Here is a 60,948-nt window from a genome sequence, read left to right as displayed (position 1 = left end):
TTAAAAGTATACAGAGTGACGATGCCGGTCAAACCCTTCCTTCACTGAGATTTTGAGCAAAACCTTTTAAAAGTCCGATAATTTCATGGTTTTTTGGGTACACCGCCGCCCGCACAGCACTTTGGAAATTGCAAATCTGGTTTTTTAATATTGCTTTAGTTCCTAACAACATATAAAAAATTCAGAACGACCGGACCTTTTGCAAGCACGGATGTACATCTTGACTGGACTGCAAATTGTAAGTTACTGAGTTTTAGGTGAGATAGGCCTTAAAAATAATTATACCGGGCGTTGATTTATGTATTCAGCTTGTGATGAGTATATCGTTTCTCTTTAAACATGAGGTTAAGAACATATTTGGTGAATATTGATAGAGCCCGGCGAGGATATCATCATCATCATCTGTTTACCCTCCAGGTTCGGCTTTTCCCTCGGACTCAGCGAGGGATCCCACCTCTACCGCCTGAAGGGCAGTGTCCTGGAGCTTCAGACTCTTGGTCGGGGGATACAACTGGGGAGAATGACCAGTACCTTGCCCAGGCGGCCTCACCTGCTATGCTGAACAGGGGCCTTGTGGAGGGATGGGAAGATTGGAAGGGATAGACAAGGAAGAGGGAAGGAAGAGGCCGTGGCCTTAAGTTAGGTACCATCCTGGCATTCGCCTGGAGGAGAAGTGGGAAACCACGGAAAACCACTTCGAGGATGGTTGAGGTGGGAATCGAACCCACCTCTACTCAGTTGACCTCCCGAGGCTGAATGGACCCCGTTCCAGCCCTCGTACCACTTTTCAAATTTTCGTGGCAGAGCCGGGAATCGAACCCGGGCCTCCGGGGGTGGCAGCTGACCCTGCACGGATATACAAAATATTATCCGCATCCACAACTTCCTTCCTCCGCACCCGCTGATTGTTGTCCGCGGATATTGTAAATATTTAACTATATTACACCCAAGGTATTGTAACGGATAGGACTATTAACATAATACAGTACGACAGGACTGATACCTGGCACGAGACACACTACAGTAACAGGTTTATGAGGTTTTAGTCTTGCGACAATTACCGACGCATTGAGCGGTTCCTTTTCGGAATTTTTACTCCTTCCATCCAGTAATTGCGGGTACGAGCCAATTACCCTAGGTCAGATTTACTGCTTTATTACCTCAAGGCTTTATATATCACCATTCTCCAATATCAATGTCCGGGATGCCCTAACCACAAACAAAAATAAGAGTTGCCTATATCTAATTGAAAATAATTTGGAAGTTATTAGCAAAATGATCCGCACTATCATACAATTTGCATGCGCTAAGACACTAAATCCGAAGATATCCGCATCCGTGCAAGGCTCTACATATTGATAAATATACAACGTTCTGTATTTAGCGCATCCGCCTCTGTGGTGTAGCGGTCAGTGTGATTAGCTACCACCCCCGGAGGCCCGTATTCGATTCTCGGCTCAGCCACGAAATTTGAAAACTGTTACGAGGGCTGGAACGCGTTCACTCAACTTCGGGAGGTCAACTGAGTAGAAGGGGGTTCGATTCCATCCTCAGCCATCCTCGAAGTGGTTTTCCGTGGTTTCCCACTTCACCTCCAGGCGAATGCCGGGACGGTACCTAACATAAGGCCACGGCCGCTTCCTTCCCTCATCCTTGCCTATCCCTTCCAATCTTCCCATCCCCCTACAAGGCCCCTGTTCACCATAGCAGGTGAGGCCGCCTGGGCGAGGTACTGGTCATACTCCCCAGTTGTATCCCCAGAGACCAAGAGTCTGAAGCTCCAGGACACTGCCATTGAGGCGGGTAAAGCGGGTAAACCTGGAGGGTAAACAGATGATGATGATGATGATGATGATGATGATGATGGTGCGCGGGTTTTTTAAAATGTTTTTTATTTTAACGGAACCCAGTGAATCCTCTCTCTCATTGTTGGTGGCCATCCGTGATTCATTTATATTTCTCCAAATCTTCACCACTTGGATAGGTTGCCTCCACGTGCTGTTTGCCAGAGAGGAGAAGAAAAGGAATTGGCACTTGTGCCAACTCAGACTAAAAGGATGACTAAGCCACCGTCTTTCAGTTTAGGTTAAGGCACACTAAGCCTTCGTTGCCCGGCTAGCTCAGTCGGTAGAGCATGAGACTCTTAATCTCAGGGTCGTGGGTTCGAGCCCCACGTTGGGCGAAGTTTTTAATTTTATCGATGCAAAAACGTTAGTGATGTTGATGCTTGTTATTTAAAGGAGCCTAACATCTAAGGTCATCGGCCGAAAACGTAAGTAATGCTGGATCGCACACAATAAGTTCTTCGTAGTTAAGGAACATTTGGCGTGGCAACCACTGGACAGGGTGGCTCGGAAGTTTTCGACGAGAGGAGGATGCCTGATCAGTGACAATCTGGCTTAGGAGAAAAGGAGAGCGACGGCCATTAACTAAGCCTCCAGTGTCAGCGTGTGGATAAGATTAGAGTAACATCGTTGCTCATGCCAGCCTTGCTTAGTTCGTCGCCGCACTTGACATGCCCTTAACCTTTCGTTTTCGCATATCTGAAGGTTAAAGATAATACATGTTACAGGTTTAACGACATAATTGTACTTTTTCTTGGAGATATAGAGGTGCCCGGATATTGTCCCACAGGAATACTTACACGTACCGATAAATCTTAGAACAAGGTGACCACCTTCGATTACCACGGCACTGAGATGAGATCGATCCCGCCAATTTAAACTGACATAGAACACTACCCAAGTGTTCACTCCGATTTTGATAATTAAAAAACTAGTGTGTAGCATCTGTGGTGTAGTGTTAAGTGTGATTAGCTGCAACCCCCGGAGCCCTGGTTCGATTCCCGGCTCTGCCACGAAATTTGAAAAATGGTACGAGGGATGGAAAGGGGTCCACTCAGCCTCGGGAGGTCAACTGAGTAGAGGGGAGTTTGATTCCTCCTAGGCCAACCCCGAAGTGGTTTTCCGTTTTTTTCCATTTATCTTCTAGACAAATGCCGGGATGGTGCCTAACTTAAGGCCACGGCCGCATCCTTCCCTGTTCCTTGCCTATCCCTTCCAGTCTCCCATTCCCCGACAAGGCCCCTGTTCGCCATAGCAGGTGAGACCGCCTGGGCGAGGTACTGGTCATTCTCCCCAGTTGTATCCCCCGACCAATATTCTCACGCTCCAGGACAGTGCCCTTGAGGCGGTACCTCGCTGAGTCCGAGGAAAAAACTGACCCTGGAGGCTAAACAGATTAAGAAAGCTAAGCATTGATGATAACGAGGGTTTTCAAATTATTTCCTGTATCATTAGCTTTACGAAAACCTGCGCGTATAAGTTGCGCAGTGTCCCTTGTAAAAAGCCCTGCCCTTTTATCTCTGAGCCACTCAACCCTGCACTTATCTGAAGATTTACATTCCCAACCTGTTCAAAACCTGAGTCCATAGTTCTGATATTTCCTCCACGAAATTATAATAGAATTACCCTGTAGTCCATAGTAACAGACCTCCCTTCGTTAACTCGTGTGATCTTCTGACCCAGATGGTACTGAGCGTATTCTTATCGGTCTTAAGTTTTACACACATCTCATGGCATTTTCCTTTCTCCAGCCCATACCATAATTATTTCATGGTTTAAGACATTTTCTCTTCTTTCTTCGATTACTGCAGTCTGGTTTACCCCACTCCTATCTCCGTACTGACCAGGAAGGCCCTCGGAAGAGTGGAAGATAAAGATCATCATTACCTGTAGCCTCGATACTGAAATAAAATTATTGGTACTGTTACGGAGTTATCCGTGGTAGTTAGAGGTGAAAGAAGGTGCGGGCTGGAATAGGTCTCTACTACAAAATTAAAGTTAATTTAAAACTTTAACAAAGGTTATATTTTCTTTTCAAAATCAACAAATAACAACAACAGAGTACCAGGTACCAAGTAGCAGGAAAACAAGTTAAGAAATTACAATTCGTTACAAGATTTGGGCTTCGAGCCCCAAGATTAATTTTTGAGCTCTCAGCTCACCACCACAATTGCTAAAGGGCAGAAAACCCCTAAGTACGAGGAGTACTTGCTCCTAATTACAATGTTAAGAAAAAGAGCAGACCCGCTCTCAATTTTACAAGCCTATCAAAGGCTACAAAAAACTTCATTTCTATCTGCCCTTAAGGCGCACAAGGAAACAGGGGTAATTAATACCCAACCTACGGGGCCTTCGCATGAAGAAAACAAAACATCAGGTTAAGTTACTGGCCCAAAGTACAGAAGAGATTGGAGGCGTGAACTTGCACTCCTAAATACACTTTTCAAACCTAAGTGGCTCTAGTCCGAAACACAGGGGCTAATCCCAAGCAAGGAGGTGACCCGTATGAGAAACTTTAATATTTTAAGGAAGAGAAGAAACGGTTATGAAAACGTAGTCACCTCAATTTTCAAATGAAGGGGAGTTCGAGAGGGTAAAGCACTCTCTATCCCCGCTTTACAGTAATTTATAGATTTACAATTTATAGATTTTACATAGACAGAAAAGAATTTACATTTTAAAACGGTAGGTTACATACTAAAGGTTTCGAACCCTCCCCGAGAGTTAAACTGCTGAGCTTGCAAGAAATGAAGGTGTTAACAGGCCATTACCTTGTAGAAGAAATGCTGCTTGAAGAAAGAGGCGCTTCCCGCCCCCTGCTACATATTCACACACTAAGAAAGATGTTACTGAAGTGGCCCCGAGACAAGAAAATCAGCAGTTTATATACCCTCGTGGAACATTCGAGACCTTTCAGGAATGAGTAGACACATCCTTTCGCTTTCATTGGATAACAGCAAAAACTAATACACAAGACGAGGAAGAAACACCTTATTGGTGGAAAATTAATTACATAAATTCCTGATTGGTTACATTCAAAACGGGCGGAAAGAAAGGATTTATATTGCCAACCCACAAACCACAGAACAAAATTTAGTAAAAACAAAACTTAGGAATACAATATTTCTTCCGGAGAATACATTCCTTTACACCAGAATGCGTTATCATAGTTGTTGGTAGAGACATCTGTTAGAGAATGTCCCAACTTGTTGATACGGAGCAAACAAACACAAATCGAAATAAACACAGTTCAGAACACTTCAAAATTATCAAAGTGACATCTTCCGAGAAACCGTTGAGTTAATTCAGTTTGTTAAAGTTCAGGCTTTCTCCTGTAGAGGAGTTTCAACTGGCGCAATATTTGAATTAGCGGCGTGGAGGTGTACCGCCCCCTTTACACCCATAAATTATGTTTGTACTCATTTTTGGTGTAGGATGAGTGAACTTCAGGTCCATGTGTCTATTTAGAAGTTAAGGTGTGGATTTCCACTTCCTGAGGTGGTGAATCCAAGTCACGTCTATGTGCTGAGATCGAGAAATGTATAAAAATGACAGGATGTAATCATCCTTTTTGTAGTACATTCTCAAGAAGATGTAGGATGAAAAATGTAACGACCCTGCCAGGATTCGAACCTGGAATCTTCTGATCCGTAGTCAGACGCGTTATCCATTGCGCCACAGGGCCTCTCAGGGATTTGGCTTACGAGTTTCTTACTTATTACGCGTGGATGAATAGGATATATGTATTCACATGAGTAGGCTGAGAGACACGGTGTGTTTATGTGCGACACTTAATTTGAAAAGAAAGGTAGTATCGAGAATATCTTTCACATTAGGTCAACTATTATTTATGTATTTATTTATTCTTCTTCTTTCCCAATCCTTTTACCGTCCAGGGTTGGTTTCTCGCTCGTACTCAGCGAGGGATCCCACCTCTACCACCACAAGTTATGTGTCCTGGAGATAAGTTTAGTCGGGGATACAAGTGGGATGGAGGACCTGTACCTTGCCCAGGCGGCCTCGCCTAATGCTAAACAACACTCATTTGGGGGATGGAGAGATTGTGAAGGGACAGAGAAGGAAGAGGGTGGACTGGTCAACTATTTCTGGAAAAATTTTGACGGTCAATATAAGTAAAAATTTAATGAAAGGACATGGAACTCAAAACTTAGAATTTAGAAATCAGTCTAATCCTCCATGTTGAATATGCTTTACCACTTTCCTGGAAAAAAAAAAAAGGCAATCGGCCGCGTGGTTTGGCTCACGTGGCTGTCAGCTTGTGTTCGGGAGATAGTGGGAATGCTGGGGCTGTACCTTAATAAAGGCCACGGTCGCTTCTTTCCAACTCCTAGCCCTTTCCTATCCCATCGTCGCCATAAGACCTATACGTGTTGGTACAACGTAAAGCAAAATAGTAAAAAAAAAAAAAAGTCTTGTAAAAATAGAAAACACACTAAGGTAACACTTTAATACACTGATTCTTTTTAACAGCAGGTGTGATAGCGAGCGGCGTCGGCACCATTTTGTCAATAAGGTCGCCGTGGTTCGAATCGTGCCAATACAGGCTAAATGTTTGAAAGAACAAGTCACGTATGTATGTTCTTGTACCCGTGACTTCGATCGCAATATGAACTGACGCGTAAAACTACAACCTCGCTTCTCCTTAAATTGAGGAAACAACAAATGTTATTACGGATAATCTACTATTGGAATACAAACCTATTTTTCTTTCTTTTCCTCTACCGCATCAAGGGCAGTATCTTGGAGCGCGAGACATTTGGTCGGAGATGAAACTGCCTACCTCGCCCAGGATGCCTCACCTACTGTGCTGAGCAGGGGCCTTGTGGGGGATGGGAAGAAATTGACCGTAGCCTTAAGTTAGGTACCATCCCGGCATTTGCCTCGAGAATAAGTGCGGAACCACGGAAAACCACTTCGAGAATAGCTGAGCTGGGAATCGAACCCCTTCTCTTCAGACGACCATCCGAGGCTGAGTGGACCCTGTTCAAGTCCTCGTACCACTTTTCAAATTTTGTGGCAGATGCTGTTTGAAGCCACTATCTCCCGAATGCAAGCTAATAGTTACGCGACTAAGCCGCATAGCCACTTGCTAACTCCTTTTGGCGATGGCCCGTTTCTTTACTGAAACCAGTGAATTCCCCCTCTCCGTAGTTTGTGGTCATCCGTGATTGGGAGAGAAGAGTATTCTATTTATCCCTTCATTTATATTCCTGTTAATCTCCTCCACTTGGATGAGTAGCCCACACGTTCTGTTTACCAGAGGAGAACAAAGGAACTGTTATCGTGCCAACTCAAAGTAGCTCTAATTACGTCCCCTTTCCTCCGCAATCTAATTTCTGGCAACGTCGTTCAATTCCAATTTTGGCACCAGAGGTCTTCGTCGCCCGGCTAGCTCAGTCGGTAGAGCATGAGACTCTTAATCTCAGGGTCGTGGGTACGAGCCCCACGTTGGGCGCATACTTTTTTAGTCCGTCGGTACGAAAATGTTACGCGTAATTTCTTCGACGTTAAGAAACATTTGTTGTGATAACCACTTTGAAGAACAGCTCGCATGTTTTCGACTGGAGGAGGAGTGGAAGGAAACTCTCATCTCAGCACGTCTGGTCAGTGACACCTGCCTATGGAGAGCGGTGGATTTATTTCTTTTACAATTGACTTCACGTCGCACCGTCACAGATAGGTCTTATGGTTTTCTGACCGGATTCACAGCCTCTCAAATCAGTTAACTCCTCAGTTGAGGGCACGATATTGAGTGAATCCCGTTGAGATCACGTTTAAAGAGTCGAGAATCGAATCGAACCCGGGGCCGTTTGACAAAAGGCTAGCACACTCACTCTATACCATAGAGCTGGAGAAGAGAAATAATGACTTTATAGCACTGCTTCATGGCCTTCCCCTCTGGAAGAGGAGGGGAGAGTAAATCCATGGTTATACCTGTCAGTCGTAAGAGGCGACTAAGAGGGGAACTCCCTGGGGCCTCATATAGAGACGAAGGATGGTAACCAAGCGATACCTAACCGAGTACAGTACTGCTTCCACTTACTTGTTCAAGCTCCCTCAATTTCATCATCCCTATTGATCTCCCTTGGTTAAATATTATTCTCTTCCGTTTTAGGTTTACTCGTCCTCCGTGTGCCTTCCTTTTTTTGCCGGTATCCTCATTCTGTCCGCCTCTGTGGTGTAGTGGTTAGCGTGATTAGCTGCCACCCCCGGAGGGGTCCACTCAGCCTCGGGAGGTCAACTGAGTAGAGGTGGGTTCGATTCCCACCTCAGCCATCCTGGAAGTGGTTTTCCGTGGTTTCCCACTTCTCCTCCAGGCGAATGCCGGGATGGTACCTAACTTAAGGCCACGGCCGCTTCCTTCCCTCTTCCTTGCCTATCCCTTCCAATCTTCCCATCCCTCCACAAGGCTCCTGTTCAGCATAGCAGGTGAGGCCGCCTGGGCGAGGTACTGGTCATACTCCCCAGTTGTATCCCCGACCAAGAGTCTGAAGCTCCAGGACACTGCCCTTGAGAGGTGGGATCCCTCGCTAAGTCCGAGGGAAAACCGAACCTGGAGGGTAAACAGATGATGATGATGATCCTCATTCTTCGAAGCCTTGAAATTCTTCCAGTTACCCTCAGATGGCGATTGGTGTTGGGAAGTAATTGAGTGAAAGTAAATGAATATGTTGTAACGATTATTTCCTTACTCATTTTAGTCGTAATCGTTACTTTTCCGTCCGCATCTGTGGTGTAGTGGTTAATGTGATTAGCTGCGAGACCCGGGTTCCATTTCCGGCTTCAGTCACGAAAATTCGAAAAGTGGTACGACGGCTAGAACGGGCTCCACTCAGCCTCGAGAGGTCAGTTGTGTAGAGGGGATCCTTTTCCCATCTCAGCCCAACTCGAAGTGGTTTTCCGTGGTTTCCCACTTCTCCTCCAGGCAAATGAAGGGAAGGTACCTAACTTAACGCCACGGCGTTTCCTTCCCTCTTCCTTCGCTATCCCTTGCAATCTTCCCACTCCCCTACAAGGAATCTGTTCAGGATAGCACAGATGAGGCCTCCTGGGCGAGGTACTGGTCCTCCTTCTCAGTTTTATCCTTCGACCCAAAGTCTCACGCTCCAGGACACTGCCCTTGAGGCGGTAATGGTGGAAACCCTCTCTAAATCTGGGGGAAAATCAAACCTAGACGATAAAGAAAGAAAGAAAGAAAGAAAGAAAGAAAGAAAGAAAGAAAGAAAGAAAGAAAGAAAAAAGAAAGAAAGAATGAATGAATTTAATCCTTGAAATAAAATTGTCCTCCTCTGTGGTGCAGGGGTTAGCGTGATTAGCTGTCACCCCTGAGGCCCGGGTTCGATTCCAGGCTCTGCCACGAAATTTGGAAAGTGGTAGGAGGGCTGGAATGGGGTTTACTCCGCCTTGGGAGGTCAACTGAGTATAGGTGGGTTCGATTCCCACCTCCGTGGTTTTCCACTTCTCCTCCAGGCAAATCCCGGGATGGTACCTAACTTAAGGCCACGTTCTTCCTCTCTTCCTTGTCTATCCCTTCCAATCTTCCCATAACGCCCCCCCCCCCTTCCAGAAGATTCCTGTTCAGCATAGCAGGTGAGGCCGCCTGGGCGAGGTACTGGTCAACCTCCCCAGTTGTATTCCGCGACCCAAATTCTCACACTCCAGGACTAGGGGCGAAGCGTCAGGGGAGACAGGGTAGACAGCGTGTACCCTTAACATTTTGTGAAAGAAATATTGTCTAGTTAATTCAATTACTTGTTAGAGCATTAATTATTTCCAGATTCGTGACATTATTGTATTCCCCGCTTTACTTATTTTCGTCTCACTTCGGCAATGCTAAGGCTCGCGTTAGTTACACGAAGCACGTAGGCGAAAGTAGACGCTGTCCATTCTGTGTATTTTCCCTTTGATTTTCAAAGCTTCCAGATAGAGCAACACTACAGCTATCTGTAGGTGCTGACTGTGGAACTATGCCTTTCCTATAGCGAGATGTCTCCGCCCAGTAGACAGACTTACCAGCGTCTCTTCTTGCTCTCATTGGCTAGTATTTGGATCTCTCTCATAAAGGTGCTCTTATTGGCTACCATCTTAGACATGCTTTTAATGTTATTAGGACACATCTAAAAATAAATTAATAATATTTAAATACGAAGTACAGTAAACTTACACCTAATAAATGAATGACAGCATCAAAACCCTTCAAGTACGTGCATTTTCTTGCCCGCCAATATTAGTTGCGGTATTATAACCCCAACAACTATTGGCTTCCAGTCTTAATAAAGTACTCCAGAGTAAGCATACGGAAAAAATGGTTTAACTTCATGCTGTATATTCCATTAAAGTCAGTTTCTAGTGAACGCGCTATGAGTGCATTCAAACGAATTAAAACGTACCTATTTAAGGAATTGGATGACCAACCAGAGACTGTCTAACGTGGGAACTCCAGCTACAGAGAAGAAATTTCTGTGGAATCTTAGCAAGACGCCTGACTTCAAGAGACGAGAGTAAGAGATATATTTGCCGAAATGAAGGACAGGCGGATTAAACTAATTTACAAGAATGTTGTTTAAGGTGACTTGTACGAACAACTATTTATTTCTTATTTCTTTTATTAAATCTATATATCGGTAACAATGAAATATATTGCTATTTATGTTGTTATTTGACAACTCCCGTGGCCTACTTCGTTTATATTTAAAAAATGAAGCAAGTGCACGTAGGGCTATAGGTTGTTATAGGGTTTGTCTTATTTTCAGAGTCATTAATATAATACTGAATACAGATGTATGCGTCGAAAACAAAATTCCATATAATAATATGATGATGATTATTATTATTATCGTATGGCATTTACAAGCATAATCTGTAAAAATCATAATATGATTAAAACAGTTTAAATAAAAAGAAATCTCTGTCTACCCCCTTACTTAGTTCACGCTTCGCCACTGTCCAGGACACTACCCTTGATGCGGTAGAGGTGGGATCTCTCGCTGAGTCCCACGGAAAAACCGCCCGTGGAGGTTAAACAGTTTAAGAGTGAAAGAAAGAAAAAATAAAATTGCAATCGTTGCATTCCAGTAATTGATATACATCGCGTCGAAAGGTTAGCAACTTTAGAGCCCCTGCGTCAGGAATATAATTCCAGGATACTACGTCCACTCGTTCATTTACTGGCTGGTAGTCGTTGTTACCGGTTGAGATTTAGATAATCGTGTACTATGCAGTCGAGATAGTGGTGGTGATTATTGTTTAAAGAGGAAGTACAGCTGGGCAACCATCCTGTAATAATCAGAAGGAAAATGGAGGACATCCGACACTCCGAAAAGTGAAACTATCTAACAAAAAAAAAAGAGGAGTGGGGAGGGCCACGAAGGGCGTGGAAAAGGAAACACTTCTTAGGCCTTGGAGACCGAATAATATCGAGAAAGAACGATAGTTGACCGAGGACATTGACCCAAGTAAGTGTAAGCAATGCTAAGACTCACCTGGTGGAACCCACGCTCCCATGTTGAGAGTCCTTGGACTCCCTTTCAGTCGCCTCTTACGACAGGCAGGGAGATACCGTAGATGTTTTTCTACCGTCCCCACCCACAGGGTTTACGTGGTCGAGAATGGAGCCGGAATGACATGTGACGGTGCAGGGATTAAGGCGTTTCCCTATTTGAATAAATATTTTGAATTAGTTACTCCGAAAATAATGCAAACTCGAAAGTGGCTCGCAAATTTTACTTAGGAGCAATAATTTGGAAAGTCTGATTAGTCTCATCAAGTGATGATAGCAATATCATTGGCTTTAAAACATCAGATACCGGGCGAGCTGGCGTGTGGTTCGAACCCCACTGTCGGCAGCCCTGGAGATGGTTTTCCGTGGTTTCCTATTTTCACACCAGGCAAATGCTGTGGCTATACCTTACTTAAGGCCGAGGCCGCTGCCTGCCAACTGCTAGCCCTTTCCTCTATCATTGCCATAATACCTATCTCTGTCGGTGCGACGTCAAGCAACTTGTTCAAAACATCACAAATCATAAATATATATTCTCCCAGCGGACAGCTTATTTGATTGCATATGATTTGTAGCAGTACATATATCTTATCATTATAGACTTCTCAGATTGAAATCCTAGCAGCGCCACTATTCCCTTAAAATAAAAATCGCCGCCACCATACCTTCTTCTTCTTCTTCTTCTTCTTCTTCTTCTTCTTCTTCTTCTTCTTATTATTATTATTATTATTATTATTATTATTATTATTATTATTATTATTATTATTATTAATCTTCTTACCCTCCAGGGTTGTTTTTCCCTCTGACTCAGCGAGGGATCCCACCTCTACCGCCTCAAGGGCAGTTTCCTGGAGCTTCAGACTCTGTGTCGGGGGCGACAACTGGGAAGAATGACCAGTACCTCGCCCAGGTGGCCTCACCTGCTATGCTGAACAGGGGCCTTGGTGGGGGGTGGGGGAAAGATTGGAAGGGATAGACAAGGAAGAGGGAAGGAAGCGGCAGTGGCCCTAAGTTAGGTACCATCCCGGTATTTGCCTGGAAGAGAAGTGGGAAACCACGGAAAACCACTTCCAGGGTGGCTCAGATGGGAATCGAATCCACCTCTACTCAGTTGACCTCCCGAGGCTGAGTGGAACCAGTTCCAGCCCTCGTACCACTTTTCAAATTTCGTGGCAGAGCCGGGAATCGCACCCGGGCCTCCGGGGGTGGCAGCTAAACACACTAACCACTACACCACAGAGGCGGTTCATGACATCCTACAAAGGATAAAAGAAAATTATATATTCCTTCATGTTGAATGGAAAGGTCAGTTTTTTAACCCTTTTTTAACATTCTATGGTCCTCCTCTGTGATGTAGTGGTTAGCTGCCTTTCCCCGTGACCCTATTCGATTCCCGGCCCTGCACGAAATTTGAAAAGTGTTACGAGTACTGGAACGGGGTCAACTGAGTAGAGGGGTTTCTATTTCGGCCTGATGTATCCTCGAAATGGTTTTCCGTAGTTTCTCACTTCTTCTCCAGGCAAATGCCGGGATGGTACCTAACTTCCCTCTTCTTTGCCTATCCCTTCCAATCTTCCCATACCCTACAAGGTCGTTATTCAGCATAACAGGTGTCTCACGCTCCAGGACAGTGCCCTTGAGGCGGTAGAGTTTGGATGGGATCCCTCTTTTGAGTCCGAGGGAAAAACCAAACCTGGACGGCAATCGGATTAAATAAATAATATAACTTTTTCTTCTTCACAGCTTTTCCTATACCTGTAGGGTCACAGATGCAGACTATGTTGCAGCCATGGCCCTGTTTTATGGCCGGATGCCCTTCATGACGACAACCTTTTGCGGAGGGATGTAATTACTACTGCATGTTTCTGTGGCGGTTGGTAGTGTGGTGTGTTGTCTGAATTTGAAGAGAAGGGTGTTGAGTCAATCACATACACCCTGTCCTCGAGCCATAAGAATGAATCAGACGCTATTAAAATCCCCGATGCGGTTTGGAATCGATCTTGGGACCTTGTTTGTCAGGAGAAAATATTAAAATTGTGTTGTATTTTAAAATGAAACCTTCAATATTAGACTGAAATGAGGGATTATTTCTCAGAGAACAATCAAGTGACCAACACTCCTTACATAAAGATGCCTATTTCTTACAACACACTAGTTATATGATACACGATGGCAATCTCCAACTAAATTCAAGGCTATCAAGTTGTTCAATACTACTTGCAAAGAAACAGTTCAAGTTGCACCATACAGATGTCTATGGAACTTCAGTGAATGGTCGGTTAACACATCCTCATTCCATGAAAATTCCTTGTGCCGTTTCGTTGTACGCTCCAACGAAGAATGATGCTCAACGAGCCAAGATCAAATTCCAGCTATGCTGGTTTTCTGGCTGATGTATCAACCTTCCCACGTGCTGAGACTGCATGCTATGAATTCATGATTCAGCCCCACGCGAAGACTTGTAACGTGCCATGGAAACAATAACTACCGAGCCTCGGGCAGCAGGTTGCCGTGCGAAGTGCCGTCATTATGTTGTATCAGCCATGAGAAGAAGCCTGCACATTCTGCGAATAGATCTTTGTTTCCCTCTTCATCTACCCGAAGAACTGAACTTGCTGCTGTTGGCAGGATGCATTGTAGAATTACACACGTACACGTGGAAACTGCAGAACCTAGCAGGCCTTAACTTTTCTTCATTGAAGACACGGAAGTATACCTCGTTACCGAATTAAAGACCACCAAAAAAGTATGCTGCATCTTCTGGGATTGAAATGAATTTTATATTGTATTAACTTACCTTTGCTTCCGTGGCTCAGGGAGTAGTGAGCCGGCCGCTCACGTCTGGGTTTCGTGGTTCAAATCCCGGTCACTCCTTGTGAGATTTGTGCTAGACAAAGCGGAGGCGGGACAGTTTATTCTCCGGGTACTCCGGTTTTCCCTGTCATCTTTCACTCCAGCAACACTCTCCAACATCATTTCATTTCATTTGTCAGTCATTAATCATTGCCCCAGAGGAGTGCAACAGGTTTCCGCAGCCGGCACAATTCCTATTCTCGCCGCTAGATGGGGACTTCATTACATTCCTGACCCGGTCGAATGGCTGGAAACATGCTGTGGATTTTCATTTCACTTAACGTTATACCGAGAGAGGGGCTGCGCGATTTATCACGAAGCAGTCAACTTGTTTTCTGGAGATAATGGGTTCGAACCCCACTGTAGGAGGCCCTGAAGATACTTTTCTGTGATTTCCCATTTTCACACCAGGCAAATGTTGGGGCCACGGTCGCTTTCTTCACACTCCTAACCCTTTCCTGTCCCATCGTCACCACAATACCTTTCTATGTCGTTGAGACGTAAAGCAAATTGTACAAAAAATTACCTTTATTTCATATTGTGTCGAATTGCATATTTTTACCTTCTTCAGAATAATGTGGAAAGTATAACACGGTAAAATCTCTGTTAACCGAAACTCGATTATCCGAACTACCGTTCAACCGAAGTGACCGGCTACTTTTTAAAAGCATAATATATATATTTGCTAGTTGCTTTATGTCGCACCGACACAGATAGTTTTTATGGCGAAGATGGGATAGGGAAGGGTTAGAAGTGGGAGGGAAGCGGCCGTGGCCTTAATTAAGCTACAGCCACAGCATTTGCCTGGTGTGAAAATGCAAAACCACGGAAAACCATTTTCATGGCTGCCGGCAGTGGGGTTCGAACCTACTATCTCCCGAATACTGGACACTTAAGCGACTGCAGCTATCGAGCTCGGAAGCATAATATTTAATCAGTTTTCTGAGGAATATTTTCTCTTTTCTTTGCAAAGAGAATGACTGTGAGTTAATGAGGTTCGTGGCCTTGAGTTACTACCTAGCCAGTAACTAACGACGTGCGCTCAGCCAGTGTTCGCTACTTTTAATAAAGGTTCATTCTAACATTGTTGGAGCGAATCTGTTAGTTGAGTGTGTCCCCTATTTCTTCTCATTTTAAGACCATGCCAATGAAACGGAAACGGAAACATGGAGAAATGTTGTTAACAGTAGCGGTTGGCATCTACGTTGATATATCCACTGTATCAGTCTGGATTAAAATGAAGAATAAATTTGAAGACCATGCTTCAAAGATGCAAACAAACAAAACATTAAAAAAACGAAAATATGGCAAAACAGCAAAGTCAACGAATCAACTGAAACAATTATTTTTATTTATTTATTTATTTATTTATTTATTTATTTATTTATTTATTTATTTATTTATTTATTTCGTCTCTCTTCTTCTTCTTCTTCTTCTTCTTCTTCGTCTTTTTCTTCTTATTCTGTTTACCCTCCAGGGTCGGTTTTCCCCTCGGACTCAGCGAGGGATCCCACCTCTAACGCCTCAAGGGCAGTGTCTTGGATCTTCAGACTCTGGGTCGGGGATACAATTGGGGAGGATGACCAATACCTCACCCAGGTGGCCTCACCAGCTATGCTGAACAGGGGCCTTGCGGAGGGATGGTAAGATTGGAAGGGATATACAAGGAAGAGAGAAGGAAGCGGCCGTGGCCTTAAGGTAGGTAACATCCCGGCATTTGCCTGGAGGAGAAGTGGGAAACCACGGAAAACCACTTCCAGGATGGCTGAGGTGGGAATTGAACCCATCTCTACTCAGTTGACCTCCCGAGGCTGAGTGGACCCCTTTCCAGCCCTCGTACCACTTTTCAAATTTCGTGGCATAGCCGGGAATGGAACCCGGGCCTCCAGGGGTGATAGATAATCATACTAACCACTACACCACAGAGGCGGACAATTTCGTTTTTTCAAGTGGCTTTACATCGCATCGACACAGATAGTCTTATGGCGACGATGGTACAGGAAAGGGCTGGGAGTGGGAAGGAAGTGGACGTGGTCTTAATTAAGGTTTGCCTGGTATGAAAATGGAAGACCACGGAAAACCATCTTCGGGGCTGCTGACGGTAAGGTTCGAACCCACCATCTCCCGAATTCAAGCTCACAGCTGCGCGCTCCTAACCGCACGGCCAACTAATTCGGTGCCGCAAACACTAAGGGCAATAAATGTGTTACTGTTTCACATTACGCAACAGGCAGCTGACCTGAGTTTCCTCCACTGAATCTTAAATGGGCATTACCACTCGGAATGTCTTGTCTCACTCATCTCTCTCCGCGATCCTTCCCGCTCTTCCAGGGTCAAAGTTTGGCTCCATGGCTAAATGGTTAGCGTGCTGGCCTTTGGCCACAAGGATCCCGGTTTCGATTCTCGGCAGGGTCGGGAATTTTAACCATAATTGGTTAATTCCGTTGGCACTGGGGCTGGGTGTATGTGACGTCTTCATCATCATTTCACCCTCATCACGACGCGCGGGTCGCCTACGGGAGTCAAATCAAAAGATCTGCATCTGGCGAGCCGAACTTATCCTTAAGCACTCCCGGCACTGAAAGACATATGCCATTTCATTTCTGCAGAGTCAGAGGTCTTCTCCACATTCTCCGCGCTTAGCACGGAATACTTCTTCATTTTTTTTTTTTTTTTTTTTTTTTTGCTATTTGCTTTACGTCGCACCGACACAGATAGGTCTTATGGCGACGATGGGATAGGAAAGGCCTAGGAATGGGAAGGAAGCGGCCGTGGCATTAATTAAGGTACAGCCCCAGCATTTGCCCGGTGTGAAAATGGGAAACCACGGAAAACCATCTTCAGGGCTGCCGACAGTGGGGTTCGAACCCACTATCTCCCGATTACTGGATACTGGCCGCACATAAGCGACTGCAGCTATCGAGCTCGGTACGTAATACTTCAACGATCTTTTCTAATCCTCCTCCAACCGCTCTTTTATACTATTAATAAGAGACAAAAACTTGATATAGCATAGAGTAAAAGTATATTCTAGAGGTGTGTAAATATTATCTTAAGAATAAGTTGATATGCAGTTATACCACTACCTTGACCCACGACGACTTGGCTATGAACAAGGACATTCTCATGGTTTTCTATTTGAACACTTGTTGTTAGTAGGCTGTGCACATGATCTTGTTAATCATTTGTTATGTTTGTTATTGATACGGGAATTCCGTAGTTCAGAGGGGGGTAAGAAGGTACTGGGATGAATGTGGACAGGGAAATGATCAGAGCATAAGTTAAAGCGGAATCATAGAAGGCGACACAGAGTTACATTTTAAAAGAGGTATATGGAAATTAATCTTAAATTTGAATGTGCAGGTTTTACTTTGACGATCGAGCACAAGACCGGAATATGACATGAAATCTGCCCCTGATATCACAGGGCATGACAAGTTTTTAGCAACAAACAACTTAAACTTTCATGTAAATTTGGAAATACGAATTTTAGCCTGAATACATCCTAAAATTTCAAGAGGAGAAGAAATAGCCGAAACACATTTTACAGAAGAAGAAATATATTCAGGAAATTTACAACAAACTTTTAATTTGGAATGCCATTATTCAGAAATAACGGAGCTAACACTTCCTGAATCTAAAGGGGCCGTGACAAGTTCGTTATTTATTTCAATTTTAAGGAAGGGCACCAATCCTGGAGTATCGAAGGTAAATTTGAGACATAACTTAGGACTTTTAAAAGATGTTTTAGAGGGCCTTCTCTCTTCAGAGAATTCGATACCAGAATGAAACTGGGCTGAGTCTTGAGTGGTGACTCAGCCGGGCGCACTAGTAATTTCCAATCGCTTAGATTAGCAGAGGTAGAACTCGAAGTAGAGCAAGAAGGTGTACTTTATGATGAATTCCAGTTCTACGTTTAAGTTGGTTACCGGAGGGTTCAACTCCTTCAAAAATACTCAGAACAAAAACAAGTTCAGTAATGTTAGTGGTGATCGTGGATAAAGCGTCACCAATTTCTTTTTCTCCATACACCGGAATATTAATAGGCAACTCCAAAGAATCTTTGAGTCTAGATGCGTCTGTTGCAACCGTGCCACCAGAATGGACTTTTCTAATAGACAGTGCATCAATAAGTTCTTCCTTGCGCAAATGCCAAGGAGCAAGAACCTCTCTGAGACTAGACATTATGAAGGAAAATTTTTATAAAATTTGGAAAAATCACAAAACAGAAAAATTTCTAGTGTTCAACTTTTAAGTAAAGCCGTGAAAAGGGTCTTTGTCCAAGGCCATTCAACCACGCTCTGCTACCATTTGATACGGAACTTCCGTGGCTCACAGAGGTGTGAGAAGGTGCTGGGGTGAATGTGTGGACAGGGAAATGGTCAGAGCATAAGTTAAAATTTTGAAATGTTATTTTTTCCCTTTTTAGCTTTAAAATTTGATAATCTGAACAAACAACAACAACAATATAATTATGATGAGCTCGTCAGCTCGAGTAACAACAGCGGACTGTGAGTCCAGAAATTAGGTACAATAGAGAAAATTATCGACACAATAGTTTACAAGGGATGAACGTTGTAGCTTTGTAGGTACACTATTTCACAAGAGCATATTTGCTCCACTCACTTACAATCGAGGAGACAGAGCTCCAAAAGGTGCGGTAGTCTACCCTCTAAGAGGCACAAGCTTCTTACAAAATTATTTCTTACATCTTTCAAAAAACATAATGCGCAGTCACGTCTGCTCAACAGTATGTTACACACTCGTTTATCAATAGTTCACCTTAAACCGGGGCAATGAGTGCCCATACTAAATGGTCTTAATGTAAAATTAAAAGATTTAAGACGATCGGCCATGAACAAAAGGCTAGGAGGCGAAACACTTGCGCTCCTTGTAGAAAAAAAAACCGCTTAAAATCCTAAATGGACTTATAGCCATAGTTGCAGAGGCTCAGCCTATCCTACAGAGGGGTGACTAGATGGGAAATATTAAGTACCAAAGCAGTGTGAATAATTCAGAGGTTTAGAAAATGTTAGTCACCACATTCCAGGTTAAATGGGAATTACCAGAGGGCGAACACTTTATTGCCTTAATTTATATATTTCCCAGCAGGGATTAGAACAGAGTCCTCAGACTTGCCGAAAATTTACATTTAAACAATGTCTTAGAACTTTACATTAAGAAGAGAAGTTTTAAACCTTCCCCTCAGGTTATCTGCCTGGAGCTGTCACATGTTAAGAAATGTCTGCCATTACCTTGGGTTGTTGGGCCTTCCGACGATGGCAGGCAGCCCTTGCTTCCTTATTACGCCGCACACACACTATACTGAGAGTCAACTCAAGACCTTAGCGGTCCCTTTGATGTTAGTCAGACTTCTGGTCGGTGAAAAGGCTTCCGCAGTGCCAAATAGTTCCCTAGGTTTGTTACTTGTTCCTGAAGCCAGGAGCTTCCTTCAGTTTGGTTAGATATTCTGGTGAACTGACTTGATGAATTAAAATGTTTGCCCTGTATAAATATGGAAAATATATCAGAGGTTGTATGTTATTCGGGTTCGTTACCAACTCTTATATTTCATACGTAGATGGCTATGAATAGTTATTGTTCTCAGTGGTGTATGTAGCAAAATAATAATAATTTAATATGATACTGATATCTTATTGCACTGTGTACTTAGTAAGTTTGTTCGAGTTCATTCGACTGTTGATAAGTTCGCATAATATGTGGGCCGTTGAAGATGGATCCAAGAAAACTGTTGGCAATACTGGCTGCAACAGCGTGTTCACTGTTCAGTATTCATAATGGCTGCCAGCTGTGAGCAAGACGTGTGTGATGCTGTGCCGCTTGAGGCCCCTGTGAAATTCTTTAAAGCTAACAAAAGTGGAGAAAAATAAAGTAGAAAATTTAAACCAAATTGTTTTAAACGTTTACAGTAGCCTACGAGATTAGAATCCACTGTGGACTGTGGAAGACGTGAAAAAGTCCGCGCAGCTGATCGGCGTTTCTGTGTACAGTGTTTACGCTGCTCGCTTGGAATGGAAAATCCAAGTCTCCAGGGAAAGAACGATGTGTCAGCTCAGCACTCGCCGTAAATAAAACAGGAAGGGCCTTAACATGGTATGGGAATAGGATCCTTGGCGTATTCGATGATAATAATGTGTACTTTACTTTATATTCGTAACCGCCCTCTACCTGCAGAAATGTTGTCATGAGAGGATCATGAGTTCCTTTTTACCTTCCGAATGACGAGACTACAATATTTACAACATTCCTGGAAGCATTGTATTTTGCAATCCCATTCACGGGTGGGTTTTTCAGCTTTTTTAACTGTGAGAAACTGCCACTGACAGTCGTTGCACGAGATCGGAATCGTATACGTATGTTGTAAGTCTTCATGTGCCTCACACAAATCGCATTATGAAACAAAAATAAATCTTGCTTCTCCTGCCTCGGAATTCGTCAGGAATCTGTAGGTTTTACATGGTCAATAAAGGAATAAATATGTATGGTACGTAATCAAAGTACAGCTATGTGAAAGGCAGTGATTTCGTTTGATGCTTCACTATTTCAGAATGAAGTACTGTACTTGTCAGATGGACGCACGGCGTTAATGATAAGCTGGTTGTGGCGGAGATGGAGAACCATGACGAGACGGGAAGGGGGAACAGGGGACGTGCTCACATGCGGAAGGATACTTTTCCTAAGCTCTTAACTTGAATTTCAGTATAGACCGGGCGATGAAGACGACAATACGGCCCTAAAGCGCCCAGCTTTTACAGCATCTCAGAGTGTTGACAACATAGATACATTAAAGAAAACAATCTACCAAAACTAAGGTTAACAACTTTGATAATATAAATTTCTTCAGGAATGAATTATCCTTGTATCTTGAGTTACAGCACGGCCGACTGGATCCATCGCTGCGCTCCTTTAGTTCCGGGTTCACCACACAGATGGCCTTCTAGAAGGCGTGCAGTTCAACGGGACGGAGAAGGTGTACGCCACAGTATATGTTTACATTTGTTAATTAGTCTGTTGACAATAAAATTGAAATGCGCTCAGTGTAGCTGTATCCTGTGTTTTGTAAATAAATAAATAAATAAATAAATAAATAAATAAATAAATAAATAAATAAATAAATAAATAAATAAATAAATAAATAAATAAATAAATAAATAAATAAATAAATAAATAAATAAATAAATTCTTTTCATGTCTATGATTATTTACGAAAACAATAAAAAAGGTTTGTTCATTCCCGGAACTTGGAGTACCGGTAATGAATTTTGATACAACCTCTACACGAGCAACAAAAATCGCAAAAATAAACCAAGATAAAAACATAAGACATAGAAATCCGGCCCCGAATTATTATTCTTACATCACTTTGCTTTTAGGCAGACTTTGCTGTACGAGGGTGAAAGAGTGAACTCAGCATACCTTACCCATAAGCTGGATGAAAATTGCATGCATGACTGGTCGTAGGTAGAAACGACTGGGAACAAGGACAGGAGATAATAGTGAAATCTGTATTTTATTAATTAGATACTATTTTTGGAAAGTAGAATACGGAATATAGTGTAGCACCTTAATTATTGTGGTATTTTCATCTGGTCCTTAGTCGTACAAATACAAAATGTACTCGCAAAACCGGCTGAAGAAAGATGAAGGAGAGTTGTTGCCGATTCTTGTGAATTCATCATATATAACGAATGGATCCTTCTTCAAGATGAACTGACTGCCCTAGCTGTAAGAAAAAGAGATAATATTTAAAAGATGTAATAATAATAATAATAATAATAATAATAATAATAATAATAATAATAGTAGTAGTAAAAGTAATAATAATAGTTAGCCTCTATTGTGACGTGGTTAGTGTGATTAGCTGCCATCACCGGGGCTCGGGTTCAATTACCGGCTCTGCCATGAAATTCGAAAAGTGGTACGAGGGCTGGAACGGGGTCCACTCAGCCTCAAGAAGTCAACTGAGTAGAGGGAGATCGATTCCTTCTTCAGCCATCTTAGAAGTGGTCTTCCATGATATCCCACTTCACCTCCAGGCAAATGCCGGGATAGTACCTAACTTAAGGCCTCGGTCACTTCCTTCCCTCTTCCTTGTCTATCCCTTCCAATCTTCCCCTCCTCCTCGAAGGCCTCCCGCCGCCTGGGCGAAGTACTGGTCCTCCTATCAAGTTGTATCCCCGACCCAATATCTCACACTCCAGGACACTCCCCTTGAGACGGTAGAGTTGGGATCCCGCAAAGAATCCGAAGAAAAAAACAACCATGGAGGGTAAACGGATAAATAAATAAATAAATAAATAAATAAATAAATAAATAAATAAATAAATAAATAAATAAATAAATAAATAAATAAATCAAGGCTACACCTTCCCGGGCTACTTAAACTGTGCACCTTTTCTATGGCCATCTGTGTCAGTGAATACGAATTTTTCGCTGGTGAGATGGCTCTGCCATCTAGTTTCTAACGATATCTGGTGGACTAAAAACAAACTAATAGCTGAGGAAATTTTGTTTTTGTTATTGGTAAACCTTTTTCTGAGGATTGTTTTGTTTAATGTACCGAAGTTGTCAACACTTTAGCTGGTTCCTCCTCTATTGTAATGTACCTACCACATGCTATCACATGTTCTCTAGCCAATCAAACCCGGGGGGGGGGGGGTGTATGGAAATTCAGCCTATTTGCGTATTGCATTTTAATTTAGTCTGGAGCCTTCCCCTACGGAACTATTTAAGGAGAGCACTTTAGGGCTGTCTGGTCTGAATTGCTCCAGTTCTTGAGAGTGCGACTTGACGGATGCCAAAGAGGGCTAGGGGGAAGTGCGCAGCCGGCTTGAGAAGATCCAGTGCTAAAAGGTAATGGCAGAATTTACCTAAACATGTGATCGTGCCTGCGGATAGTTCGAGGAGAAGGTTTCAGCCATTTTCTTAACATCCAACATGTAATCTTGTCTTTTTGGTGGTTCAAATGTAAGAGCTTCTGCGCAGTCTTCGGACTATATTTCTATTCCCTACCATTTAATGTAAGGAAGCACGTGTGGTGACACCTAATTGTCTGCCCTTCAACTTTTGAGTTGGGTGACTGAAGTTTTCAACCTCTAAATTTTGGAAATCTTGTCTCAAGTATTAAACCTTGCATCTTTAGCCACCCTTTTTAGTATGAGGTTAGCCTCTGTGTCGCCTAGGTTATGGTCTTTTCCTGAATGTTCTTTAAGGAGTGTTTGTGTTTCGCCTCCTTGCCTTTTGTTAATGGCCTGTTGTGTGTAACCTTTCCTTTTTTTATTCTAAAGGCTTTGTAGTATGGGTAAGTATGCCCATGTTTATTCTTTACTAGCTGATATACCAGTGCTTCGTTACGGGATTCTCAGAAAGACTGACTTGGTGGTTTTCCTAACTGAATTCAACATAGGACATTACAAAAACGTCCGTAGGAATGTAGCGATTGAAAGCAATGTTATCATATAAAATACTCGGTCAAATGAAATACCGCACACTTTCTCACTTTCAACGAACAGTAGGGTTGGGCAGACCGGAACATTCACTTGTTCCGCAACATTAGGAACTTGAGACGGAGTGCTTCGGTACAGAGTGCCGAGACACGGGACACAGGACACAGGACTGTAACTGCGTCCTAGAGAGAACTTCGAGAGGCAACAGGAAATGCTCCGCTTCAGCTGGAATGTGCCTGAACCGAACGTGCTGTGCCAAGGCCGCACTAGATAGATTAGTTGGCCTTGGCTGTCTGCCTGTCGATACCGGCTGTGTGCCGCCCTGTGTTGGAGTGTCAACATTTTTTCATCCAGTTATATCTTTAATTCCAAAGCGATGACCCGTGTTTTTCTTGGGCTTAAAAGTTTCCTTAAAGTCCAAATTAATTTCTAACATCAATCCCCGAGAAAGTGTTGAGGGAAATTTTCGAGATATTGAAGAAAGTAAATGGAAGTTGAGAGGGAAGAAATTCGAAGTGCAGAGAGCATAAGACGGGGCGCACATTGGGACGCAGGCGAAGCAGCTAAAGCAGTGCAACGCAGAGCAGATTTTTGTAATCCACACAAATCATTGCACCATCGCAAGTTGACAGACAGGGCAGGACAGAGCAGAGCAGGCCGGTTCTGCACGTACTTCCGCCTACCACGGGATGTCTTCGAAACACAGTTTCCTGCGCACGTGTCACGCAGTTAAGAAATGGAGGAGAAAATTACCACAGCCATTCAGTCTCACCATGTTTTGTAGGTACTATGTGAATCATGTGGACTCCAATGCAGTATGTATGTATGTATGTTCGTGAGAAAATGGCTGAACAGAATTTAATTAAAATCGGTATGTAAATTCGGGGAATAAGGCACTACAGTCCAGGCTATAAATCATTTTATTCACGCTGCGTAACAAGGTAGTTTAGAGAAAGGCCTAAAATGTAATCCACCGAGCAAGTGGCCATGCGGTTAGGGTCGCGCATCTGTGAGCTTGCATTCGGAAGATAGTGGGTTCGAACCCCACTGTCGGCAGCCCCGAAGATGGTTTTCCGTGGTTTCCTATTTTCACACTAGGCGAATGCTGGGGCTGTACCTTAATTAAGGCCACGCCCGCTACCTTCCCAATCTTCCACCCTTCTTCCGTCGCCGAAAACCTTCGATATGTTAGTGCGACGTTAAACAAACAGCAAACAAAAGAATGTAATCCTCATATATCTATGAAACAATCCATGACTCAAGTTCTCGCAACATATAGAATTTAAGACAAAGATCTAATGCTGATTATGGAGAGCATCATCGCCGACTCCGTCGCCGTCATCCATCATCACATTTATGTGAAGAGATAAATACGGAAAATCATTTATCATGTCTTGTCAAATATAAATGCAAACGCGTTCACAACAGATTGTCAATGTTGATTGATTTTAGTATCTTGTGTCTTGTGACAACTAGATGAAAATCTAGCAGTACATTTGTAAATACATATTTTTCCCTCTCCCCCACTGTGATCCTATTAATGAATTTACCATGCAAGTTGGTCGTGCGGTTAGGATCGCCTTGCTATGAGCTTGCATTCGGGAGATAGGGGGTTCGAACCCCACTGTCGACAACCGTGAAGATAGTTTTCCGTGGTTTCCCATTTTCACACCAGGCTAATGCTGGGGGGCCTGTACCTTAATTAAGGCCTCGGTCGCTTCCTTCCCATTCCTAGCCCTTTCCTATTCCATCGTTGCCATAAGACCTATCTGTGTCGGTGCGACGTGAAAAATATAAAAAATAATCATGAATTAAATTCTTTGCTTAGTCCATATGAACGCCGAACATCGGTAACATAGAAATATTGTTCAGTCTTGTAAACTGGCGAAGGTGGTTGTTTTTATTGCGATTGTCTTAAGCTGAATAACCGCGTTGCCATCAGCACAAAGGAAATTGTGAAGATGACTAACAAAATGAGAAAAATCGCGAATGCTTGAAGAAAAAGAAAAAAGAGCCTCTTTATACTGGATGCCCCAGTATCACAGAGTCTAAAGAAAACATGTTATTTCTGAAAACCGACGAGACCTTGCGTGTTAATGTGCGCTCACGTCCACTTCGCAATTTCGTAAGCTTCGCGGTGTTCTGCTCTGCTCTTCCCTGCTCGGCGGCCAACTGCTTCTCAATGTGCGCCCGGCCTAACAGCAGGAAAGTACAACAATGTATTCATCCATTTATATTTTTAATTCCAAAGCGACGACCCATTTTTTTCTTGGGCTTAAAAGTTTCCTTAAAGTCCAAATTAATGTTTAACGTCAATGCCCGAGAAAGTGTTGAGGGAAATTTTCGAGATATTAATTACTCACTAATTACTCACAATACAGGCCAATACATTCAACTGGTGAAAATATTCTTGAATTGGTTACTTTTAAACACCTGGACTGCCATTGTAACCGTGTTATGTGTATTTTATATTGGCCGGAAAAATCTTAACCTAAAAGCAGCCTTTAACGTGATTATTGGGCGCGAATTTCAGTGTTCCGACTGTTCGTTCACGTTCCCTGCAGCTTTATGCTGGACCATGGCCGTAACTACACACAGGCACACACCACACAGCACGTTCCGCACAGGCACACTCCCAGTTCCCACTGGCGCGGAGCATGTAATGTTGCCTCTCGAAGTTCTCTCTACACTGCGCAGTTGCAGTCCTGCGTCCCGTGCGCCCGCTGCACAGCTCAGCTAGTAGGCGAAGGGCAGTGCATAGCGGCGCTTCTGATGGGACAGCGAGTCAGTGTCTCCGGCTCGCTTGAGAATGTTTCGGAACAACTGACACTCGGTGTTCTGGAACAGCGGAACGTAACTGTGCACCGGCACCTTGTGCCGAAACAGGGACATAGTGCCCAACCCTAGTATTTACATATTTGTCGTCATCCGGATATCCTCAGTTATAATCCATTTTCTATTAATTTCAACTTACTAAACTGTATTATTTTCTTCCTTAATTACCACGTATGTATGCGAGTGCTAATCCCGAATGCTGGACACTCTTTTCTTTGAGGAAATATTCTAAGCTATGCAAATGTAAAACTTTTGACCCAGGAAAATTCCGAAATATGGTTGCAATTTTAACGACGGTGCAGATCTTCGTTTCGGGGTAATTGGTGGCTAATCAGTAAGTCGTATCACAAGTCAGAAAGCAAATGGCGTTTCATTTTGGAGAGATCTACAACTTTTGGCCTATGACTTTTCGTCGTATTTCTATCCCTAATACGTTAAATACAGCTGTGTTTCTCGATTTCAAGTTGATTTTGTACTTTTACACGTATATGTTATCATTTGGCACACTTATAGGAAAGGAAGAATCATGACATTCGGCACGCACATTGACATGACCATTGGCCATGTTACAGCCAAATTTTATGATTCTAGCTGTCACATGAGTATCAAAAATATAAAGTAGTATGTGAAAACTGTACAAAATTTCACCCCATTCAATGACTCTAACTCAATCTAACCCATAAATATAGGAGATACGAGAAAATGTCATAGGACCAACCATGTAAAACACTGAAAGGGGCGTCTGATGGTGAAGTCCGTTTGTAGATACGTCGTACAGTTTCAAAGCAGTAACTATCGGAATAACGGTCTGCACTTCTAGAGTGTGTCTGTACATTGACAATTTTGGCGAAATTTCCGTACAGTTATCCGTTTCAGGTGTAATAATGACCATCTGCATATATTCAGTTTTGGTGTCTGTCTGTTTGTTTGTTTGTTTGTTTGTTTGTCTGTTTGTCTATAACTTGGAAACTACGGGATATATTCCCAACAAACTTGATATTTAGAATGCACCTGTCCTTTGGTAGGTTTTAGGGAAAATATTGTTTCTAAATCCCGGAATTGACTGGGGGATTATACGAAACCGAAAGCATGATTTTGCATTCCCACAAAATATACACAACCAAACTTAATGTAAATTTACCTGCCTTAATGGAAATTAATTTCTAAGCCTTTTTCCTCATGTGCATCATTTCAATACAAGGATTAATAAGGGAGATATCATTAACGGACCGTTTTCCGGTACAAGTCCCACCGGACTTAACTCAAGAGCGGATGCGTGTAAAGCGTATTTTTTACAACTTGAAAACTACTGAAAATATTTGAGTCAAACTTTACATTAACATCCACCTGTCCAACGGTAGGTGTTAATCGTCAATAACATTTCATGTTCCCGGAATGGACTGACGGTTTATAGGGAACCGAAATGGTGATTTTACTCTTACACAATATATACATTACAAGACCAACCTGACTGGAAATCGACCAAACGTGATGGAATTCCATCTCTAAAACTTTTTTCATGTGCATTTTTTCGACAGGAGGATTAATAAGGGAGATACCGTAAACGGTCCGTTTTTCAGGTTAAGTCCAGCGGATATAGCCCAAAAGGTGTTGTACGTGGAGCAGGCTCCTTATCATCTATGTAAATAAAATCGTAACGACTGTGTGCCTGTACATTGACTGTTTTGGCGAAATTTCCGTACAGCTACACGTTTAAGGGGTAATAATGTCCATCTGCATATTTTTTGGTTTAGTTTCTTGAAAGTCCTAATTTTTACACTCCTCACAGAAAACCCAGATTGCGGCATAATCTGCCAGTCGAAGAAGGATATTGAAATTTGGCAAAATTATACGTTTTAGCCTGTAAAGGACGGAAAACTTCCAAGATCTTTAAATTTTTCCCTTTTTATCCCGAAGAATATCGAAATATGGAGGCAATTTTAATGATGGTGCAGACCTTCGGGAAGTATTATCACGTAACGGATGGCACAATCCCCGTTCAATTTGGAGTGATCTACAACCTTGGTCTTACGACATTTTGTCGTATTTCTATCCCTTTTACGTTTGATTTTTCTCTATTTCTCGATGTTAAGTAAATTTGGACTTTTCACATACATAATTCATACCTTCCATCACTTATAGGAAAGATAGAATCATCAAACTCTACACGAAAATTGGTCCACCCAGTAGCCATATAAGAGCCAAATGCTATGTATGTAGCTGTCACTTAATTTTCCGAAAAGCAATGCAATGTGAGATAATCTAACACAAATTTTACCCTATTCCACGTTTCTAACTCAATCTGACCCATGAATAGATGAGATATCATAAGACCAGCAATTTAGGCCGCTAAATCCATCGTCTTATGGTACAGTCCTTTCTCGATATGATGTACCGTTTAGTAGCAGTCAATCTGTAAATGAAGGTCTGCAATATTGTAAACAAGCACATACTTTCGTATGTCGAACTCTATATATTCAATGATGTCGATTTTGTAGTTATTGTAATCAGTACTCCCCACACCGACTTTGACTGGCAGTAGGAATGGGGTCCTTCTCCAATTCCTGTGGAACTGGCATTAATAAGGCAGGCCTACCATTGTAATGAATAATTCACTTCTCGATTTGACTTGCAGAAGGCAAGGGAGCATGTAGTTTTGTTCAAAACTCCCCTTACCCGATTGTGTTTGGCTGTAGGCAAGCGTTCCCGCAGTTATAAACAGATGTACCCATCTAAAATGTGTCTGGCATTAGGCATACTGGCCTGCTATTTTGATGGAAACTCACCAACTTGGTGTGACTGGCAGTAAGCTGGCTGGCAGTTGGAAAAGGGGCCTGTCATTATAATGATAACTGCGCAACTCAATTTTGACTGGTTGTAGGGAAGTTTCCTGCCATTATAATAAAAACTCCTCAATTTGTAATATGTCTAGAAGTAGGAAATGGGGCTGCCATTGTAACGGAAACTCCCCAAATCGATTGTGGCCGCGCAGTAGGCAATGGGGCCTGCAATTATAATGTAAACTTCCCAACTCGATTGTAAATGACAGAAGGCAAGTGAGCCTGTCGTTATCATCACAAATCCGTAACAAGCACTTTACATTGGAAACAACGTATGGGGACCTCTCCATGCTGTTTCTCGGATAACGCTAAGAGACGTGCTATTTTGAAACAATCTTATTTACTGTATGTACAGTATTTACTCCAATATTCGTATAAAATGCAGAATACCGTAGCGAAGCACGGGTACATTTGCTAGTTTTAAATATTTTGAAACGAATTAGGCTTATAAACTGATTAAAAAAGGCATCCGCTTTTGTAAATGATAAGCAATATGAAACAAGTTGCATCCCCACCACGTATGGGGTGGAGTTGGATTTAGTGCGGGTGCTAGCGACTGTGGGAAACGGACGTGACGTTATTCACCTGATCGGTCGGTTAATACGAGGCCGGTATTTCGTATTTTCGTGCAAGCCTGCAATCATTTGTGTCCTCAACTCAGTCACTTGCACCCGTTTTCCCTTCAGAGAATTACAGGTTTTGGTTAATGTTATGGGAAATATATTTTTTTGTTAAGTATAATATTTTTACTGTCATAACATTATAAAATATATCAATGATAAGTATGATACTTTTACTGCATATGTAAAAATGTATAAAATAACATTTTAATAAAATTTTAATAGACTCCCAACTTCATTATCAAAATTCCTGGTTTAAAAAATTATGGATAAGTTTTGTTAAGTACAGTTAGGTCTCCGATATACTACTTACCTTGAGCTTCCACCAGGCTGCTGCTTTTCTGGCACACGAAACAGCTGACTTCAACTGCTCTGGATTGTAGACACGGGTTACAAAAGAGGACTGAATTATCCAGTTCAGATTCTCTGTTCGAGTGCCTATTACTATCATATATGGATTCCCCCCAGTGTGTGTGTGTGTGTGTGTGTGTGTGTGTGTGTGTGTGTGTGTGTGTGTGTGTAAACATCACACCTATGTGAACTGGAACAAGCTGTTCTGATTCATCGTATTGCCACCACCTCCTCCACCACCTTTCTTAGTTACTGTATTATCAATGTAGATTTAAAGGCTCGAAATTCATCATAAATTAAAATTCCATTTTTTAAAACAAAGTTTTGTAATGGTACTATGGCCAGCCATAGAAGGGTTATAGCTGTGCCTGTACCTCTCAGGGTTTATGTTCACTCTCTATGATGACACATATCTCTTCCCGAAAGATAAGAAGCTGGGTTTCGTTATCTCGTACTTTCGAGTATTATCTTGTGGAAATATTAGTAAAGGTGTGACTCTACATTAATTATCCCCACTTACTGTGTAAAGGACTTTCAAAATGTGTTCTGAAAATTCAAATTACATAAAGAATTGCTTCTTCAAGAACATATCATGAAGTAAATATTGATTCAATGTTTTAAAAACAATGAGTAATTAGGATGCTTTCACAATATTGCATTAAAGGTATTGGTTGCATTCAATTTATTTATAAATCAGCACCACTTAAAAATATTGCTCATCAAAAATAAAGATTCTCACTCTCCTAGCATGTCTCTTTCAAGAAAATACGAGTACATTTTACTTCCGATGAAGTCCCCTTGAAATAGTGAATGTTCCAATAGCATATTTACCTTTAACATCTTATCAATACAATGGGTTAATTCCTTCTGAAACATCAGTTACTTCATGCGCTCTCATAATATTAGCTAATCCGTACCGACACTAGAATAAAGTCAATATATAACTCTTTACACCAAACTGGAATAGATACACAAGTTGCATATACTCTCAAACAATTTCGTGAAAACATTCCGAGCAAAATAAATCCACAAAACAGTCAAAGTTACTCCAAAATTTCGCAATTCAATTGGCCATCACACATTACAACTATATAAAGGCATTCCTGTTATGTATCTCCAACCGACAACCAACAGGATAGTATTACAAATATGCCACGTACATCTGAGTATTTGCAAATAGAAATCATGAATTGGTAAGTTTATAAACTCACAAATTTGCCAACACGGTAATACGCGGGATTTTTGGATCAATGTGACGATGTAAGGAAACAGAATCCGTAGGCGATGATCCGGTAACACATCCCGGTATCATTATATCATTCTTACTGTAACACAATTTGTTACAGAAGTGAGTACGTGGACATACACGGAAACATTAGATTATTTTATTAACACAAAAATTTGCCAATTTCGTAAAATTCGTAATGTGTAAAACACTACTGATCTAACAAATATTTTATTCCTCTTCATCTATACGTAGCAGATAAAATGACAGTTTTTGGAGTAAAATGCAACTGAATATTATAAGTCTGGAACTAGATTAGTTTTCTCTTCCACATCTTCAATACTGGAAAGAGTTGAAGAAGTTAGTTTCTGCTTCCACCCACTCTCATCTACTTCGTCCGCTAAAGCCTCTAGCAGTTTTTTGAAAACAAATCCGTCAATGTTTGAACCCAAATAGTAAAGGAAGAGCCAATCAGAGAAAAAGCAAGCATCCATTATGATTGGGAGATCGTACTTGTCGATGGGGGCTGGGACGAGGCTGCTGAACAATGCATTATTGAACGAAGTACTCCGTTTGTGCAAGAGAAAAGTTAGCAGACGCCAAATCAGTGCCAGAGCGGTCACAATCCCCAAAACGATCAACCAAAACCATAAAAACGTGTAGATCTTCTCATTCACCACATTCAGAGCCATCACACACAGCGCATCGTGCTTTTGGATGGTTCCGGAAGGACCAAACTTTTGGAAAGTACACTTGGTCACTTTAGGAAACACAACATCGAGAGGGTTGATGTCGTGGTCCGGATCAGCTTGAGTGAGGTCAGTGCCAAGTTTCATGAAGGCTCCGCCCAGAAAGGCATCTGTTATGAATAATTGAGCAATCACATTGACTCCATTTAATATTTCACAGAATACCAGATAGACAGCCCATGAACGATTTAAATGTAGTCTTTCACGGAACGCTTTCAACACTTGAGAAATTTTCTTTTCACGATCTTTTTCTGTTATAACAGTTAATTTATCGTTCACTTTCACTTCCTTTGTTTCTGACACCAAAAACGTATTTTCCAGGATAGAAGCCAAAGCGTTGATACGTCCACCCTCAAGACGACGCCAGATCATGTGAGGCAGGTAGAACATGATGGCTTGTCCGAAGAGTACGAATGGAACCCACTGATAGTAGGCATGATGAACAACTTCCTCATCTCCAACAAGAGGTCCAACTCCTGCGTGGGCGATGTCGTCTACGTGGAGAGGATCAAGGTGGCGTACAACGGTGAATGTGGTGGTAAAGAAGCAGTAAGTCTCTAGTACATTGGTCGGTACTCCTTTATCAGAAATACATCTGATATGTTCCCCAATGTACTGTTGACTGCTGACTATGATAGTACTCGCTAGTAGACTCCAGAATGTTACCTTGTAGTGTAACTTAAACACGAAGTTGTCAATAGAACGGAACTTAGGTTTGAAGCTGACGTTCTTAGCGAACTCTTCAAAAGTTTTCAGCATGATGCTTGTTATGACAGTACACTATGGAATCAACCAACACTACTAAAACCTCTGGGATAAGAAGAAACTTATCTGACTTTTACTCCATATCTGTAGTGGATAACGTAAGTCTTATCAAAGAAAACTGATGAATGTTTGGCAAGCGTCAGTTAACAGATCCTGCTTAATGCCAAAGATTTGCCGTGACTATGAACTAACACACTGCTCTATTGTTGTACCTCCGTACGGCTTTAACGAGTTTTCCGCTCTGATAAATATGTTCATTTATTTATTATTGACTCCTTGTTGTGTAATGATTCTAAGTCTTTGCACAGATTATCCTAGAGCCATTACCTTCTTTCGCATCCCAGTAATATACCGTAGGTCTGTTTTGCAAAATAAGGCAATACTAAATATTTTCAGTGTATCTCACCCAACACATTTTACGGGCTTAGAGGCAAAGGGATATGAGTGCCAAGAATGTAATTCTGAGAAAAAGAGCCGTAAAGTCTGGATCGTATTGTAAATTTTGGTGGACGTTAATCAAAACCTTATTAATATAAATATGTTCCTTGTAGTGTTGTGAATTTGTATATTAAGTCTTAAGTAATATTAATTATTAGCCTTGGAACGAGATTTCTTTTCGTGCAAGCCTGCAATCATTTGTGTCCTCAACTCAGTCACTTGCACCCGTTTTCCCTTCAGAGAATTACAGGTTTTGGTTAATGTTATGGGAAATATTTTTTTTTGTTAAGTATAATATTTTTACTGTCATAACATTATAAAATATATCAATGATAAGTATGATACTTTAAATGTTAGGTACGAATGATTATTAATCTGGATCCCAGAAGTATTCCATGACGTCATCATCATTGTCCTCCACTGTCGTCGAAGAAGACGCCACTGCAGTCGGCCATGCTTCTGTGTTTTGTAGAATTCATGGTGAATTGGCGGAAAATATTGTAGAACAGACCGTAAATCATAGTACTTTACAATGGTGATTTCTGGAGGCACTTTGTGCAAAGGGGGTTAAAGTTAATGCAAAGGCTGTTTGGCGCCCAACCGTATGTTGTGTCATGTCATAAGTTTCAAACTCAGATCTTCATTGAGCGAGCACTCGTAGTAAAGTGTAAATGGGTGATCCTTCTTCAAACGGATCCATTTTGGCTGATCACCACAATGCTATGTTTTACGGCCTCGTTCATACTTTCAGTTGAATGGAAATCTTCAGTAGTGATTATGACTGCTGTATTTGAAACGTGTGGTACGCTTTTGAAACAGCATACACCCAGTTCTCAGATTTACTCCAGCCGACAAAGAGGTATAAGTGTACTTAAATCCCTCTACCGCCAGACAAAGTAACACTTTGGTGAAGTAGTTCTGAAACAACATGCTAGATTGCAGCACATATCAAAGATGGCACTTTGAACTCTTTTGCCACCAAACAGGTTATTTATTTACATTTGCCACATACTTATTCCATTTTTCTTTTGACACTTATGCCCCTTAGCTTCTAACCCACTCACTAAACTAGCGTTGCCAACTGTCCGCTTTTGAACCGGATATTCCGGTTTTTAGGGCAATTGCCCGATATCTGGTTACAAGTTACTCGAAGTCCAATCTCAGGGTATAATGAAGTTTTTAGATGTGAGGTAAAGTTAATAACATATTTTGTTATGCTACGTCGGGGTCCGTCACCGAAATGCTCTGTGACGTTAAGCTTAAGTGCTCTAGTGCTCGGGTTATCCGGTTGATTCCTGAGTAGAGCAACTCCCGAACAGTTGATAAAACAATATAACAATATAACATTCCACTAGCGGGAGACTTCTTGATTAACGCATTCATTTCCTGGAGATATGCGCTGAACAGTTTGGAACTGGAAGTAGTCAGAGCTGAAATTTCGGTAGTCTTACGTGTCATGCAGTGATTTTGTCAAATAGACCAAAAACCGCCCCATCATTCTAAGAGCAGGACAAGGTCCTCAAAGTATAATTTGAAAGGGGAGCAAAATTCTGCATCTCCGTAAGTGATAATCTTTCAATAATACTCTGTATTAATTTGAATTATGTATTAAAAGGAAATATCAGATAGACAAGTACAGGATATGACGTAATTTTCCTTGAATCTTTGTACCAATATAACCTTTGTTTCAAATTCATATCTCACGTATTTTTAAATTTTGTAGTTGGTATTCCTAGTGCATAGTAATAACAACTTGTGGACTGTCACCGAACTACAGTGAAGTGGTAGTAAAAGAAATGAAGTGGCGTATGGCTTTTAGTGCGGGGAAAGTTCGAGAACAAGTTCGGCACGGGTTCGATTCCCGGCTCTGCCACGAAATCTGAAAAAGCTACGAGGGCTGGAACATGGTCCACTCAGCCACGCGAGGTCAACTGTGTAGACAGGGGGTTCGATTCCCAACTCAGCCATCTTCGAAGTGGTTTTCCGTGGTTTCGTGCTTCTCCTCCAGGCAAATGCCGGGATGGTACATAACTTAAGACCATGGCCACTTCCTTGCTATCCCTTCCAATCTTCCTATCCCTACAAGGCCCCTGTTCAGCACAGTAGGTTAGGCCGCCTGAGCGAGGTAGAAAAGTCCTCCTTTCCCCGATCAAATGTCTCATACTCCAGGACACTGCTCTTGAGGCGGTAGAGATGGGATCCCTCGCTGAGTCTGTGGGAAAAACCAACCCTGGAGGGTAAACGGATTAGGAAAGGAAGAAAGAATGAAGAACTCCTTGGTCGATGGTGATCAAACTTATATGTATGATGCTCGGTTACCACAGAACTGAGCTGAAGAACGCCGGAAAGCAGTCTTCGAGCTATCGGCCCATGAACCAATCGTAGCCACTTCTATGCTGTATCCACCGCCAATTCGACCACTTCTTCCGATATTACAAATAGGCCTACAACGTGGGTTGTTGAAGGCAAGACAGAAGGGAAACACAGACATGGGCGGAAAAGAATATCCTGGGGCCTGTTTCATAAAACTAACTAATAATATTAGCTAATAATATTAGAACTCATAAAACAAATTATTAGTTGTCAAAATTCTGTTTCATAAAGATGTATGCATGACTAATAAAATGGCTTCACTAATAATATTAGTTCATTAGTCAGCTGATACAGTTTGAGGTTAGAATCGATTTGTTACATGTTCTTACAGTAGTTTGTTTTCGTTCCTTGCAGTAGGCTAGCGCTTGACCCACTCATACTCTGTGCTTTTTGTGTTTGACTACAACCGAACCGGCTATTCAGTGCAGTTTCAGATTCTTGTCAGTTTATATAGGCTACAATGGGTAAAAGAAACGACAATAATGTCAGGAAAAAAGTTTCCTTAGAAAAGTGCTGGAGTTGAAGGGGCAGTTGTTCGGAGCCTTTTCACTAACCGTGACAAAGGACTCGAAAAGGCAAGCGTGGATGGAACTGCGGGATTTTGCTGTGGCTATTGGGCTTCATTCCTTGCAGTGGGAGATTCTAAGATATTAGCAATCCTATCAAGCACATATTCAAATGTTCTGTAATCTAACCTAAATCTCTCATTGTATTCATATGATTGTTCCATACCCGTATAGGCTGTTCTTGGCCTAAAAGTTCTTGGACGGCGAATATAAACTCTCTCCTCATCACTATTTGAATCAGAGTCAACCATTTCACTGATCTTCACAATTTTATGCCAATATATCAATATACCACACACTTTGGTTTCACTAATAATATGAAATATGAGTCAAAATACACTAATAGAAATAATCCCAATAATATGAGTAAATTTTATTAGTTATTATTTCAGTGGGCTTGGCAGACTGATATGTAATAGCAACTTCTGGCTCGGTGAGGAAAGCAACGGGAAACTACCTCACTCCTCATTTCCCTAGTACGCCTCTTCAGTGATGCCCAGGCCATCTATGACAGCTGATGGCGGAGCTGTTGAGGATCCAATCAGCCTTCGGGCTGAGGACTAAACATACATACATGTTGTCTATGAAACAATTTACTAATATTATTAGGAACATCTACTAATAATTTAGACTCATAAACTAATAACTAATATTATTAACTAATAATTTTATGAAACACAATACTAATATTATTAGTTAATATTATTGGTTTTTACTAATAATATTAGTGAAATATGTTTTATGAAACAGGGCCCTGGGCACAAAACGTCCAACTGTGGTTCGACATCACCAATACGCACCTCTAATAAGGAGAACACAGAATAGGAAGAAAAAGAAAACAATGTTTGGTCGCCAACCGTTTGTGAGGAGACGGCACAATAATAATAAGAAGAAGTCTAGACTAGACTAGACTTCGAAGGTAACGCTAAGATTTGTAAGCGTCGATAAATGTCAGTCTTCACTTCTAGCAGTAAGGAAGACGAGGTGGCCGAGTGGTTAAGGCGTTGGACTGCTAATCCAATGTGCTCTGCACGCGTGGGTTCGAATCCCATCCTCGTCGAAATTTTACGTTTTACTGATGCTTGTGGGAGTCATGCATCCGATGCAACCTCACAGTTGTGCGGTTCCTAACCGCACGGCTACCTCGCTTGGTATAGTAAATAATACCTTTTTTTGCTAGTGGCTTTACGTCGCACCGACACAGGTAGGTCTTATGGCGACGATGGGATAGGAATTGGAAGGAAGCGGCCGTGGCTTTGATTACGGTACAGCCCAGTCTTTGCCTGGTGTGAAAATGGGAAACCACGGAAAACCACCTTCAGGGCTGCCAACAGTGGGATTCGAACCAACTATCTCCCAGATGCAAGCTCACAGCTGTGCGCCCCTAACTGCACGGCTAACTCGCCCGGTAATAATAATACTAAAAATGCTATTGGTTTTACATCCCATTAACCACTGTTATGTCTGGCCCCGCGGTGTAGAGGGCAAAGCCTTCGGCGGTCGCGAGTTCGATTCCCGGCTGGGTCAGGTATTTTTGTCATCATATGATTAATATCCCTGACCTGGTGACTGGGTGTTCGTGACGTCCTTAATCTTCCTTTCCTCACACACAACATTCCACACTACCGCAATTCCAATTACAGGTAGGTTCACACAATAAGGTGCCAGTAGGGGCAAAAGAACCACATGGGTCGACGCCTTGAACAAGTAACATTAAAAAAAAAAAAAAAAACTGTTATGGTTTTGAAAGAAGCCAAAGTGTCAGAATTTGGTCTCGCAAATCTACCGACATGAGACTGGCGTATTTGAATCCTTTCAAATACCGCCAGACTGAGCCAGGTCCATAGCAGCCACGTTGGCCTCAGAAGGCAGAGTTGACAATGGATTACTAATAGTGTAACGTAATAATTACAAGCAATCGTATAAGAAATCGTGCGAAATAAATGGAAAATGACTTAAAATATTACAACTCAGTCACTCAGAAATTCACACCGTATTTCGTTCGTTCGTTCGTAATCTGTTTACCCTCCAGGGTCGGTTTTTCCCTCGGATTCAGCGAGGGATCCAACCTCTTCCGCCTCAAGGGCAGTGTCCTGGAGCTTCAGACTCTGGGTCGTGGTATACAACTGGGGAGGATGACCAGAACCTCGCCCAGGCGGCCTCAGCTGCTATGCTGAACAGGGGCCTTGTGGGGGGATGGGGAGTTTGGAAGGGATAGACAAGGAAGAGGAAAGGAAGCGGCCGTGGCCTTAAGTTAGGTACCCTCCCGGCATTTGCCTGGAGGAGAAGTGGGAAACCACGGGAAACCACTTCCAGGATGGCTGAGGAGGGAATCGAACTCCCCTCTACTCAGTTGACCTCCCGAGGCTGAGTGGACCCCGTTCCAGCTCTCGTACCACTTTTTAAATTTCGTGGCAGAGCCGGGAATCGAACCCGTGCATCTGGGGGTGGCAGTTAATCCCACTAACCACTACACCACAAAGGCGGACTCACACAGTATTTACAAAATATTAATCTAAGTGGTACGCAATCACACAACATTTCATCGCACTGTGCAGTATTTTGCTTGCTTACGAAAGAGACAGAACGTCGACTAAGTGTCAGGAGGACGACGATGTAATTATATACTGGTATGGTTATCCGTCATTCCAGAAATAATAATAATAATAATAATAATAATAATAATAATAATAATAATAATAATAATAATAATAATAATGTTGTTGACCGTGTGAAGTGGCCGCGCGTGTTAATGCACTACATCTGTGGAGCCAAGCTCTGTATTTGGGAGAAGAGTGAGTTCGAACTCCGCCGTCAGCTGCACTGAGAATGGTATTCTGTTGTTTCCCGTTTTCGCATATTCACTTCCAGGAATATTCCGGGACATTTCCGAGGCCGTATCCAATTCCTTACCCAATTTAATTTACTACGACTCATTTCGTCTTTATTAACTCCTCAACTTAGACTGGCGACAGGAAGGGTATCCGGCCGTAAAACATGCCATATAATTTCGTCTCACCTCATATTGATTCATATATTAAATTAAACATCTCAAGTCATATGTTAAACATCACTTTTTGCTCTTGTAATGTAAACAACTATTGAGGCTCTACCTCGACTTAACCGTTCTACTTTTCGAATGGTGACCTCCGTTGCTCAGCCGGCAGTGCGGCGACCTCTCACCGCTGCGTTCCGTGATTCAAATCCCAGTCACTCCGTGTGAGATTCGTGCTGGATAAAGCGGAGGTGGGAAAGGTTTTACTCTGGGTACTCCGGTTTTCCCTGTCACCTTTCATTCCAGCAACACTCTCCAATTCCAGATCATTTCATCTGTCAGTCGTCAATCATTGTCCCAGAGAAGTGCGACAGGTTTCGGCAGCCGGCACAATTCCTATCCTCACCGCTAGATGAGAGCTTCATTCATTCCATTCCTGACACTGTCGAATGTCTGGAAACAGGCTGTGGATTTTCACATCCAGTTGATATACACATGAGCACGAATAGCACTGACATACTATGATATGATATAAAATGCTTCTGAACACAGCATAACACTTTCTTACGAGAAAAAAATATGTTCACTTTGTAGTATCAAACCTACTAATTTCTCTCTCAAGATAACAGCACTACCACTTTTTGTACTTGCTGTATAATGAGACCAGTTGGAGAGACTACCGGTCTTCCTCATTGCTACTGAGAGGAAGCTGCGCTGACACGCCAGACACAATCTGTAATAGATACTCGGTACAGCATCATGCAGATCGCATTGTTTGTTTCGATGAAACTGAGCTTTCAGAAACATAAACTCACGTCTAATTAGTTCGGAATCCACCATGGTCAAGATGAGGAGGGTCATCAGATGCAAAGTAGATTTCGGCCCACAAGTTGCCACGGTTGGTCAGGGGTCCGACAGCTTTGCACTCCGACCGGCCAATCGAGCAGAGGTGCCCACGGCTCTACCATGGCTCTACACCTCTGTATTATTCGGGAGTTAGATAGGGGCTGGTCCCCAGAGTCAGCTGCCCTAAGAATTGTTTTCTGTGGTTTTCCTGCACTAAGGAGAATGGGTGGACATATCCTAGTGTAGGCCACGGCCGCCAACCTTCTCACTTTCCCCGCACATCTCCTTCTCCGATACAAATCTCCTGGCCTGAGAGACGGCGTCACTCTCTAGGAGGCCCGCCTCCCCCTTCAGGGCAGGAATGAAAACATTTAGTAGTAGTAGTAGTAGTAGTAGTCCTGTCAGGAAGGCCTTCCGTATCAGGAACTCTTCTGGGCGCACCCACATGGTAAGGATTCTACTCCCCACTTCCCAGGACGTGGATCGCACCCTGGCTAGTGGGGTCTCCATCTTCAGGCATCACCACCGGGTGGAACCATACAGAGCCCTTGCCCCCCCCTAACCCCCCCCCCCAACCTATCCACTGTGAAGGGTGCCTAACCTACAACCAGCAATCATCTGCTCACTGCATTGCAGAGCATCTGGTGTGCAATCATTGCTCTCAGTCTTACCCCACTTCCCGGTGCCCCAACGTCCAGCTCCCACTAAGTGCAATACCTGCGGGGAAACCTACCCCACCTACTCATTCAAATGTAAAACCCGCCTCCAACCTCCGAAAAAGCGTCCTGAGCTTGTCGCCCCAGTCAGGACCGTCGATACCTCAACTCAAACCTCAGACTCCGTCTCCCCTTCCCCTCAACCCTAGAATATATCATACGTTTTTTAACCATCTCACTTCTCTACAACCAGCCTTGCAACCGCCATGCAGTCCTAAACCAGCCCCAGGCCGCCGCCAACCAGACTCTAAACGCCCATTTCCATATTTCCCACTCCGGTCTCAACACCCATTTTCAATTCACCCGCCTCGAAACTTTAGTTTAAAAATGGGTTTCACACCCAAAGGAAGATCCCAGAAGCCATCTCCATAATCTTCCTCAATATTCAATCTTTCAAATCCAAACTGCTCCACCTGCAAGCCCTCACCACCCAACACCCGCCACATGTCCTCCTCTTTAATGAGACCATGCTACGTCCGAACCAGTCCGCCAACCTTCCCGGTTTCTCCATCGATCAATTCGCTGATGATGCCGTTCAGTCCATCAACCGTAGCGTCGAACCCTGCCTCAATTCATTTCTCTCCTGGTGTGACAACTGGCACCTCAAGTTCAACCCCACCAAGACCCAACCTGTACTCTTCCGTCGTAAACGACGAAAAAACAATACCACTCACAACCCAGACCAGCTCAAACTCCAGATCCGAAACACCCCGATCCGCGCCCGACCTAACCTGTGCATCCTCTTCGACCAACACCTAAATTGTCGTCCCCATTTCCTTAACCAGAAAATCAAGACTGCCACCCGTTCCCGAATTGTTCGTCGCCTAGCCGGCACTCGGTGAGGTCTTAACTCTTCCATTCTCCTCCTCACCTACAACACCTCTGTCCGACTTCCATGGTCTCACCACCTGGGCAGCCATAGCCCACTCCAACCCCAACATCTACCACTCTCTGCTCTCCATTGAACGCCGTACCGTATGGCATGCCCTCCGGCTCCCATTCCCTTACCTCCAACTTGTATGATCTTTCCCTTCCCTAAACTCGACTCCTATGTCCAAACCCACTTCCAACGTGCCTTCCTTCGAGCCCTCAACCGAGACCACCTCTTCCTTAATCAACTGCTACGTGGTCTGCGTCCCCTTTCCCCACACTTTATTCAAACTCCTCTACATCTTTACCGGTCCCTCCCCTCACCCTAAGGTGATGCCTAACTGTGATCTGTGACGGAACGCTCAAAAACCTATTTTCCTCAAATCTCTCACCAAAAAATAAAATGGGCAATATGATACACAAAAACAATTGTTATGGAAAACCTTGCATATAAATAATGTAAATAGACACTTAAAACCAAATACGTATTATGTACAACATCTTGATGAAACTTAAATTGTAAATATCCCAAACTGTGTACTTTGAATAACAATACAAGAAGAAAAATACAGAATAAAAGAAAAAAAAGAAAAGAACAAATACGATTAACCAATAGGCCAAACCACTTCCATCATTTCCACACATCCCTTATCCAACTCCTCAATCCCTTACTTCAGCTTTAACCCGTCTGTATCTCCTGGCCAGAGAGAAGGCATTACCGTCTAGGTGGCCCGCCTCCCCCTTCATGAGAGGAATGAAAACGTGCTTTAAGAAAAGAGTAGGGCTCGGCCCACAAGGGGCCACGGTTGGTCCGTTGTCCGACACTCTGACCGGCCAACCGAGCAGAGGATGGGTGGTCACGGCTCTACCGTGGCTATACGCCTCTGTATTCGAGAGACGGAGAGGGTTGGTCCCCACCGTTGGCTGTTGTGGGAATGGTTTTCCGTGGTTTTCCATTCTCCTGCTCTAAGGCGAATGCCGGGACAGTTCCTACAATAGGTCAAACCCTCTCATCTTCTCCCCACATCCTCTTCACCGTAACAAATCCCCCGGCCTGAGAAATGGCTTCACCATCTAGGAGGCCCTCCTCCCCCTTCAGGAGAGGAACGAACACATTTAGTAGTAGCAGTAGTCGTATCGGCCCATAAATCGCCATGGGTGGTCCGTGGTCCGAGAGCTCTGTACTCTGACAAGCTAACCGAGCAGAGGAGGGGTGACCATTGCTCTACCGTGGCTCTACGTCTGTGTATTCGGGAGACGAACAGGTGTCCCGAGAATGATTTTCCGTGGTTTTCCATTCTCTTGCGCTAAGGCGAATGCTGGTACAGTTCCTAGTATAGGCCGCAGCCGCCAACCCTCTCACCTCCGCACATCTCTTTCTCCGATACAAATCTCAGTGCCTGAGAGACGGCGTCACCGTGTTGAACAAACTTTGATTATAATCATTATTATGAAAATCAAGGCTCGATATTTGCGAAGTTATTAAAGACTTTTGTTTGGATGGCAGAAAGTTTTGGAATTAACTCTGGAATGAGAGAGTTTTGACTTTATCATTTGGATTAAAGTAATATATATTATTTTTTTTTTGCTAGTTGTTTTACGTCGCACCGACACAGATAGGTCTTACGACGACGATGGGACAGGAAAGGGCTAGGAGTGGAAAGGAAGCGGCCGTGGCCTTAATTAAGGTACAGCCCCAGAATTTGCCTGGTGTGAAAATGGGAAACCACGGAAAACCATTTTCAGGGCTGCTGACAGTGGGGTTCGAACCTACTATCTCCCGAATACTGGATACTGACCGCACTTAAGTGACTGCAGCTATCGAGCTCGGTGATGGGAAGACTGGAATGGATAGACAAGGAAGAGGGAAGGAAGCGGCCGTAACCTTAAGATTGGTACCATCCCGGCATTTGCCTGGAGGAGAAGTGGGAAACCACGGAAAACCACTTCCAGGATGACTGAGGTGGGAATCGAACCCACTTCTACGTAGTTGATCTCCCGAGGCTGAGTGGACCCCGTTCCAGCCCTCGTACCACTTTTCAAATTTCGTGGCAGAACCGGGAATCGAACCCGTACCTCCGGGGATGGCAGCTAATCACGCTAACTACACCGCAGAGGCGGACTTTATTATGATTATTATTGAACAGAAATACATTAAACGTAATTAATACAGATATTATTTTGTATTATTTATACTAACTATTCAATTTACTCGAAAATGTTTAAAGCATTAGGACTCACGCCTTTTTAATTAAAAATTATAGGTACCCTTACCTATTATATTTCTCTTTCGTTTTTCCTACATTTTGACGGATCATTCAGTTTCTTTCGTCCTCTGCCAGGAGGTGATAGCAATATAGCTTATGCAGTGTTAGTAATTGTTGAAAATCATGAACTTAAACTGACCTTAAAGGAAAAATTAGAAGAAGAATGGAGAGAGTTTTGGAACCCAAAAAACAAATAATAGTAATCTTGCTTACGGATTGAAGAAGTTCTGAAAGTAATTCATGTATGGAAAGAGAGTTTTGGAGCAACACATTGTGGAAGGAGAGAGTTTTGAAAAATTACATCAATTTTGAAGCCAAGTTACGCAGTGAAAGAACAAGTTTAACCATTAAATGGGTAACAGATTTGTTAGAAGAGTTTGTTGAGAGATTAAAACCGCCATTACTTCATTTTTTTATAAAAAGTGGAAAGAAGCAGTTTTGGAAGTGGAGTCTTCATATTTAATATTCCTAAATCATTAAAAATATTTATGTCTGTGCGTGAACTCGTCAGCCTACTACATTTTCCAGCCCCGTGGTGTAGATTTCGTGTAGAGTTCATGCTTCTTACCCGGACGTGCCGGGTCCGATTCCCGGCCATCCAGGGATTTTAATTCTGGACTGCGGGCTAGAACGGGGTTCACTCAGCCCGATGATACAAGCTGAGGAGCTGTCTGCGAGAGACAGTGGACCCGGAAGCGAAAGCCAAACAATGAGACTGAGGATGTCGTTAAATTGACCACATGGCACTCCGGTATCTTTAGGTTATATGGCTGGGCAATGGTCGTTTTGGCTAATGGACTTCTGTGCCGCGAATTTGGGACTTTTTGGAAACTTCATGTTGCTATAGCCTGTGTCCAAGAAACAGAAGCAAAAATGAAAAATGCATCTGTCAAGAAATATAAATAAAAGAAAGTAACTACATCGATAGCAACATAATCGCTGCACACTCTTGATTTAACCGGACTTCAATGAGAGGCACAAACCACGCTCTAAGTCAGTGTTTTGTCAAATGTAAATTAACTGTCAAGAATGTAATATTCTAATGCTCTTGTATCCAATCAATGAAGATATATATCGAGACCAGAATCTGCTACTCACAGTGTGCATGCCAGTCTGGAAGATAAGATAGGTTACTAGATAAGTTACAGTTTTAATACACAACTGATAGCATCTGTCTTATAAATACACTGCTATCAGAGTGACCAAGAAAATGTTTCAGCTATCATAAAACAAATTCCACAAACTGGGTGTTGACACATTACATGACATTTTAAATTAAGTTACAGCTTCCTTCCAACATGATAATATTTGCAAATGCTGTGTCGATAACCATAATATTCCATTTATTTTGAATGACACTCATTGGGAAAGTTCATAAAAATTATCGTTAGTACTTTCTAATTCCTTACCTGTTTTAAATAGGTCTCTGTTTATATAGACTCCTTGAGGGAAGTAAATGTTTCAATTGCGCATGTTCCATGTAGTTTTTCAAAATAATGACCTTCTGATTTCGAAACAACAGCACCGTATTTTTAGACATTTAGGCCTGGCATTCAATAGGTGAATTTCATAAACATGCCAGTCAAAGACGCACAAGCGTAAAGTACAAGGTATTTTTCTCTCAAAAGCACTGATCACAAATTCCACAAGAAATAAGCACACACGCAATGGACTACTTGTTACTCAAATATGTTGTGAACACATAAAATTCAGTTTCCACGAATGCATGTTTAATGAAAGCCAACAAGGAATTTCTGTACTAAAATCTTCATTGTGAATTGTTATTTCATCTAATTACAAAGGCCAATTAAATTACCTCAATATATTTAAATGACGATACTGATACGAAAGATCACCTACAGGTGATTACCTAAAGAAGTGAGAGCATCTTAGTTCATTACGTTAACACAAACACTTGTCATTTCAGCAGTGTTAATAATTTGTCGTTTTGTTGTGATGCTGCAATAGGGCTAGCCATTTTCCCCTCTCCTTTTCTATTTTTAGAGTAATGAGCAAATTGCGTCATTATATTATAATGAAACTAGGTTTGCTTTCTCCTCCACGTCTCCAATATCCGTATTAGTGGAAAGAGTTGAAGAAGTTAGTTTCTGCTTCCACCCACTCTCATCTACCTCGTCCGCTAAAGCCTCTAGCAGTTTCTTGAAAACAAAACCGTCAATGTTTGAACCTAAATAGTAAAGGAAGAGCCAATCAGAGTAAAAGCAAGCATCCATGATGATTGGGAGATCGTACTTGTCGATGGGGACTGGGACGAGGCTGCTGAACAATGCATTATTGAATGAAGTACTCCGTTTGTGCAAGAGAAAAGTTAGCAGACGCCAAATCAGTGCCAGAGCGGTCACAACCCCCAAAATGATGAACCAAAACCATAAAAATGTGTAGATCTTCTCATTCACCACATTCAGAGCCATCACACACAGTGCATCGTGCTTTTGGATGGTTCCGGAAGGACCAAACTTCTGGAAAGTACACTTGGTCACTTTAGGAAACACAGCATCCAGAGGGTTGATGTCGTGGTCAGGATCAGCTTGAGTGAGGTCAGTGCCAAGTTTCATGAAGGCTCCCCCCAAAAAAGCATTTGTTATGAACAACTGAGCAATCACATTGACTCCATTTAATATTTCACAGAGTACCAGATAGACAGCCCATGAGCGATTTAAATGTAGTCTTTCACGGAACGCTTTCAACACTTGAGAAATTTTCTTCTCACGATCCTCTTCTGTTATAACAGTTAATGTATTGTTCACTTTCACTTCCTTTGTTTCTGACACCAAAAACGTATTTTCCAGGATAGAAGCCAGCGCGTTGATACGCCCACCCTCAAGACGACGCCAGAACAAGTGAGGCAGGTAGAACATGATGGCTTGTCCGAAGAGTACGAATGGAACCCACTGGTAGTAGGCATGATGAACAACTTTCTCATCTCCAACAAGAGGTCCAACTCCTGCGTGGGCGATGTCGTCTACGTGGAGAGGATCAAGGTGCCGTACAACGGTGAATGTGGTAGTAAAGAAGCAGTAAGTATTTAGTACGTTATTGGCTACTCCTTTGTCAGAAATGCATCTGATATGTTCCCCGATGTACTGTTGACTGCTGACTAGGATGGTGCTCACTAATAGACTCCAGAATGTTATCTTGTAGTGTAACTTAAACGCGAAGTTGTCAATAGTGCGGAGTTTAGGTTTGAAGCTGACATTCTTAGCAAATTGTTCGAAAGTCTTCAACATGGTGCCTGTTCAGGTCGCACACCACTACACAGCTAACCAGTGCTAGCCGAACCTCTGTGATAAGAAAAAATACTTATCTGGCCTTTATGTAGTATCTGTGGTGATTTAAGGGATTGTTATCAAAGTGAAGACTATGGCCTCGTGATATCTCAGTGCCACTTCATTCGAGCCCTGCTGATATGTTTACGGACAATCAGGGAATTTAAGATGATATTTTGGAAAACTGGGTCGTAGCAACTATGTACTAACCTCGGTACTACAAAGTTCGTAGGTGAAAATGGTCCAAGGAGGGCATTGGCGATTTTTCTAAAAATAAGTGTTAACATACCAATGGTTTATTGATAGTTTTAATGACTTTGATCCCAAACGATCATCACATTTTATTATTAGCTGCCGTCCTCGGAGGCCTGAGTTGGATTCTCAAAACGGCCAGAGATTTAAAAATGAGAGGAGGGCTGGTTAAAAATGTACACCCAGCTTACCTCATTGGAGGTGTACCTGAAAACACCTGCACCACCTCAAGAAGTGAGAAAACGTGTCTAATTTTATCATAATTTTATTACATTAGTTCAACAGAAATGATATTCTTCAAACTTTTTTTCACGGAAGCTCGTAAGTCTCACGTGACGTAAAACGTGTATACTTTTCATTTAAAGGGGTTACTTTGCATCAAAATGTGAAAAGATATTTACCGATTTGCTGGACAGAAAGCTAACAGAAGTTAGTTTTTGCATAATCTAGTAGATGGATATTAATATAATGTTTCACTTGAGAAACAAAAATGTTAAAGAAGAAAAGAAAAGAAAAGAAAAGAAAAGAAAAGAAAAGAAAAGAAAAGAAAAGAAAAGAAAAGAAAAGAAATGAAATGAAATGAAAAGAAATAATTTTAATTGCGTACGAAGTTGCACTACCTGGCTTCAATTCTACATTTTCTTTCCAAATCTAGGAATTCGAAAAGTTCCCCGTTTACCCAATCTCACTGGGGGGTCTTTTCCTCCAATAGCATCCTTCCATTCATAGGATAGTTTATCACTTTGATGAATTTTTCTGACTACTTTTTGAATAGCTTATAGTCACAAGGATGAACACATGTAAACAGAGTGACAAAAACGCGGGAATATCTATGAAAGATTTCACAGGTGGACATATACCCATAGTGTAATGCCCTTTACTTCTTGCCACACAATTGGCTGTTCCATACTGTAGCTTTGCATCTGGTCACACTATTCATTGAATGTTTATACGGATATATAATTAGTGGTGCAAAGTTACTAGTTCATATACAGTAGGTTAATTTGCATCAGTATTTAGATCACAGTAAAACTTATAATAGTCCGCCTTTGTGGTGTAGGGGTTAGTCTGATTACCGGTAGTTGCCACTCCCGGAGGCTCGGGTTCGATTCCTGGCTCTGTTACGAAATTCGAAATGTGGTACGAGGACTGGAACGGGGTCCACCCGGCCTCGGGAAGTCAACTGAGTGGAGGGGGTTCGATTCTCACCTCAGCCGTCCTCGAAGTGGTTTGCCGTGGTTTCCAACTTCTCCAGGTAAATGCCGGTATGCTTTCTAAGTTAAGGCCACGACCGCTTCCTTCTCAATCCTTTCCAATCTCCCCCTCCCTCCCCCCCCCCCCACACCTAGTCTTCAGGCCTCCGTTCAGCATAGCAGGTCAGGCCGCCTGGGCGAGGTACTGGTCCTCCACCCGAGTTGTAACCTTCCGACCAAATGCCTCACGCTCCAGGACACCGCCCTTGAGGCGGTAGAGATTAGATCCCTAGCTGAGTCCGGGGGAAAACCAACCATGGACGGAAAACGGATTAAACAAATACATCAAACTTATAATAGAATTGTTAGGCCGTTAAATTACACCACCTTTAAAGAGTTCCATGTATTTTTCGGCGTTGTAACGTCTCTGAAACAGTGATTCTTCTTACGAACTATTAAACGTGATGCAAAGTATACCAATTTTACGATACTCTCTAACTTATGCGCTAAAAAAGACGGTACTGAAAATACAAATATGCTCTGAACATCAAGATACGATGGTAGCTTTTATTTAAATGCGTCGGTACAGCATGTTCCATGACTAAAAGTTTCACGTGCTGGCCTTTGGCCACAGGAATCCCGGGTTCGATTCCCGGCGGGGTCGGGATTTTAACCGTTATTGGTTAATTTCGCTGACACGGGGGCTGGGTGTATGTGTCGTCTTCAACATCATTTCATCCTCATCACGACGCGCAGGGCGCCTACGGGTGTCATGTCAAAAGACCTGCATCTGGCGAGCCGGCACTCTCGGCACTAAAAGCCATACACCATTTCATTTTATTTCAGTACAGCATGTGTTCTAACAGTGCACCCACATGTCTCACGCATTTTTCATAACAGGCAGGTAGATTGCTGAACATGTTAATTAATACAGGTTGTTGCAAGGACACAAAAATGACTGTACAAACTGTATCTTCTCTCGTAATTTGTGGTATACCAAAATAATCGGTATCAAATCATACCCACCAACGAATGTTCCTGTCGTCATCTTACATATTACAAGGACGTAACTTAAAATTTAGATCATGTTTATAATTTCAGTATTATTTGATCTGCTTTATACAATATTTCCCTTCAATTCATTGCAGCAATCAATAACTATGCTGCAATTCAGAATTGAATCAGTCATTTAAGAAACGGCACATGTCCAAATTGTTGATAAAAAAAAAATGCTGATGAGCATTTTTCTCGTCCTGGTGCACCTTTCTACAAAAGGAACAACATTTATCGAACCAGTATCATGCTTATGTAAGCATTTGTGTGTGGTTTGGAAGTCATTTATGAAAGGGCATATGTCCCTGGAGAAGTGCCCCTTACTGAATGATTTCGCTGCTCATAAGAGGGAACCGCTGCCTGCTCTTTGTTCAATCAGCTGAGTACACCTTCATTTGTTTACTAACTTCGATTACCAAGATTACGGCATCGGTTAAGTCAGTTTCTAAGTGTTCTGGTGGCTGTAAAACGCGTATGAAAGGCGTAAGATCTTTACCGCATGGTGGCCAAAATTATTGTAAATAGGAGGGAAGGACTGTCGGATGTATCTGAAAGAAGGGGAGTGCCTACCAACTTGAAAATTTGTTTCCAGCCAGAATCATTTATGCACTTCCTTTACTCTGCCGAAGATCCAGGAACCGTATGAACAGAACAGTTTATCAACGGACTTATTGAACACACCTTCCACTTGAAAGTAGACAGCAACGTTTAGCTTCCTGACGAACTAGGCAACAAAGAACCAATTCCCATTGACAGGAATAATATGAATGATCTAAAGCATCCAGAAGTGTACATTCCGGCGGAGTACAAAGACTTGTTCAACGAAATATTTGCGTGACCATTTTTTCGAGTAATTGAAAATGATTTTGATTGACTGTCATCATTCAAATGATTATTATTGTAGAACAACGACACATTATGTCCAAATTATCTTAGTAGACAATGTGCTTTGCTGTAAAACTGATTTTAATTCAGACATCGTTATAGAAATGGCATATATCCATTTTTTTTCATCATCATCATCATCATCTGTTTACCCTCCAGGTTCGGTTTTTCCCTCGGACTTAGCGAGGGATCCCACCTCTACCGCCTCAAGGACAGTGTCCTGGAGCTTCAGACTCTTGGTCGGGGGATACAACTGGGGAATATGACCAGTACCTCGCCCAGGCGGCCTCACCTGCTATGCTGAACAGAGGCCTTGTGGAGGGATGGGAAGATTGGAAGGGATAGGCAAGGAAGAGGGAAGGAAGCGGCCGTGGCCTTAAGTTAGGTACCATCCCGGCATTCGCCTGGAGGAGAAGTGGGAAACCACGGAAAACCACTTCCAGGATGGCTGAGATGGGAATCGAACCCACCTCTACTCAGTTGACCTCCCGAGGCTGAGTGGACCCCGTTCCAGCCCTCGTACCACTTTTTCAAATTTCGTGGCAGAGCTGGGAATCGAACCCGGGCCTCCGGGGGTGGCAGCTAATCACGCTAACCACTACACCACAGAGGCGGACGTCCATTTTTTTAATCTGCCAATTTCCACCAAGTCCTTCATCTTTACTCCATATTTTATCAAGTAACCTAGCCACAACCATCAACATTAACGTCAAAACACGCACATTTAACGTAAACAGCAAGACTGGGTTTTAAACCAGTTTTTTGCTCCTCCTGAAAAGTTACATTTCTGGACATGTGCCGTTTCTTAAAGGACTGATTCAATTTTTTTTCTTGTTCAAAGAAACAAAAATCGTGTTAGCTATACTTGAGATATTAATAACCTCTGACTGCCATTGTAGATCAGAAAATAAGTGTCACTAAAATTTTGAAGACGTCGAAGCTTAAGCCGAATCGAACAAACGTAGTTGACAGAATTGTTGAGCACATTTCCAACTTACACTGTTCCCTTGCTGTGTTATAGTGTAATATTAAAATCATTTCCCAGCCGTTGCTTTAATTTCGCACGATTTACGTAAATATTCTTTTTTCGGTAGTGAAAAGGTAGTCTCCGAATTCGATAAGGCAATAAATGTTACAAGGTATTTTTACTTAGTCCGTTTACCGCCCAGGGTTAGTTTTCCCCCGACTCAGCGAGGGATTCCACTTCTACCGCTTAAGGGCAGTGTCCTGGAGCGTGAGACATTAGGTCGGAGGGTTACAACTCAGAAGGAGAATCACTACCTCACCCAGATGATCTCATCTGCTATGCTGAACAGGGGCCTTGTGGGAGATGGAAAGATTGGAAGCGACAGGCAAGGAAGAGGGAGAGAAGCAGCCGTAGCGTTAAGTTCCAACCCAGCGTTTGTCTGAAAAAGAAGTGGGAAACCATAGAAAACCACTTTGAGGCTGAGTGGACCCCGTTCCAGCCCTCGTACCACTTCCGAAATTCCATGGTAGAGCCGGGAATCGAAGCCGGACCTCTGGGGGAACAGCTAATCACACTAACCACTACACCATAGAGCAGGGCCTCTCAGGGTGCATGCGCGTGGTGCATGCACTGTGCACGGTGCAAGAGACGACTTGGCTTGGTTGACCAGAGTGCAGACCCCCCACTCCTCGATTTGGAGCAATAGCGCTTACTCTCTCTTTCCTCACGCCTGTCTCGCTCGCTCCGCCTGTCTCCCTCTACCCCACTTGCGCCGTAGCGCTCCAAATCCAGGCTGACTTGAGCCGAGCGTAGGCGAGTTCAGCCGAGCTTAGCCGAGTAGCCCAGAGACGAAGCGTTGATCCGAGCCATGCCGAGCGGCAGCGATGCACAGTGCACGGAGCTCTTGCGCCTCTATCTGCACGCGTGAGATTTTGGGCGTTTGAGAGGCCCTGCCATAGAGGCTGACATATCTTACATATTATTTCTGAATATATATAGTATTAGCTTATCTTTAAGCATTATGTTACGCATTTTTTAAAAAATATGGTATATTTCAGACCGCCTCTTGGTCATGGTTGTTACGGCATCATGTCTGTAAGGTCTGTCACCATAGTTGGGCTGTTCGAGTACAATTGGTTAAAAAAAAATCACCATCAGATGTGTTGTTCAACAGCATTGGAGAGGTGGTAGTATACGATTTTTAATCACTAAATTGCGTGTCGTCGCTGATCTATCGACGGCTGAACTGCATTTGGTGTAGGGGAAGGGCTTTTTTACTGTGCTCGCTTTGAGAATGTGAAATATTCTTCTTCTTCTCTTCTTCTTCTTCTTTACCTGTTTACCTTCCAGGTCGGTTTTTCCCTCGGACTCAACGAGGGATCCCACCTCTACCGCCTCAAGGGCAGTGCCCTGGAACTTCAGACTCTGGGGAGGATGACCAGTACCTCGAGCCAGGCGGCTTCACCTGCTATGCTGAACAGGGGCCTTGTGGAGAAATGGGAAGATTGGAAGGGATAGACGAGGAAGGGGGAAGGAAGCGGCCGTGGCCTTAAGGTAGGTACCATCTCGGCATTTGTCCGGAGGAGAAGTGGGAAACCATGGAAAACCACTTCCAGGATGGCTGAGGTGGGAACCGAATCCACCTCTAATCAGTTGACCTCTCGAGGCTGAGTGGACGCCGTTCCAGCCCTCGTACCACTTTTCAAATTTCGTGGCAGAGCCGGGAATCGAACCCGGGCTTCCGGGGGGGTGGAAGCTAATCACACTAACCACTACACCACTGAGGCGGACGCAATCGTTACCAACGTGCAAAATTTCCCTAATGACAAGTCATCGTTTACTTGGAGGAATGAATCCATTGCAAATGGAGGTTTTAGCAGGAAGTTCCAAACTAGGCGGTGCCATTTCGATCACGTTCGTCACTAAGAAGTGTTTGACATGATAAGATAATACAAAGAGACAGTCATTCCTTCATGAGAATAAGAATCTGTTCCGTGTAATTCAAGGCGAAAGACAAAACCTTGACACGAGAGCCTCTAAAACCTCAGTATCCCAGCTCCCCTGGTGAACACTTGTCTACCACAGTCGCTAAGTGAACGAACTTACTTTTCTAGCCAATAGATAAACTATTAACATTCATGGAACCCACTATCTCCCGGATGCGAGCTCACAGCTGCACACTCCTAACCGCACGGCCAACTCGCCCAGTAATACTGTTCCTTATCGTGAAGCATACTTGGCCCATTCCGACGACCCATCCCGTATGACTGGAAATAACATTCCACGATAAACACTTTCCTCCTCTGTTGTGAGACAGTAATCAGTCCAATAATAATAATAATAATAATAACAATAAGAAGAAGAAGAAGAAGAAGAAGAAGAAGAAGAAACGTATGGCCTCACCTACTGTGCGCATCATTTTAATTTGATGCCGTCTAGCTGTCTGCTAACAGTGAATTCAAAATATGTCAAAATATTATACATAGGGCCTACCTACTTTCTTTCTATCTTTCCTAATTCGTTTACCCTTCACGGTCGGTTTTCCCTCGAACTCAGCGAGGGATCCTACCTCTACCGGCTCGGTGGCAGTGTGTTGGAGCGTGCGACTTTGGGTAGGGGGATACAGCTGGTGATTAGGACCAGTACCTCGCCCAGCTGGTCTCACCTGCTATGCTGAACAGGAGCCTTGTAGGGGGGATGGGAAGATTGGCAGGGATAGACAAGGAAGAGGGAAGGAAGCGACCTTGGCCTGAAGTTAGGTTCATCTCGGCATTTTGTGCCGGGGGAGGGCTGGTCGAATCAACTTAAGGGGGTGTAAAAAAGTTGAATTATTTTTACGAAGACACAAATAAGAAGTGGACTTAAAACAATACACCCCTAAGGGGTTTTTGACTGGAGGGTGAGGAATAAAAAATGAAATGGCGTATGGCTTTTAGTGCCGGGAGTGTCCGAGGACAAGTTCGGCTCGCCAGGTGCAGGTCTTTCGATGTGACTCCCGTAGGCGACCTGCGCGTCGTGATGAGGATGAAATGATGATGGAGACGACACATACACCTAGCCCCTGTGTCAGCGAAATTAACCAATGATGGTTAAAATTCCTGACCCTGCCGGGAATCGAACCCGGGACCCCTGTGACCAAAGGCCAGCATGCTAACAATTTAGCCATGGAGCCGGACAATGAAAAATGACGACGAGAATATGCATTTATATGAAACCGTTTGAATTATGAAGTTAAAATCATTTGGATGATGGCTGAGGTGGGAATCGAACCCCTCTCTACTAAGTTGACCTCCAAAAGCTGAGTGGACCCCGATCCAGCCCTCATACCACTTTTCAAATTTCGAGGTAGAGCCGGGAATCAAACCCGGGCCTCCGGACTACCACAGAGGTGAAAAGTATTATATACAATATATAAATAGTGAAACATGGACTGCAGGTGAGCAATAATTTCAGTGTAGTCTGTTTTACCGCATAATAAAAACTAATTTTACGTTCATCTTTGGAAAATAAACACGTTTAGCAAGTTGTGTTCTTCGAGGCACTGTTATGCACTGTCAGTGCAATGATAATAAATTACAAAAGTAAGTATTGCGACGGCGTCCCGACACAACCTGCCCCATTCTTTTGACTAACTGGACTGGATACCCTCGGAAGGCATAACTGGAAGGACCGAGACATTGATTGATTGATTGATTGATTGATTGATTGATTGATTGATTGATTGATTGATTGATTGATTGATTGATTCAAATTACATGTACTAAATTCGATGTCGTATGTGTTATGAGAGAGAGTACTTCTGAAGCAGTAAGTAAATCTCATATGAAATAGTGTCCAACAAATAACTTCAATGGGACATGATCTGAATGTCATATGAGTCCTTCCGAGCTAATTTGAACTCAGCGACTCTTGAGATCAAATAATTTTTCAGTCCAACAAATAACTCCAATGGGACATCATCTGAATGTCATATGGATCCTTCCTAGCTAATTTGATCTCAGGGACTCCTGAGATCAAATAATATTTCAGTTATCCTCATGAGGCTTAGTTTACGGCATTCTAGATTCTTTAAACCTGTCTTTAATTCGTAGCAAATCTGGGGATTGAACTAATAGCCTATTCAACAGCAGCTTGTAACTCCAGCAATTTTCCAGTATTTCACAGACGTGATGGTACTGGGTTTTGCTTTTAGTAGTCAACCCACTTATAAACTACGTAACTGTATGTTTAAAATAAGTCTTCTGTGAACCCATTAACCGCAGTAATGTCACAGTTGGTAAGATAACAAACTTTTATCTGATACACTTCTAAGATACTAGTCATTACTCATGTACAAGAAGTTGTATTCTTTGTGATAAGTATTTAAAGATATGAATTGCTATTCCAACAAAGACATAGGTTGTGTGTGATAAAGCCGCAAGTGGGGGAGATTGAACTTTACCTATAAGCTACTCCCTGGCACGTAAGGGTACAACCTTACTCTTTCTCCCCCTCCTAATACTAAAGATAGTGATTTTTAGTTATTTTCTAACTGTTAGGTTCGATTCAGTGTCGCTAATCATACAGTTTAGGGACCCTACTTGCCGATACGGCGTCTTACTGTTAATCTGGCACGTTGGCACTATACACTCATGGTCAGGGAGTAAAGAATACAGGGAGCTACCCGCTGCACTACTCTCTGTAGCTATCGCTTGAAGCCAACGGCCACGCCCTCCATGGATAGCAAAACATGGCAGTTCTTACGTTGTGGATATATGCAAACTAAGACATTTTCTCGGGCGTAGGGAAACTTCGAATTGCTCAATTAATTACAATCGTTTTCAAAATAACATGGCGATTAACTGTAACAACATTTTCTGGCAAACAGACCTATTAATGCTTTTGTACTGAACTCTAAGGAAGCGTTTCTCATGACCTGCAACCTTAAATCTACTCTCTCGCTAGTTGACTATCTGTACTGTAAACCGAGTATCCTGTCGGCAGCCCTGAAAATGGTTTTCCGTGGTTTCCCATTTTCACACCAGGCAAATGCTGGGGCTGTACCCTAATTAAGGCCAAGGCCGCTTCCTTCCCATTCCTGGCCCTTCCCTGTCCCATCGTCGCCATAAGACCTATCTGTGTCGGTGCGACGTAAAGCAACTAGCAAAAAAAACCGAGTATCTTAAAAAAAGTAGATGCAAATCTTCACCAGATATGTCCGACTCGTTGGCTGAACGGTCAGCGTACTGGCCTTCGGTTCAGAGGGTCCCGGGTTCGATTCCCGGCCGGGTCGGGGATTTTAACCTTAATTGGTTAATTCCAATGGCACGGGGGCTGGGTGTGTGTGCTGTCTTCATCATCATTTCATCCTCATCACGACGCGCAGGTCACCTACGGGTGTCAAATAGAAAGACCTGCACCTGGCGAGCCGAACCCGTCTGGGATATCCCGGCACTAAAAGCCATACGACATTTCATTTCATTTCACCAGATATCAGTAAAGATAAGGAGTAGGCTATTATTATTATTATTTAGCGTTTGGCTGTACATATCAACATTAGTCAAAAATAAATTACGTATTTATTATCGGCACACGTTCTAGCGATAGATTTGTGTACGGGGGTAAGGAGTAAGGACGGAGCTCTCCCGGTTCCGGTAATACTGCCAACTGAATGGAAATGAAATCTGAACTGGATCGACAATATGATCGATCGATATGAATTTTCTAAACCTTTATTATCTTAAGCCCACAACTGTGTCACACACACACATTATATAACATTATATAACATTTCTCGATGCGAGTCTTGTTCCTAGCATGAATGGTATAGTTTGGCTTTGCTGTGTAAACAACAACAGCACTAGTACGTAAAGTGTACAACAGACGTCGCTCAGCGATGCATAAGCGATTCATAGTTTGTGTTTCAAAGGTTGCCAATACGAATCTCGAAGATTGCCGAGGTCTACGGATTCAGCACCAGGGTGTAAATCTATCGCTAAAAAGTGTGCCGATAATACATTGTTTACAGTTTGACTTTCAAGTTGTTAATAAAGTCTGTTACAGCTGGACCTGCTTCCACAAAGTCACTGAAGTTGCCACTATAGGAATGCGTCGGGCAGTCATTCGCTATGTGCCGTATGGTCTGCCTGGGAGCACCACAACTGCATTCTAGCGAAGATTATGTCCCCACTTGTAGAGAAGATCTGCACATTTGCCATGGTTTGTTCTTAGCCTGTTTAGCGTTGAAGTAGGCTATTAATAAGGGCATACCGCAATCTGAATGCTTTAGGGGAATGCGCAATAAATCACCAAACTGGACATATCAACATTGCTTACTGTTGTTGTTTGAGTCATCAGTCCATAGACTGGTTTGATGCAGCCCTCCATGCCACCCTATCCTGTGCTAACCTTTTCATTTCTATGTAACTATTCCATCCTACATCTGCTCTAATCTGTTTGTCGTATTCATACCTTGGTATACCCCTACCGTTATTACCACCTAAACTTCCTTCAAAAACTAACTGAACAAGTCCTGGGTGTCTTAAGATCTGTCCTATCATTCCATCTCTTCTTCTCGTCAAATTTGGCCAAATCGATCTCCTCTCACCAATTCGATTCAGTATCTCTTCATTCGTGATTCGATCTATCCATCTCACCTTCAGCATTCTTCTGTAACACCACATTTCAAAAGCTTCTATTCTCTTTCTTTCTGAGCTAGTTATCGTCCATGTTTCACTTCCATACAATGCCACGCTCCACACGAAAGTCTTCAAAAACATCTTTCTAATTCCGATATCAATGTTTGAAGTGAGCACATTTCTTTTCTTAAGAAAGCTCTTCCTTGCTTGTGCTAGTCTGCATTTTATGTCCTCCTTATTTCTGCCATCGTTAGTTATTTTACTACCCAAGAAACAATATTGATCTACTTCCTTTAAGACTTCATTTCCTAATCTAATATTTCCTACATCACCTGCCTTCGTTCGACTGCACTCCATTACTTTTGTTTTGGACTTACTTATTTTCATCTTGTACTCCTTACCCAAGACTTCATCCATACCATTCAGCAACTTCTCGAGATCTTCTGCAGTCTCAGATAAAATAACAATATCATCGGCAAATCTCAAGGTTTTGATTTCCTCTCCTTGGACTGTGATTCCCTTTCCAAATTCCTCTTTGATTTCCTTTACTGCCTGTTCTATGTAAATATTGAAAAGGAGAGGGGACAAACTGCAGCCTTGCCTCACTCCTTTCTGGATTGCTGCTTCTTTTTCAAAGCCCTCGATTCTTAACACTGCAGACTGATTTTTATACAGATTGTAGATAATTCTTCGTTCTCGGTATCTGATCCCTATCATCTTCAGAATCATAAATAGCTTGGTCCAATCAACATTATCGAATGCCTTTTCTAGATCTACGAATGCCATGTACGTGGGCTTGTCCTTCTTGATTCGATCCTCTAAGATCAGACGTAAAGTCAGGATTGCTTCACGTGTTCCTACATTTCTTCTGAAGCCAAATTGATCTTTTCCCAACTCAGCTTCAACTTGGTTTTCCATTCTTCTGTAAATAATACGTGTTAAAATTTTGCAGGCATGAGATACTAAACTAATGGTGCGGTAGTTTTCACACCTGTCAGCACCGGCTTTCTTGGGAATAGGTATAACAACATTCTGCCGAAAATCGGATGGGACTTCTCCTGTCTCATACATCTTGCACACTAAATGAAATAACCTTACCATGCTGGTTTCTCCTAAGACAGTCAGTAATTCAGAGGGAATGTCATCAATTCCAGGTGCCTTGTTCCTATTGAGGTCACTCACAGCTCTGTCAAAATCTGACCTCAAAATTGGGTCACCCATTTCATCAGCATCAACAGCCTCTTCATGTTCCAGAACCAAATTATCTACATCTTTACCTTGATACAACTGTTGGATATGCTCCTGCCATCTTTCTGCTTTGTCTTCTTTCCCTAGAAGTGGCTTTCCATCTGAGCTCTTAATATGCATACACCTAGATTTCCTTTCTCCAAAGGTTTCCTTGATTTTCCTGTATGCAGCATTTACCTTTCCCAGGACCATACAGCCTTCGACATCCTTGCACTTCTCCTTCAGCCATTCTTCCTTAGCTACCTTGCACTTTCTATCCACTTCATTCTTTAATCGCCTGTATTCTTTTCTGCGCTCTTCATTTCTAGCATTCTTGTATTTTCGTCGTTCATCAATCAGGTCTAGTTTATCCTGAGTTATCCACTGATTCTTAGTTGATCTTTTCTTCCTTCCTAACATTTCTTCAGCAGCCCTACTGACTTCATTTTTCATGACTCTCTACTCTTCCTCTATAGTGTTTCCTTCAGCCTTTTCATTTAGTCCTTGTGCAACATGTTCCTTGAAACAATCCCTCACACACTTTTCTTTCAACTTGTCTAGATCCCATCTTTTTACATTCTTTCCTTTCTTCAATTTCTTCAACTTCAGATGGCATTTCATGACCAACAGGTTGTGGTCAGAGTCCACGTCTGCCCCTGGGAAAGTTTTGCAATCCAACACCTGGTTTCTGAATCTCTGCCTAATCATAATGAAGTCTATTTGATACCTTCCAGTGTCTCCAGGTCTCGTCCACGTATACAGCCGTCGCTTGTGGTGTTTGAACCAAGTATTGGCAAGGACTAAATTATGATCAGTGCAGAATGCAACCAGCCGACTTCCTCTTTCGTTCCTTTGTCCCAATCCAAATTCTCCTACTGTACTACCTTCTCTTCCTTGGCCTACCACTGCATTCCAGTCTCCCATCACAATTAGATTCTCGTCACCTTTTACATATTGTGTTAAATCTTCTCTCTCTTGATATGTTCTTTCGATTTCTGCATCATCCGCTGAGCTAGTAGGCATATAGACCTGCACTTTTGTTGTGGGCATTGGTTTGGTGTCTATCTTGACAAAAATAATTCTTGCACTATGCTGGTCGACTAGCTTACCCGCTGCCCTATTTTCTTATTAATTATTAAACCAACTCCTGCATTTCCCCTGTTTGATTTTGTGTTGATACTTCGGTAGTCGCCTGACCAAAAATCTTGTTCTTCCTGCCAACGTACTTCACTTATACCAATTACATCTAACTTTAGTCTATCCATCTCCCTTTTCAGATTCTCTAACCTACCACAACGATTCAAACTTCTAACATTCCACGCTCCGA

General features: G+C 42.7%; 2 protein-coding genes and 4 non-coding genes across 6 annotated transcripts; 3 read left to right on the top strand and 3 right to left on the bottom strand.

Annotated features, from left to right (window-relative positions):
* The first annotated feature begins 2,109 nt into the window (after positions 1-2,109).
* Positions 2,110-2,182, top strand: TRNAK-CUU (transfer RNA lysine (anticodon CUU)). The gene has a single exon. It is a non-coding gene; the product is annotated as a tRNA-Lys (tRNA).
* A 3,274-nt stretch (positions 2,183-5,456) lies between these two features.
* Positions 5,457-5,529, bottom strand: TRNAR-ACG (transfer RNA arginine (anticodon ACG)). The gene has a single exon. It is a non-coding gene; the product is annotated as a tRNA-Arg (tRNA).
* A 1,718-nt stretch (positions 5,530-7,247) lies between these two features.
* On the top strand, positions 7,248-7,320 carry TRNAK-CUU (transfer RNA lysine (anticodon CUU)). The gene has a single exon. It is a non-coding gene; the product is annotated as a tRNA-Lys (tRNA).
* A 14,489-nt stretch (positions 7,321-21,809) lies between these two features.
* LOC136867363 (innexin inx7-like) lies at positions 21,810-47,428 on the bottom strand. Its single transcript, XM_068227079.1, has 2 exons — positions 45,550-47,428; positions 21,810-21,961 (listed from the first exon to the last, which is right to left on the bottom strand). Exon 1 carries the CDS (start codon positions 47,386-47,388, stop codon positions 46,171-46,173), a length of 1,218 nt encoding a protein of 405 aa, XP_068083180.1. The 5' UTR covers positions 47,389-47,428; the 3' UTR covers positions 21,810-21,961; positions 45,550-46,170.
* Positions 31,005-33,106, bottom strand: LOC136867364 (innexin inx7). The gene has a single exon (XM_067144539.2). It carries the CDS (start codon positions 33,061-33,063, stop codon positions 31,852-31,854), a length of 1,212 nt encoding a protein of 403 aa, XP_067000640.2. The 5' UTR covers positions 33,064-33,106; the 3' UTR covers positions 31,005-31,851.
* On the top strand, positions 37,425-37,506 carry TRNAS-GCU (transfer RNA serine (anticodon GCU)). The gene has a single exon. It is a non-coding gene; the product is annotated as a tRNA-Ser (tRNA).
* Positions 47,429-60,948: the final 13,520 nt, after the last annotated feature.

This window comes from Anabrus simplex, chromosome 3, assembly GCF_040414725.1.
Source record: "Anabrus simplex isolate iqAnaSimp1 chromosome 3, ASM4041472v1, whole genome shotgun sequence".
In the NCBI taxonomy this organism is placed as follows: domain Eukaryota; kingdom Metazoa; phylum Arthropoda; class Insecta; order Orthoptera; family Tettigoniidae; genus Anabrus; species Anabrus simplex.
This window is presented reverse-complemented; position numbering and strand designations above follow the sequence as displayed.

Bases quoted from the DNA above. Each gene is read 5' to 3' on its own strand.
- LOC136867364 (XM_067144539.2), bottom strand. From the start codon at position 33,063: ATGCTGAAAACTTTTGAAGAGTTCGCTAAGAACGTCAGCTTCAAACCT.
- LOC136867363 (XM_068227079.1), bottom strand. From the start codon at position 47,388: ATGTTGAAGACTTTCGAACAATTTGCTAAGAATGTCAGCTTCAAACCT.